Source organism: Acanthopagrus latus, chromosome 15 (genome assembly GCF_904848185.1).
Source record: "Acanthopagrus latus isolate v.2019 chromosome 15, fAcaLat1.1, whole genome shotgun sequence".
NCBI classification, from domain to species: Eukaryota; Metazoa; Chordata; class Actinopteri; order Spariformes; family Sparidae; genus Acanthopagrus; species Acanthopagrus latus.
The window spans coordinates 643,544-715,632 of NC_051053.1; the positions used below are offsets into that span (position 1 = coordinate 643,544).

Consider the following 72,089-nt stretch of genomic DNA (forward strand, 5'->3'; position numbering starts at 1 on the left):
AGATCGAGCCGCACGTTTTGATGTATTGTTTGTTTGTGTGCGCTCAACGGTGTGGGACGAGTTAGCGACAGAAAAACTGGCTCTCAATGTACAGTGGATTGTAAAATAAACAGAGAGATAGAGGGAGAGACAGACAGACAGACAGACAGACAGACAGACAAACAGATGGATAAAGAGAAACAGAGACAGACAGAGAGAAAGACAGAGACAGACAGATAGAGAGAGAGAGAGAGAGATAGAGAGAGAGGCAGACAGACAGATACAGAGATATATATATATATATATAGAGAGAGAGAGAGACAGACAGATAGATAGAGAGAGACAAACAGAAAGAGAGAGAGAGAGAGACAGACAGATAGATAGAAAGAGAGAGAGAGAAAGAGACAGACAGGTAGAGAGAGACAGAGACAGACAGATAAAGAGAGATAGACAGACAGACAGACAGACAGGTAGAAAGATAGAGAGAGAGAGAGAGAGAGAGAGAGACAGAAAGACAGATAGAGAGAGACAGACAGTCAGATAGAGAGAGAGAGAGAGACAGACAGATAGAGACAGACAGATAAAGAGAGACATATGCATAGACAGAAAGTTAGAGAGAGACAGAGACAGACAGAGAGAGAGAGAGAGCCAGACAGACAGACAGTTAGAAAGATAGAGAGAGAGAGAGAGAGAGACAGAAAGACAGATAGAGAGAGACAGACAGTCAGATAGAGAGAGAGAGAGACAGACAGATAGAGACAGACAGATAAAGAGAGACATATGCATAGACACCCAGATAGACAGAGAGACACCCACAGACTGTCTGTGCTTGCCCAGCTGATCTCGGTTGCCCCGGTGCCCGTGCTGACCCCACCCCCCCCCCCCCCCGCTAACGGACTGGCACGGCTGTTTCTCAGCCCTTTCAGCCTCACATGCAGGACATCAAACTGGTGCTATATTTTCAAAACCATACATGATAGCAGCAAATTTTTTTCACGATCAAGCCAGAAATGCCTTAAAGAACACGCTCACCAAGTTTCGTGGTCCTCGTGTCCGAAATGTGGTAACACGAGCGAGTTGAAAAAGGGTGCAGTTTTGAAAATCCTCTTCGCGATTAACATTGGAGTGAATGGAGGAAGTGAGAGCTACTCTGGTCGGTCAGAGGCAGATGATTCAAAAACCGTAAATCCGACCGAAAAAGCGGACACATTGTGAGAGAGAAGACAAGTGTGGCTAAAACTCTGGAAAATATCACTGTTTTTGAGCGTAATTTGTGGCCGGGATCGTCACGGAAAGAGAAAATTTCTGAGTGTTTTTTTGAGGCTCTCTCACTCTGTCAGTTGGTCTCCTGCACTCTGCTGCGCGAACATTCCGCCATACACACTCATTGAAAACCCTGAATTTTCCCGAAATCACTCATCGTCGTTAAAGGGTCAGAGTTCAAAAACTATACATCGTAGGAAAAAAGTTCAAATACAACTTAATTAGTCGAGACTTGTGCCTACGTTTTAAAGTTAGAATGGTGTTTCTAGGCGCACGTATGCCAGAGCAGGAGATGTTTGAATAACGTTGCAGATTTGTGACGTTTTTGACCCCGTCCCATTCATTCCTTATGGGAAATTTTTCGCAGTTTTTCGCGTCTTACGACGCGAAAAATTCGAATTTCAAAAATCTGAATGATAGCATACCGAGTCAGATCGAGACGCACGTTTTGATATATTTTTTGTTTGTGTGCGACAAACGGTGCGGGACTAGTTAGCTGCCGAAAAAGAGCGGGAGGATGAAAAATAATAAGAAGAAGAGGCGCGAGCAATAACAATAGTGGGCTGTGCTCCGCACAGCCCACTATGGACACCCTATAGCAGAGCTATAGAGGTGTCCATAGTGGGCTGGCGAGCACAGCCCACTAATTAAGAAGAGGCGCGAGCAATAGTAATAGTGGGCTGTGCTTCGCACAGCCCACTATGGACACCCTATAGCAGAGCTATAGAGGTGTCCATAGTGGGCTGGCGAGCACAGCCCACTAATAAGAAGAGGCGCGAGCAATAATAATAGTATAGCAGAGCTATAGAGGTGTCCATAGTGGGCTGGCGAGCACAGCCCACTAATAAGAAGAGGCGCGAGCAATAATAATAGTGGGTTAGGGTTATGGGTTATGGACACCCTATAGCAGAGCTATAGAGGTGTCCATAGTGGGCTGGCGAGCACAGCCCACTAACTAGACAATTCCCCGCCGGGGAATCGCGAGAGTGGGCTGTGCGCTTTGGCCCGTGACGAAAAAACTACGAAAGCTAAGGCTAAAGTATGATATCACGTGGATAATTTGGAGTTTTATCTACATTTTAAAGTTTGAATGGTGTGTCTAGGTCAACGTATGCCAGAGCAGGAGATGTTTGAAAAATGTTGAAGATTTGCGACTTTTTTTTACCTTGTCCCATTCATTCCTTATGGGAGATGTTTGGTAGTTTTTCGCGTCTTACGACACGAAAAATTGATATTCTGGAAAACTGAATGATAGCATACCGAGTCAGATCGAGCTGCACGTTTTGATGTATTGTTTGTTTGTGTGTGCTCAACGGTGTGGGACGAGTTAGCGACAGAAAAACTGGCTCTCAATGTACAGTGGATTGTAAAATAAACAGACAGATAGAGACAGAGACAGACAGGTAGAAAGAGAGACAAACAGATAGATGAAGAGAAACAGAGACAGACAGAGAGAAAGACAGAGACAGACAGAGAGAGAGAGAGAGAGAGAGAGAGAGAGAGAGAGAGAGGCAGACAGACAGATACAGAGATATATATATATAGAGAGAGAGAGACAGACAGATAGAGAGAGAGACAAACAGATAGAGAGAGAGAGAGACAGACAGACAGATAGAGAGAGAGAGACAGACAGACAGACAGATAGAAAGAGAGAGAGAGAAAGAGACAGACAGGTAGAGAGAGACAGAGACAGACAGATAGAGAGAGATAGACAGACAGAGAGAGAGAGAGACAGACAGACAGACAGGTAGAAAGAGAGAGAGAGAGACAGACAGACAGACAGGTAGAAAGAGAGAGAGAGAGAGAGACAGACAGACAGGTAGAAAGATAGAGAGAGAGAGAGAGAGAGACAGAAAGACACAGACAGATAGAGAGAGAGAGACAGACTGTCTGTGCTGGCCCAGCTGATCTCGGCTGCCACGGTGATCGTTGCCGACCACCCCCGGTAACGGACTGGTGCAGCTAATTTTTCAGCCCTTTCAGCCTCACACGTCAAACCGGTGCCATATCTTCAAAACCGTACATGATAGCAGCAAAATTTTTTCACGGTCAAGCCAGAAATGCCTTAAAGAACAAGCTCACCAAGTTTCGTGGTCCTCGTGTCAGAAATGTGGTAACGGGAGCGATCTCAAAAAGGGTGCAGTTTTGAAAAACCTCTTCCCGATTAACATTGGAGTGAATGGAGCCAGTGAGAGCTCCTCTGGTCGGTCAGAGGCAGATGATTCAAAAACCGTAAATCCGACCGAAAAAGTGGATGCATTGTGAGAGAGAAGACAAGTGTGGCTACAACTCTGGAAAATATCACTGTTTTTGAGCGTAATTTGTGGCCGGGATCGTCACGGAAACAGAAAATTTCTGAGGTTTTTTTTGAGTCTCTCTCACTCTGTCAGTTGGTCTCCTGCACTCTGCTGCACGAACATTCCGCCATACACACTCATTGAAAACCCTGAATTTTCCCGAAATCACTCATCGTCGTTAAAGGGTCAGAGTTCAAAAACTATACATCGTAGGAAAAAAGTTCAAATACAACTTAAGTAGTCGAGACTTGTGCCTACGTTTTAAAGTTAGAATGGTGTTTCTAGGCGAATTTATGCCCGAGCAGGAGATGTTTGAATAACGTTGCAGATTTGCGACATTTTTGACCTCGTCCCATTCATTCCTTATGGGAAATTTTTCGCAGTTTTTCGCGTCTTACGACGCGAAAAATTCGCATTTCAAAAATCTGAATGATAGCACACCGAGTCAGATCGAGACTCGTTGGGTGCGACAAATGGTGCAGGACTAGTTAAGTGCCAAAAAAGAGCGGGAGGATGAAAAATAATAATATTATTAAGAAGAGGCGCGAGCAATAGTAATAGTGGACACCCTATAGCAGAGCTATATAGGTGTCCATAGTGGGCTGGCGAGCACAGACCACTAACTAGACAATTCCCCGCCGGGGAATCGCGAGAGTGGGCTGTGCGCTTTGCCCCGGGTCGAAAAAACTATGAAAGCTAGAGCAAAAGTTGAATTCCACGTTGATAATTTGGACTTGTATCTACATTTTAAACTTCGAATGGTGTGTCCAGGTTAAAGTATGCCAGAAATGTCGATGTTTGAAAAACAAAGTTTCATTTTCTTCACTCAGCCCCATTCACTGTCAATGGGAAATGAGGATTTTCAATGCTATGATACTACAATGTAATGCTACAATGTGTTCATTTCACCACCTACCATATATTCTCAGCGTCTTCATCTTTTCATTGTCACAAACTAAAACTAAACTTGCAAATAATTAATAATTCAACAGGCATACACCGACATCTTGGAACAGAGATGATATAGATTTAAAAGACATAAATTAGTTACAGGTTCAAAAGACTGATGGAAACACTTGAAGTGAAAGTTGAGAATTAAAGGAAACATTACTTCCCTTATTGTTGCTGCAGTCCTCTGGAGGTCTTCTTCTTGTAGTCTGTATACATTTAGCCAGATTTAAAAGGCATACATTAGTTACAGGTTCAAAAGACTGATGGAAACATTTGAAGTGAAAGTTGAGAATTAAAGGAAACATTACTTTCCTTATTGTTGCTGCAGTCCTCTGGAGGTCTTCTTCTTGTAGTCTGTATAAATTTTGCCAGATTTAAAAGACATAAATTAGTTACAGGTTCAAAAGACTGATGTAAACATTTTAAGTGAAAGCTGAGAATTTAATGAAATATTACTTCCCTTATTTTCTTCTGGGTTGTTGTCTTTGCTGGAGAGAGGGTCCTTCTCACTGGATCATCCTAGAAAGACAATGACATCGAGTTAAATCACTCAATGCAAGTCAATCACTTAAAAAACAAAAAAAAAAAAAGAGACATACTTACTTTGTTATGCACCTGGTTTGACATGCAGCTTGGTCTGCATCTCTCTGACACTCCTACACTACATTAGCTAAGATTAGCGTAGCTAATGTAGTGACAACAACCCAGCAGAAAAAAAAAAATAAAAAATAAAAAAAAAAAAAAAATTACATTACATGAATAATAAAAAAACCCACATGATTCATTAAACATACATCCTTAAATTACATAATTACATGATCAATTATGTAAGCTTAGCTTAGCCAATGTAATTCTTACATGAGCTTAGCTATTACATTGCAGCTTACATCACATCTTACACATGCCATTCTCATCTAAATAGATGAGAACATCATGAGTTAAGATTTTACAATGTCAATAAATACATGATAAATATATTAAAAAAATGTTTAAAGGCATTTACAAAATTATTAATTACAAAACATTTAACACACTGGCCCGGTCATTCTCATCATCTCAAGAGATAATAACATGAAAAAAGTTGCTGACCCCATTCTAAAATAAATACATACATACACATTTACATTATACAATTAAACTATTTCCAGCCAAGACATGCCACTGCAACCACATACATATGAAAAACAATTACATAAGACTAAAACACACTAAAAGACTAAACAAGACCAAATAGTGAAATAAATGACATCAATCACTAGTGAGCAAATCTCCGAGTGCAAATGAAGCAAGCCCCCTGGTACCTGCCTAACTCCAAACTAAACCTAACTATCTTCTGAGACGTGCTGGGCTCGAGGCTTCTTTAAAGCAAAACTTCAGTAAACCTCAGCCAAATGACCAAGGCCCTGAAATGCTCGCCCCCACCAGAGAAACATGTCTCCACCCAGGATTGCCTCGAAAATAAAAAAGGCAAAATAACAAATAGTACACCGATGGAAGGACAGATTGCTCTGCCCAGCTGGCACACTCCCTAACTAACCAGGGAGATCAACCACAAACTGAAATCAGAAACACTCGGATGCTATACTCACCCGGAGAGGACCACAGCTCCTGGTACGCTGTAAAAACGTGGCACAACAGGTCTTGGACGTAACAGCTGGGGATAAGTCATTACTCAGTCAAAATACAATAAACTGGACTGTGGTAACTGTAATATGTTTGGAGAACACCTGATTGAAGACATTTATCAGGATGTGAAATGTAAATGTGATCAATCAGTGTGTTCTTTTCGGTTGTCGAATTTGCTACTAATTGAGTGTAACCTCTGGACTGAAACAAATCTTTGATACTTTTTTTTCCATTTAAAAGGTGGTCCTCATTAAAATCGCCACAAACAATGATGGGCTGGTGATTTAACATGTCCAATGAGTCCAAGAGGTTTTTCAAGTTTTGGAGAAAGATTCCCAGTTGAAAACTTGGCGGTTTGTACACAGTCGCTATTAGCACTTTGACTGGAGCCTCAATTTTAAGGACAACAAACTCCAAATCAGTGACCTGTTGCATGTACCTGCGAGGCTCTGCTTGCACAGTGTCTCTACAGTACATCGCAACTCCACCTCCCTCTTTTTTGGCCATGTTCACACAGCTGTTGTAAGACAGCTGTCTGCTACGTGTGAACATGGTGTACCCCTCCAATTGAAAAATTTCAGCTACAGAGGACCCTGACAAATGTGTCTCTGTAAGGCAAAGCACATCTGCTTGTTGGAGCTCGTGATGTGCTTTCAGGTCCACCATGTGACATGGCAGACCCTGCGTGTTGTGGTGGACAATTGTCAAAACCTTTGGCGTTTGTTGTATAGATTTCAAAAACGTTAACAATGGTCTACAGCTCTGGAAAGATGCATGAGGCATACTTTCCAGGGCTGTCTTGATCTTGGGGTCAGCATAAATTTTTTTCTCATCAAAGTCAAGGATGGTGAGACCTTGAAGCGAGGTCGTGCGGCTGAGCGCAACGTACGCCATACCAGGTTCAAAAACACGCTTCAGACACACAACCGCCGACGGCATGGTCATTCCTTGAACTTTGTGGGCCGTACAAGCAAAAGCTAATTTCATGGGGAACTGCCGTCGAACAACCCCTTTCTTGTTACTTAGGTTCTCCTCAGATCTTTCGATGTACACCGAGTCATCTGAGGGACCTAAGATTTTTTTGCGGTATCTCTGTCCTGCTGTAGGATTGTCCAGCAGGAGTCCAATCATCTTCACGCCTTCCGGTTCTCTAATTACAATGTTAGAAATGGTTCCAAATGTACCGTTAACAAGGCCGTCTTCCACATCTAAATTTCGGATCAACATAACGGCAATCGCATCCTTGTAGGAAGCAGTTACGATGTCGGCGTTGTGACGGTCTACCTCTTTGTTTGTGGCGTAGATGTGTAGACTCAGGGCTGGGCAATGCTGATTATCAGCCACTGCCTGTGTAAGCAAGAGCCTGTCTTCATCTAACAAAGAATCTTCCTTTTGCTTCACCCTGAGACGGTTCAAGAGTTCAGCAAAAGCTCGATCTTCTTTCTGTCGCATGATCTCTGTCAGGGTGACCATTTTGAAGTTATCCTTCCAGAGATCAAACTCAGTCTCCTCGTACACACACAGTGGCTTGGCTTTACCAAGGGGCGGCAGCTGATAAAAGTCACCTACAGCAAGGACAGACATGCCTCCAAATGGCTTCCGATTACCCCTGATCTGCTGAAATCGCCAATGCACGTAGGCAAATAGCTCTTTAGAGACCATGGATACCTCATCGATGATGAGAATCTCAGCGTTCGCCAGTGTTGCTCTGACTTCGTCGAGTGCATTCCCAAGACCTTGATAAGGTGGCTTCAAGGACCTTGGTAATTTGAGAATGGAGTGCAACGTGTTGCCTGATATGTTAAATGCTGCTGTACCTGTGAACGCGGTCAGCAGCACTGCGGGTTGGGACATGTCTGCGTGGTCCCGAAATCTCGGGAGCTCGCGCAGAATTCTCGTTGCCTCGTGGTGAATGCACTTAATCACATGCGATTTGCCACATCCAGCCCCTCCCGACAGGAAGTAATAAAATGGTTCTGGATTGTGGCCCCAGACTAGTTCAAAGCACCACTGTCGAACAGTGTAGAAAACGGAAGCCTGAGTTTCGTTCAGACTTTGGTACATTTTCCTAACAAAGTCTGGACTCAACGCTGGAGCATCTATTCTAGGCATAGAGCTCCCCTTTTCCTTCTTAGTGCCAAATTCTGGGACATCTTCACCGTTTTGCTCCTGATCGCAAGGTTCACATTCAGCCAGGCACTCCAGCCGGTCAACTTCAACTTCGGGCGCGAAAGAGTTCCAAGCATTCACGAGAGGACCGCACACCTGAAGCTGTTGAAACGCAGCTTCCATGTTTTTTCCTTGGCCCTCATAACGTTTTTTGTTGTGCCTCACTATTTCCTCTACTCTCATACCCCACTTGTCGCTACACTTATAAAACTCTTCATAAGTGGGGTACGCGTCATCTCTCAGATCGGCGTCGGATCGATGTGGGAGATAAAGTTTCAGCAATGTTCTATAAAACTTCTCTGGAGTTTTTTCCTCAGAGAAGCGAGTAAATCTAATGATTGCTGGTTTTCCTACGGTTCTCTTTAGAATAAATCCTTCATCGTTCAACAATGGAATGGCATTCGGGCTTTCCGTTTGCTGGCCGTAGACTACCCTGTAGTCTGACGCGAACTCGGCCAGGCACATACGTTCAAACTCTCGAGTGAGAGGTCTGTTGACGTATTTTTCAGGCAACCCCGACATCCATACATCCACTGATCCGGGTTCCATTCTTTCCAGTCTACTCATAGGGTGACTCATTTTCAGACCTTCCTCATCGGTCTGAATAAACACCACGGATCGGGAGCACTTCTTGAGGCGTAAGCTGCAGGTACGGGCTACAGCCTCTTGAGCGCTGACCTCTCTGTGTTTAGAGTAGGCCTGCATAATTTGTTTCATTTCGTCGCGCTTGTTAACATCAGATGTCTTTACATCCTTGATGACGTTCTTAAGGAATTCCGTCATCTCGTGCTCCGGTTTCGCTACATATGACATCATGTACATGATGCAGCTGTAGTCGTCTATGACGTACTGGATGTCCATGTTTGCGTTCCACGCTCTAAGCAAATCAGGATTGTAGGTATTAACCCAACAATCATTTGGATGGCGCCTCAGCATCACGACATGGGTGTTTGCCAGGCGCTGCGCGGCGGCAAAGTATTGCTCGTAAGTCAAGTTGCACTGGCAAAGCAAGTCTGTCAAACTGCTGAACGAAGCGCCTGGATCCATAAGCAGATCTCTAACTGGTTGGAGCGTTTGTTTAGCCAATTTTTGCCTTTCTGCGAGGGCCCTTTTCTGCTCCTCTATTTGCGCTTCGAAGTCTGCATCATCTTGATCCTCTTTTTGGTGGCAATTAATAGTGGGGGGCCTGGTGATGAATGTTTTGTCCATCGGTAGTTTTGGAAAGCCAAACCTGCAGGCTACATTTCCCTTCTTACAGGACTTTGAATGTTTCCTGCTGTGCACCTGAACCTCTGACACTATTTTGTGGAGTTCCGGATCTGTGTCAGGGTCGGGCATTTTGCAACTAATGTATCTATCTATAAATTCCATGACGTGTCTATCGGGGTCCTCTTCAAATTTTGGTGAATCTTTGATCCAAATGAGCATGTGGATGTGCGGGCTTCCCCTGGCTTGGAACTCAACGCGATAAAAATAATCTTCCACTTCACCAATCGTCATGAGAGCCTCTACTCTCTTTTCAAACATGCGCATTACTGTGATGGGGTTACTTCTCAGAATGTCACATTTTGATTTCCAATCCAAATCTGAAAACAGCCCTTGTTCACCTTGCTGAGCTTTGATGGCCTCTATGAACTCAGGCCATCTCATCTCAGCAGCGGAGAATGTGGCAAAAAATGTTGGTTTTCCAATTTGACGAACCATGGCATGCACATCTTTAAGCGTTTTATTCCAATAGGCTGGAGTGCCTCTAAGAGGCTGCATGAACCTGGTTGCGTCTTGGCTCATGATGTGCCGTTCTATCTCATCCTGGAGCATGACATTGTTAATCCTACGGCCGTCTTTGGTTTTCGACTTTCCTTTGCGCATTTGTATAGACATACTATTTGTCGCGAGGTGAGTCTCTGTAACAAACTGCGCAAAGAAAAGATAACTCTGGTCACTTGCAAAACGCGTATCTGCAGCAAAGAGCCTAGAATTAAAGTAGAGGCTCGGGGACAGGGAGACGGTTCTAGCTTCATCTAACGTGTTCTCTCCTGTCGGAAATTGTACAGGAAAAGCCATGGCCTCTAACTTGGGTATGGTGAAAAAACCAACTGGTTTGTTGCCTTGCGCGGGTGCAACGCTAAATACTCCGTCGCCATATGAAAGGATTTCCTGTGCAATGTCGGGGGGCTGCATGCAAGTGTCCAGGGAGAGGCCTGGTCTCAGCTCCTCCTGTTCTTCCTCATCTGCCTCTAACTGTCCCGGCTCGTTTTGGCTTTTAAAAATTTCTTCCAAATCGACATCCCCATCTTCTTCTGGGATGCTGGGTTCCTCTTCTTGTCCGAGCTCGTCTTCTTGTCTGGGTTCCTCTTCTTCGATGGGCTCCTCTTCTTCGAGCAGACAGTCAAAAGTTGCAGTCTCATCGATAAACACGTCTTTATATTCTGAATGTGTCTCTTTCAATTTCGCAAGACCAGCTAGCACATTCTTCATATTAACGTTGTAAAAGTGCTGGTAACCTTTGTATTTGATGTGCCTTTTCAATTTCACTTGAAGCAGCTGCGCTTCTGCTCTGGGCCTTGGGAGACTGTTGACGGTCGCTTCCACCTCTGATGGAACACACACAACAGCTCCGTGGACTGCTCTCTGTTGGCCTTTTGGCAGAGCAACAATTTTTGCAAATGGCAAGATTTTTGCAATCAGCTGCCTCTCAAGCACATTAAGTGCAGCCAATTCTGGGGGGATGGGCGCCAACTCCAAATTGTTTACCACTGCCATGGGTGGTATGCATCCTCTGCAAAGGTGGCTGTCGCAGGTGTAGCATATCCACTCATGCAGCCTCTCTTGTGGCACAGAGCAAGGGGTAGAGCAGTCACTGTCACAAAAGTGAACATAGTTTCCTGTCAAGCATGCTGCTGCGACTTTTGCGTGTTTACAATATTTTTGTCTTTTGCATTCTTTGACCTGATTAGGAAACATGGTTCTGTTACAAACGGTACAAATGTATGTGGGTCCATGTCTAATTGACTCACGAAAGGCAGCTATGGCTGCTTCCATCACCGGATCAATAAGGGGCTGGGGGCGGTGGAGCACAATTTGTCTGTATTTTCTCCTGATTCTAAGCGCTCTCTGCATCTTGTAAAATATGCTAAAGGCAGCATTTGTGGCCAATTTGGTTCCTCTCTGCTGGTTACAACGTTGATTAAAATGACGTCTAAATTCTGGATCACTGTGATATCTAAGATTGAAATCTTGCTTTTTCTTTTGGCTATAGCTTTGATCCGTGTTATACCTCTGAGACATGCCAAATTTTTGTCTGCTCCGAAACGCTGCATCTGACTGGTATCTATCTGTAATGTGTTTCTTTTGTCTGGTTCGGAACGTGGCATCTTCCTCGTATCTATCTCGAATGTGTTTCTTTTGTCTGGTGCGGAACGTGGCATCTTCCTTGTATTTCTTTGTAATGTAAGTCTTTCGTTGTTGCCTGAAAACAGCATCTTCCCTGTATCTTCGGACGACTTCTTCTTTCTTCTTATCTTGAACATTGTCATAGTAACGTTTGAAGGACAGTAATCGCTGTTTCTGATGGAGACTGTCTTGGGCATATCTTCTCCTTTGTGCTTGGAGCTTTTTTCTCCTAAATTCTGGACAGCTGCTGTATTTTTTCCTTTCATATTGGGCGTTTTTCCTTTTTTCTTCTTCACCAGAGAGTAATGCGTTTTGGTTTTTGCTGGCTTTCCGCATCGCTCTTCGTCGCTGTTGCTTTGGCAATTTTGTGAAATGTTCTTTTGCTGGTGGTGCAGGAGCCGTCTTGTGGACACGCTCTGCTGCTGGTGGTGCAGGAGCCGTCTTGTGGACACGCTCTGCTGCTGGTGGTGCAGGAGCCGTCTTGTGGACACGCTCTGCTGCTGGTGGTGCAGGAGCCGTCTTGTGGACACGCTCTGCTGCTGGTGGTGCAGGAGCCGTCTTGTGGACACGCTCTGCTGCTGGTGGTGCAGGAGCCGTCTTGTGGACACGCTCTGCTACTGGTGGGAGAGCTGTTCTGGATACACTGTGTGCCAGAGATGCCTGAGGGCGTTCTCCTGAACCAATGGCTTCAAATGACACTGGAACAAACTCATAACTGGCAGAAGGTCCACGATTTGCAAAGAGTTTGTGCAGGTGGTCAGCCAAGTCACTGATTTTTGAGAAAGTCTTCATAATTGCAGTTCCGTGGGGGTGAGGTAAGCCCATCACACTTCTTGAGTGTGAATCAAACACACCATACCTGCCTGAGTGGTCACGGAAAACTGCAATACACTCTGGACTTATTATGACTAAAGCCAGATTAACGTCACCTGACAGACACTCTAACTGTGTGGCAAGGGGCAGATACCAAGCCTGGCTTCCACAAGTCCACACCTGATTTCAGGCATGTGGACGTTACACATATCTGTGTCAGTCAGGACTTGTTTGGGCAGTTCTTCCACAGCGAGATGGTCACTGCGGAATCTTTTTTCCTGGATCAGCTGTTTTACACCTACATAAAGTGAACCTCCCTTTGCCAGCACTCTATCAAGGACAGCAGTGTTAAACTGACAGCCCTCGTTCAGATAAGCCAGAAAAGTCAGGGACATGCAGGTACACTGGTGGTTCCTGGAGAACTTCCTGTACCTCATGTCACTCTGACTATGACTAGCCCTAATACTAGCACTAAGCGGCACCTGAAATATAACAAATTATCATTATCATAAAGGATTTATTAGCATAATCATAAGCCTAGTTAAGATTATTAGTTGTAGTAATTAACCATTACATATACTGCAGTCATAGCAGAGTGACAGTTTAAGCAAATGTGACTAAAAACATTTTACCTACTGCAGCTTTAAATTAACTATCCGATTATACAATATCATTTCCACCAATTTTTCCTGATCAAATTACCATATAGATAATCTTACATATATACAAATGATTATTATTCTAATCATACTTGACTTGAACACATTACTAAACACAGATTATTCCATATTTCAAATTTAAATGTTTTGAGACCATCATAAACCTTTGTCACCCCTTGTCATCTTGACCAAAGTTTGAAGGAGGCTTTAAAGGACCTTTAACTCTGATACATCCCTTGTACGTGTGTCACACCATTTACACATGAAAACATTCATAAATAGTAATTAATTCCCTCCTTCATTTCCTTCCCTTCCTTTTGCATTTCAGTTCAAAGTAAACCACACTTTACCTCTAACAAACACTTTAAGCCCACAATAAACCCAAATGTAAATGTCCTTACCTCTTTAGAAGGGGAATGAGAGGTGGCAAGTCGGTCATCGATAATCCAGGGCCAGCAGGACGATGAGGGAACTGGTGTCCTGACGGTCTGTGATAAGTAATAACACCAGTTAATATCTAGACATGAGGCAACACAAAGCAGCAAGTTGATACAAGAAAAGTTTTCCAAATTTATTTCAATTACTCACTGACATTTGTGAACTGCAGCGAGAGATAATAGTAACAGAGATGTTAAATGAAACAGTTTAATGTAGTTACAGCATTTTACAGTAAACGTTCTGTGTGTGTCTGTTGTGGAGTAAATACCTTAACTGGGCGAGGAGAGTGACAGGCAGCTTTAATGGTCTGGGATGGTCCAACCGGTGAAGGGGTCTTCATCCTGGCCACCTGAGAACAAATAACAATTAGATGAAGACTTTAACGACATTATGAACTTTATTCAATAGGAATAATCTTTACCTTAGCAACCTGTGAACAGCAGGGGGTCGCCGGATCACCCAAACTACAGGACAACCTGACTGGAGGGGATCCAACCAGCTGCTGACACATGAGAACAAATATGTTAAACTTCACGCGTCTCAGTGAACACACTGTATGTTCTGAGTGAGAGTGTGTCTTGTGTCAGAGAGTAACATACGTTGGTAAGTTAATCCATCCGTGGTCCTGGACCGAGGAACCGGGCTGGAGGGGCCGTCGTCCTCCAGTCTCCGTGACAGCCTGGCTGGAGGGGATCCAACCTGCTGTTGACAGATGAGAACAAATATATAAAAATTCAGACAGAGTGGACAATGTAGTTATGTCTCCATGAAGACACTGTTTCAACTGTATACCCTGACTATGTGCGTCAGTTGTGTAACATACGTTGTTCACAGGAGACTGGTGGCGGGGGGGGCGTCTCTCCGTGGTCCTATGACGGCTGGCTGCCGCTGGGGAGGCCACCTGCACCGTCAAATAAAACATAGAACCAGTAACTGTCGGGAACAAGGGGAATTTTATAATACAGCTGAGAAGCGATGTCACACAATTTACCTTCTTGCGCGCTGGAGGAGACGGGACGTCCACCACGTCAGACAGCTGAGAAGGAGACACTTCCTCCATAGCAGAAAGGGTTGTGCAACTGAACCACCGTGGGTTCAGTGGAAGGAAGGACTCCTTCTCCTGTGGAAGACAAAACACCACAAAGACAAATGAATATTTGTTGGGTCAAATACACAAAGTTTAAATACTAACCAGTTAACTTGTTGTGAAAAAAAATAAAATAAAAAAAAATAAGTCACCTGCTGCTGAGCCACGCTGGCCGGACCAGGAACCTGCGGCTGGGAAAGCACATCACATATTTGATTAAATAGGTGCTTTTTAGTTATGACTGTGAACCCGTGAACCAAAATGTACACAAACACATGTAAAAGACACATAATATAATATCAAATAATAATAATAAAAAAAAAAACCCTACTAACCTTGCTGCTCTGACCAACGACCTTCCACTGGAAAGGGTTAGGAGACAGAGGAGCACGTCCCTCTCCCTTCACAACCAGCTTAGGAGAAACCTTCCTAAGCGGCTGTGAAGGAGTAGGAGACACCGGGGGAGGGGGAGGTGGTGGTGGTGTCTCGAGGAACTGCTCCGTGGAGGCCCACAGCAGCTGGGTGAGGATCCCCATCCCCTCACGGTCGCTCAGGTGAACCTACAGACATGACAATACAAATCCATTTACAGACAGTTTAACTTCAAAGGTAGCTCGTGTCGACTGTTTCATATAGACACAAGAAATTATAGCAAATTAGACCTTTTCTATCACACATATACTCTACTTACGCCGTCTCTGCTCCACAGATCCAAGCGCGTACGGGGGAAGTACTCCTCCGCAGAGAAGTACCTCAAACCTAAAAACATAAAAAAAAGTCATTACAATATTCACACATATATCACTAAGTTCATCACAGACATTTTTAAGTACATTTCTTTTACTTGTTTTAATTGACAAGATATTTTTTTGTTACTTACCCATACGAGCTGTCACGCGATGGTACGCATGGCGAAGGGCCCTCTGGTGCTCCTCGTCCTCGTTCAGGCGGGGGGGGGGAGTCCACCACAAAGACCTGTAGGAAACAAAATTTTAGAAAACACCAACTGACAGTTTCATTCAAAATCACACACACCAAAAGCTCATACAATTAATCTAATTTAAGTAGTCAGTGTACTTCTAGTGTTGTTTAACTACCAAGAATACAGGACAAGCGAGACATGAAATAAATGCTTACCTCCGGCCAGCGGCTACTCACAGCAGTGAGGAATCGGGCTTAATCAAAATTTTAGAGAACACCAATGACAGTTTCATTCAAAATCACACACACCACATTTAGTACACATTTTTTGAAAGTTCATACAATTAATCTTATTAAAGTAGTCAATGTACTTCTAGTGTTGTTTAACTACCAAGAATACAGGACAAACAACATGAAATGCTTGTCAAACTGACCTAAACCACCTAATGTAACGTAAACTAATCTAAGACAACCTAATATAATCTTATATATAAAATGAAATTTGATAAATAGATGAAGATGTGGTGATTGTGTGTGTGTAGGTGATGTGGTGATACTGCTCTGTGAAGGTTGAGGGCAATGGATGATGGTCACACTCAGCTGTCAGCGGTCACTCTCAGCACAGGAACCCTTTAATCTTATCAAAGACAATAGGCAATAAAAAGATAAATTACTAATAAATACTATAAATGATAATTAAAATACTATATCAATGTTGTACTACACAGTATCAAATAGTTTATTCCTAAGAACAAAGAATTACTATGACATGATAAATATAACACACAAGTTAACAATAACTTCATCAAATGTACGGGATTTTATCAACATCTGAATGCACATTTATTACCAAAAGCAAAAATAGTCATGTATGAAAATGCTTCCTTTTTCTATTTAATCAAGTTAGATTGTAAAAGTGTATGGTACATCTAAAGTATGATATTTATCTAACTACATAGAATTAGGCATTTAATCACATCTTATCACAAACAGGAGAAATGTGTTTTTCAGTAGACAGAAGGGAGTATCAAATACTAGTCACAATCTACAATTAGATATGAAATACACCTTTTAGCTTGTGTTAATATTCTTGTATGAAACCAGATAAAACAAACAAAAAAAATCCCAAAATAGTGAGTGTAATATCTCCAACTACAAATCTGACCCGTGTTAAGGATCTAAACATGACAGTACAGTTTGCACCCAGAGAGAAAAATGGCTGCCGTTTGCGCCGCGAGAGAACAAAGGCCAATGTTCACACAGTTAGCGTCTAGCTAATGGCTACCGTTCGCGCTGCGAGAGAACAAAGGCCAAGGTTCACGCAGTTAGCATCTAGCTAATGGCTACGGTTCGCGCCGCGAGAGAACAAAGGCGAGGGTTCGCGCAGTTAGCATCTAGCTAATGGCTATCCTTCGCGCTGCGAGAGAACAAAGACAAGGTTCGTGCAGTTAGCATCTAGCGCGGCCTAACATTTTAGCTTTTAGCTCAGTGATCTTATATATAAACAGATCGGCCTTATATAGAAACACATCGACCATAAACAATTAATCTTCCCAAAATCACGAGATAGTAATGTTTAGATTCAATTACCTCACTTTTGTTAAAGGTGTACGGATGTTAGCACAGTTAGCGCACTTAGCTTTTCACTCCGGTTAATGTTTCTTTACAGAAAAAGCAAAGTCACCGCTGTTGGCTTAGATCGTGGCCTAATGTTTTACATACCAGAGCCGAGTAGCGCCGTTAACTCGTCTTAATATTGTTGTATTTAAACAGACTGCCGGAGCCCCGTTACTGTTACCGAGACAGACATATTATATACTTGTGGACCCCTATAGCTTTGCTAACCGCTGTTGGCCTGGAGCTACCGGGCTCCGGGTAGCGGAGCTAACAGCTAATGGAGGTCCGTTAGCTGTTAGCTATCTGTGCACTTGACACTCTGCTGTTGGCCCGGAGCTACTGGGCTCCGGGTAGCGGAGCTAACAGCTAACGTTAGCTAACTGTGCACTTGACACTCCACTAACGGAGCTCCGTCAGTCTGTTTCAATACAACAATATTAAGACGAGCTAACGGCGCTACTCGGCTCCGCTATATAAAACATTAGGCCGCGCTCGAAGCCAACAGCGGTGACTTTGAGCCAAGTACCCCCGGATTAATATTGCTGAAACAGACCGATCATTAACAATTACATTCATTTTTTTTCCCAAAATCATGAGTTATCATGATCATGAGATAGATAGTAATGTCTAGCTTCAATAAAAGCCATTTTTATTAATGATTTCAGTATGCTAATATCAGACATAACAGGTACTTACCTACGATGAGGTCAAAGGGTATCGAGCAGAGCCGGATCAGTGGTTTTATATCCAAAAATAATGCACACACAACTGTCCAATCAGAGTTCTCCTGTGTTGTCTGTCATCTGTATCCGAGGTGATTTGTCCAATGAGATGGCTGATAATCTGTGCACTTGACACAGACTCCGGACGACCATACTTTGCTGCATCCATTATTTATATATATTTTTATGAATGTATTAGAATATAATACGGTAACAAAACATCAATGTTAATTAGAACACTTAATTAATAATGATATTAATTGACTGATGTTGAATTATTATGTTATATGTTATTAAATAACATAAAACAATATATGTTTTATTTATTTTGTTTGCGTATCATGATAAAATACATTAATGAAAATGTTACTATGAATTAATTAATATTATTGATAATATTAATACCTTAAAAGTGCTTTTCAACACAAATTTAAGACAGCATTCCAGTTTATTTTTTTCAGCTGATGGATTATGAAGGCTTTAATGAGTGAAAAGATAATCGTTAAATATAGTTTAAATGTTGGGATATATACTGTGTATGTGTGTTTGTGTGCATGTGTGTGTGTGTGTGTGTGTGTGTGTGTGTGTGTTTGTGTGTGTCTGTCTGTGTGTGTGTGTGTGTGTGTGTGTGTGTGTATTAAACTGACTCATTACTTAATCTGTCACTCTTTCTTCTTATTAGTGGTGCTGTGCTCCGCACAGCCCTCTATAGGCCCCTATTGCTTTGCTTTAGAGGGGTCCCATTTCCTCGTCCCATTCATTCCTTATGGGAAACTTTTCACAGTTTTTCGCAACTAGCGTCGCGAAAAATTAACATTCTTCAGAGTTGAATAACAGCATACTGAGTCTGGTCGAGCCGCAAGTTAAATGAATGAAAAATTAATCGTTAAATATAGTTTAAATGTTGGGAAATATACTGTGTCTGTATTTGTGTGCATGTCTGTCTGTCACTCTCTCTGTTGGCCCAGCTGATCTCGGTTGCCATGGTGATCGTTGCCGACCACCCCTGGTAACGGACTGGGACAGCTGATTTCTCAGCCCTTTCAGGCTCAAGGCCTTAAAGAACAAGCTCAATGGAGCCAGTGAGAGCTACTCTGGTCGGTCAGAGGCAGATAATTCAAAAACCGTAAATCCGACCGAAAAAGCGGACACATTGTGAGAGAGAAGACAAGTGTGGCTACAACTCTGGAACAACACAACACTGTTATTGAGTGTAATTTGTGGCCGGGATCGTCACGGAAGGAAAAATTTCTGAGTTTATTTTTGAGTCTCTCTCACTCTGTCAGTTGGTCTCCTGCACTCTGCTGTGCGAACATTCCGCCATACACACTCATTGAAAACCCTGAATTTTCCCCAAATCACTCATCATCGTTAAGGGGTCAGAGTTCAAAAACTATACATCGTAGGAAAAAAGTTCAAATACAACTTAAATAGTCGAGACTTGTGCCTACGTTTTAAAGTTTGAATGGTGTTTCTAGGCGTACATATGCCAGAGCAGGAGATGTTTGAAAAACGTTGCAGATTTGCAACGTTTTTGACCCCGTCCCATTCATTCCTTATGGGAAATTTTTCGCCGTTTTTCGCGAAGCCCACTATGGACACCCTATAGGTCTGCTATAGAGGTGTCCATAGTGGGCTGGCGAGCACAGCCCGCTAATAAATTCCAGAAGAACAATAGTTTATTATTATTATTATATATTATCATTATTATTATTAGTGTGAATGCCTTCAGCATTCACACTAATTAGCATCTGTTGGGATGTACACAGCAGCTAAGATCACCGTTGTGAGCTCTCTGGGCATGTAAAAGGGCCTACACTGTACAGTCAATACTTCCAGGTCAGGGAAGCAGTGTGTGTGTGTGTATGACTCTACTGCTTGTACAGCAGTCCTTAAGAACAAGAATACAGAGCCCCTCTCCTCTGCTCTCACCAGAGCTTTTATTCCTGTTGAAGCGGTGAATGGAGTGGCCGGTTAGCCGAATGGCCGAGTCCAGAAAGAGCGGGTGTAGCCAGGTTTCTGTGATGATCATCACACTGCAGTCATGGATGTTACGGTTGTTTGTCATCAGCAACTCCAGTTCGTCAGTTTTGTGGACAATGGACCTGGCATTTGTGATGAAGATGCTTATTAGCAGGGGTTTGTAGGGCTGTTTCCTTAGCCATGCTAGTAGGCTGCCCCCGCAGCCTCCGCTCTCTGCGCTGCCCTCGGCATCTCTCCGGCCTGACAACAATCCAGGGTGTGCCCGACGGTCTTGCTATGTCCAGTGGGATGTTGTGAAGCCGCTGGTAATCTATCGTAATGTCAACACGACACGAGAATCGCACCTTCCTCAGCATAGCTGTGTTATGCTTGGTCTAGGGAGCTGAGCCCAACATAAATAACCAACACCCAAACACGGTGTCAGTAAAGAGTATGTATGTACAAGTTATAAAGCATGGCTTCAGGGTGAGCCCGGGCCTAAAACAACAAACAAAACCAATCTAACCTCTGGAGCCCGAAATCTACCTAATCCCTACAGAAAAGAAAAGAAAAGAAAAAGACAAGTGCTGATACTGACTCCCCACTCTAATAAAAAAAACAGGAGAAAACAGAAGTAAAGAAAGGGCAGCTCAGCCCTACTGCTTCCCTAAGCATAGACATTCTTGCTCTGGTTTTAGCCAGGCACACGCACACTCGCAAACACTCCTGCACTTAGACAAACAAATACACTCTGAGGCTGTGTCTCAATTCAGGGTCTGCACACTTCAAGGACCCGCCCTTTGCAGTCTCCCTGAAGGAGTGTACTTTGGTGCGCCCTGCAGGCCCCGTCAACTTTTGTTAAATGGAACAATCTACCCTTTGGAGCATTTCCTAGTTGCGTCACCAGATGTTCCTGTCCCTACTATCACTATTTGTGCAGCCCAGGTCCGTGAAACTGGCAAGAAGAGTAAAGTTTGACTGTCAGATTTGTTCCGATTTGCAGGAATTCCTGATTTCCTTTTTGATTCCCCGCCACGTGGAGGAAGAGGAGAAGCGGCTGGTGTATCTGATTTATCTCCGGCTGAGAGGACCATGGAGAGGTAAACCTGTTATTGAACCCGCAGTAATGTTATCATTATTATCATTATTATCTAGCTAACAGTTTGGGGTAATTAACATACCAATACTTTGCGTTAATGCTGACATATAAACTGTTCATTGTCACATATGGTTTTATATTAATTTAAAGGCAATATTACTATTTAAAGTGTTAAAATTCTTGCCTCTTTCCTAAATCATTCTTAGTGACATTGCAGCCATTGATTGAGTCAGAACTGCAGACCCAGTTGATGGACGATGTGGTGGACAGAGGACACTGGACCCCCAAACACCCTGAGTACCGACCCAGATGATGTCCCACTGACACCATCCAGCCCAGCAGCACTGCAGGGACTCCTGCTCAGCCTGTTACTGTATATCATCTGTAACTGTTTAATATTGTTTTTAATCATAATTGTTTTTGTTAATAGTAAATAATAATCTGTAAATAGTTATTTATGCTGCAATTTTGTAAATAGTTGTAAATGTTAAGACCTTAAAGAAAACATTCAATCCCATGTTGTCCCTGAAAAGTAGCACTGCTGTTATAAATTGTACTTAAATTGTAAATACTAAATAGAATAGACAACATATAACAATAGAATAAAATATTTTATTACATGAATTACATAAAATGTACAATTATAAACAAATAACTTTAAAGAACTCATAAATGAACTAAATAACTGAAATAATGAAAGGATTGTCCTCTGGAGCAGAGAAGAGCCTCTCCATCCTCTGTGCAGCCTCATGTCCTCCTCCATCCTCCCTCCTCCTCTTCCTTCTGGGCCCTGGCTTTCCTCCTACTCCTCATCGTCTTGATCCTCCTCCTCCTGGTCACTTGGCCCTGGTGTGCCCTCAGGGACGGAGGCAGTTAGGACAGAGAGGGCAGTGGAAGGCCTCTGTCCTGACACCTCATCCATGAGGACAAACCAGGACCCAGTAGCAGTGTTGGGCATCCTGCTGACCCTCTCCTGTCCCTGGATATTAGCAATCCTAAGGCAGTGGCAATCAATTACATCAGCAATTTTCAGCAAATTATGTATAAACTTGCATGGGTAAAACAAATATAATTTAGTTTCCACATCATCATTCAAACCTGCTGCTACTTTGTACTTGTTCTTTTTTTCTGGCCTGCTGGTCCAAAAACTCTGTATTCGATATGCATTACCCCAAACCTATGTGAAGTGGTTAGCACACACATACAAGCTAACACGAACTGCAACCGGCACATTGCCATTAAAAAATGAAATGCAACCACTGTCTTTTCTGTTGTTCTGTAGCTGGGACAGAATATAGACACTGATGTTGATTTTTACAGCCAACAACAGAGCTATTTGCGTGTCCAACTTTGAGTGACGACATTGTGATACGCTGCTGTCTCACTGCTGGACACACTGAACAGGGATGAACGCCCCCCTCTCAGATATCTTCTATCACCACACAGAGGAGGTCGGCCTATGTAAATGACTCCTTTCGTTACATAACGAAAGGAGCTGAATCTGAACAGCCTGTAGGAGCGCCGTGTTACCAGTGGGTGGGCTGCAGAGACCATGCAGGAATCACTTGTTTTCCTCATTCTGGGAGTTGGCAGGCTCAGGGAGGACCAGCTTATATATGGATAAACCAGAGAAAATGTGTTTTTCGTAATATGGGACCTTTAAGGCTTTACTTCCAAAGGCATCACTCTGAGCATTACCAGCGTATTTTAACTGACATTGAGGTTTTAATGTCCCTTGAAGTTTAACAAATCTGGCATTGGATGTTCAAAGGAGCAAAACACGAGTTTAGACCCAATACTTACATTTAAATGCAAGATTTTCCACTTGAGGTCACCATTACTTATTAGGGTCCGGGCAGCTAAGCTGCCAGGACATTATTGTATTCCTAGGAATTCTTTCTTCTTCTTTCTTTCTTCCGAGGAAGTCATACTTCCCAAGGGCGAAAACTCACCCAACTTTACAGAAATGTCCGGCCCCATGCCAGATTTACTTAATTCCAAGGACATGTCAATATTCCTCCTGGGGGGGGGGCACAATAAGTGTTTAAATTTTAAAAATTGTACAAATACCTACAAAATCAACAGAACATGCTACAGTTTTTAAACTTTCACCAAACTGTAGCCCCAATCTGCTGAAACTTTAGTCCACTTAAACTCATTATAAATCATGAAGTCCATCACTCAGTTTTTTTCAAAACCTGTAAAACTTATAAAACCTATCTCCTCCTACAATTTTTGCTCAATTGTCACCAAACTTGCTAGAGAGCATCTTCAGACCGTCCTCCACAAAACTTGTTTCTCGGACTTTTGATTTATCAAAGATTAAGCCTACAGTGCATCAAAATGTTTGACTGTAAACAGCACTGTTAACATATACCATCAAATTCTTGCTAAATACATTTTGTATCTTCCTGAGAAAATGAGAATATTTTGAAGCCATGGTTGATGACGTTTGGCAAATATCAGAATTTTATCTCAAAAACTGAACTTTTGAGAACATTTTGAATTCTGCTCTCATGGGAACAACTGGAGTCAATGTAAGAGTGGCATTTTTAAACATCAGATGTTGTCTTATGAAGCAAAACACTAAGAGTTAAGAACAAATCACCACACTTAAACCTATCAAAAATCATGAAGTGCATCAGTCTTTTTTCAAAAACTGTAAAACTTCTGAAACCTGTGTCCTCTCTCCTCCTTTGATTTATCAAGAATTGAGCCTCAAAAACTGAATTTTTCACAGTATTTTACATTTTTCTTTCATGTGAACAATTGGAGTCAATGCAATAATGACTTGCTAAACATCAGTTGTTCACTTATGGAGCAAATCAATCATTTTTAGAAACAAATTACCAACATCTCCATGCTGCAATGTGTGTATTTTCAGATTTTTGTCTTGATAACTGAATTTTTTTACAGTGGTTTCAAATCTGCCTGCACAACAGTGAACCCAAGCATCTTTCAAAAGTCTCAAGTAACATACCAAATTGTTCTTACACTACAGTGCTTGATGGGGGATAAACAATTTTTTAAAAAGTCAATCAAACTCTAGCATTAAAAACACTGATGGTAGGCCGGCCGATGAACATGAGTTTACATGTTGCTTGAATCTGCGCAACACATCAGGTAAATTGGATGATTCCCAGTCCAGCCGTGGGGTATCCTGTAAACCTTGACTGAAAATCTGTAAAAGACTGTCTGTCATCCTGTCTTGTACTATATACTAACTATTTTTCACGCTTCTGCCTGAAAAACAGTGTCAGTCTAATGGCCGTTTGGTTCAGTGTGAACAAACAGGCTCTACCATCATTGTGTTAAGATTTTGAAATCTCTATGTGAAAAGGGCTTCAGAGTAAGGCTAGTCGTGTGAGAACTTCTGTGGAATCTATAATAACGCCCTCTTCACCCTCTGACTGTTTTTGCCAGTCCACCGCGATGGTGCAGCTGTGCAGCGAATGATTGTCTGTTTGCACGTCACTTGTGTTGCATTGTTCAATAACAAGCGTGACGACTTGGTATCCGTTTTAACATTTTTTATTTCTGAATATCTTCTTCACCGTTACAACTGTATATTTAACCTAGAGTGTCTCCCCCTAGTGTCCTGGCAACCTATTGGTCTTGAACTCATCAGGTCTAAACCCAAACCATATTACATTACACCACATCCCCCTTACTGAGAGCTGAAGAGAATATTAACTGTGGCTCCTAAAAGGTTCCTCTCACGTAAGATTATCACAATCCATATATTCTTTGAACCTCTAGACTTTTCTTTTGCATCTCCAAATAAACTCATATAACACTCTGTAACAGTGTGGTCTTTTACTTAAACAAACATTCAGACCCCATATCTAAACACAATTCAACCTTGGAGTTTTACATCATACACAGTTGTTCTTTTTTTTTTTTTTTTTCACATGCTTTTTTTTCCTCTTTCACAGGTTTAGTCTGTCCGGTCTCTTTATTTCTCTGCCTGACCTTGATCTCATGATGTCAGGTGTGTTTACAGACTTTGTGGGTGGTGGAGGAGTCTCTACACCTCCATCTGCTTCATGTGGCTGTTCAGGTTGTTGCTCACGCTCTGACCCTGACTCCGGCATTGGAATCAAGTGGCAACAATTCCGCTGCAGTGTCCCTTGTGGTCCCGTGACCTGGTATGATTGTGGACTGCTGTGTACAGATGTCACTTTACCTTCTTCCGCTGCATCGGAAATCCAGATGTTGTCTCCAGGTGACAGCTTACCCCGATCTCGTGCTCTGTGTCTGCTGTTGAAGCACTTTGCACCTGCCCATCTCTTCTCCCTCTCTTTCTGCTGAAGCACTTGAAGGTCTGGAAGCGCTGGACGCAACCTCTCAGGCAGGATAGGCAGTGTAGTGCGCAGGCGCCGTCCCATGAGCAATTCAGCAGGGCTGTAACCATTACTCAGGGGTGTCGCTCTGTAAGCTAACAGGGCTCGGTAGGGGTCTCTGGTCTTCTTAAGCAAGAGTTTGACGGTTTGAACCGCACGTTCGGCTTCGTCGTTACTCTGCGGATATTTAGGACTGCTTGTTATATGCTCAAAGCAATAGTCAGTTGCAAACGCCTTCATCTCATGTGCAGAGAACTGTGGACCGTTGTCACTTACAAGGGTCTCAGGAATACCGTGGCGTGCGAACATTGACTTGAGATGAACAATAACGTCCATAGATCTTGTAGGGCTGAGCTGAGCTATCTCTACGTATCGTGAGAAGTAATCGACCACTAAAAGGTAAGTCTTTTCTTTCAAACTGAAAAGGTCCGCCCCTAGTTTTTGCCAAGGCCTATCTGGAAGTATGGTTGGCATCAGGGGCTCTTTTGGATTAACTCTCTCTTTTATGCATTCTCTGCATTTGAGCACCAGCTCCCGTATCTGATTGCTCAGTCCAGGCCACCATACAGTCTGACTAGCCCTCTCCCTGCATTTCACTACCCCCTGGTGGCCCTCGTGAATTTTCTCAAGAACATCGTCTCTCATGTTCGCAGGTATGACTAACCTTGAGCCACGCAGGAGTAGTCCATTATGCACACTCAAAGCTGCTCTCTCGTGCCAGTAGTGTTTGACGGGCCCTTGCAACTGGTTCCTGTCAGGCCATCCCTCCACACAGTATCGCATGACTTGTGTGCAGACACTATCATCCTGTAGCTGTTCACGGAGCTCTGTCAGGTACCTGCCGCTGGTCGGGAGGTTGTCCAGCAAAGACTCCACATAGATATTTGTGTCCTCCATTAAGTCATTGTCACTTCTGGTCACTGCATTTTTCAGTGGAGAACGTGAGAGAGTATCAGCGGAGGTGAGGCTTTTCCCAGGTGTATGGAAGATGGAGTAGGAGTACCTCATTAGGCGCATCCTGAACCTCTGTATTCGTGGTGGCAAAGCATCCAGAGCCTGACCTCCAAGCAAGCTCACCAGAGGTTTATGGTCAGTTTCGAGCTCAAAGTGTAGTCCTAGAATGAAATCGCTAAATCTCTCGCAGGCCCATGTCAACGCTAATGCTTCTTTCTCTAGCTGGGCATATCGCTGTTCTGTTTCCGTCAGCGACCTGGAAGCATACGCGACTGGTAACCACACCTCTGCCTTCTTCTGCAACAATACCGCCCCCAGCCCATAGGATGAGGCATCTGCCGATATCTTAAGAGAGCTGTTGGGGTCGTACAGTTGGAGAACTGGCGCAGAGGTCAGCTCGAGTTTCAGACTGCAGAACGCTTTTTGCTGGTTGTGTCCCCAGTACCACATGTTCTTCTTAGACAGGAGTTCTCTTAGCGGTTTGTCCTTCTCAGACAGGTTTGGGATGAACTTTCCAAGCTGGTTCACCATTCCAAGGAAGCTCCTCAGCTCACTTATGTTGGTTGGTTCTCTCATGTCTTGTACGGCTTTTGTTTTTTTCAGGATCAGGTTTCACCCCGTCTGCTGAGATGATGTGCCCTAAGAACTTCACCTCTCGTCTCCCAAACTCGCACTTTGCCATGTTCAGCGTGACACCTGCCTTTTCAGCTCGCTCCAGGACTGCATGTACTCTGGCATCATGCTGCTCCTTTGTAGCTCCCCAGATGAGGATGTCGTCCACATGGCAGACAACACCATCCAGGCCTGCCGTGACTTCTGATGTCATCCTATTCTGGAAGTGCTCTGGGGCGGAGCTTATTCCAAAAGGTAGCCTGTTGAAGTGGTAACGCCCAAATGGCGTAATAAAGGTGGTGTAGAGGGCAGATTCTTTCGACAGTGGTATCTGCCAAAAGCCCATGTTTGCGTCGAGCTTTGAGAAGTACTGGGCCCCTGTGAGCATGCCTAGGGTGTGTTCAACAGACGGCAAAATGAACTTTTCCCTGCACACTGACTGGTTCAAAGGTGTCATATCCACGCAGATTCGGACTTCGTCTTTATTCTTTTTAGGAGCTACAACCATGCCACAACACCACTCTGTTGGTGCCTCGACACGGCTGATGACACCAAGCTTTTCCATTCGCTCTAACTCCTGCTTCACCTTCCCCATGAGAGGCAGTGGTACTCGCCGTGGTACTTTAAGAGAGAAAGGCTTGGCATCCAGCTTGAGTTTTATAGTGTAGGGCTTCTGGACCAACCCAAGTCCGTCACAGAGCTTAGGATACGCCGTTCTTACTGTCTCTTGGTCTATAGCGTCCACTCTAGCTACCAGTTTAAGTCTTACTGAAGCTGGCCTGCTCAATAGACCCATGTGCAGATCTTTGACGACGTAGATTTTCTCTGTAATGCTCCTGTCTTTGTATGTGAGTGTTTCGGTGGCTGACCCCAGGACTGTCAGTTTCACACCACCAGGACCATACAGCTGTTTCAGGGCTCCGCTTAGCTCTTTATCTCCATGCATGTGAGTTTTGTAGATTTGCTCGGGTATGGCTGTTACATCGGCGCCAGTATCTATTTTAAAAGTTACTTTGCTGCCTCTTAAAGCTACATCAGCTGTCCATGGCTCTTCACCGGAAGACACCACTCCTAGGAACAATCCATCCATGAATGATCCATCTGTGTCCTCTGAGCTCATTCACTGTGCCGGCTAGTCTACACACTCTCCCATAGTGTCCTCGTTTGCCACAGTTGTGGCATTCAGCAGTCTTTGCTGGACACTGAACAGCAGGATGAGGTGGTGATTTTCCACATCTGTGACATGCTTTATGTTCTGTTGCAGTCTGCGCCATTTTCTTATTTTTTTGATTTCCCTGAGACTGTCCTTTTGCTTTAAATTGTTTTGCATTTGGCGCTTTTCCTTTGTTTTTGTGCAATGCATCTACGGCTACTTTACTAGCAGTGCTCAACTCTCCCCTCAAGTCGGTCTGCTGCCGCTTTACTTCCTCTGACTGCCTAGCCATTGTAATCGCCTTGGTGAGAGTGAGTTCCCGGTCGAGCTACATTTTCTCAGACAGTGTGGAATCTTTAAGTCCAACCACCAAGCGATCTCTCAAAAGTTCGTCATGCAGTTCACCATACTCACAGCGCATAAAGTGACGTGAGGAATGCATCCACTGTTTCTGAAGGCTGCTGCACTCTTTTATTAAACTTGGCCCGTTCGTAAATCACATTTTTCTTTGGAACGAAATATTTATCGAATCCTGTCTTCACTGCATCGTATTGCTGACGCTGCTCATTAGTAAGCACTAACCCTCGTAGCACGTCGTCGGCCTCATCCCCCATGCAGTAGACTAATGTGTTCACTTGGTTAGCCTCAGTGGAGTTATTTAGGTTACTTGCCAGTCTGAAACGCTCAAACCGTCGAATCCATTTCTGCCATTCGTGTGGTTTAGCGAAGTCAAAAGCTTCCGGAGGCTTGATGGTAAATGTTGCTGTGGGGATAGCGTTAGCGTTAGCAGCTCCTTGCCCGCCAGGCGCAACAGGTGCTTGCTCGTCTTCCATGCTTAACGGTAACTTTTCTCTTTTCTTTCTCTTTCATCGTCGCTTACGGGATCTTGACATTGCACGCTGTCCCAAGTCCGCAGCTTAATGTCCCCGCTTCTGACACCATGTTGCATTGTTCAATAACAAGCGTGACGACTTGGTATCCGTTTTAACATTTTTTATTTCTGAATATCTTCTTCACCGTTACAACTGTATATTTAACCTAGAGTGTCTCCCCCTAGTGTCCTGGCAACCTATTGGTCTTGAACTCATCAGGTCTAAACCCAAACCATATTACATTACACCACAACTTGCAGCAAAGCAGGTTAAAGTGAGGCAAAGCTGTGGGAATTGATGACAATGCTAACCTATAGAAATGCGCTTTTAGCAATTGTTTAAAACAGAACACAGATTCTAAAGATCTGATCAATTGAGGAAGGCTGTTCCACAGTTTTTGAGGTCTCCGGATTTGAAATGTGAGCGAGAGACTAATAAAAATCCCTGATCACATTACTGCAGAGGACAGACATTTGAAAAGGGGCTCTGTAATTCTGTTATCTGTGCCACACCATGCAGAGCCTTATATAAGATTAATACAATTTTGAAACTGATTCAGAGCTTTACTGGTAGCTAACGAAGAGAGGTGAGAATTGGGATGATATGTGACTGATGACCAGTATTTGTTAACAACCAGTGGTATATAAAGTACTGACATGCTATACTTCAGTAAAAGTAAAGATCCCTTACTTGAAAATGACTCTGGTAAAAGTAAAAGTTACCCATGACAAAATTACTTGAGTAAAACTCTAAAAGTAGCTTACATCAAATGTACTTCAGTATCAAAAGTATTTGTCAGGTATCAAAATCTACTAAGTATCAAAAGTAAAAGTACACTGTAAAACCTAACAGTACATGTTAATAAAAGAATAAAGTTAATGTAACTCAAACTCTGAAAAAAGTTAGAGTCACTCATTTCCATGAATTAAACTAACTCAAAAATGAAATGTTGTGGTAACAACTCAGTTGCTTTGAGTACACTTAAAGTTTTGGAGCATTTAAGTGTTGGTAATGTAATTCCATTTCATTCCACTCACTCATTTTCTATAAGCTGTGTTTATTTTTAAAAAAATAAGTCCTGATCTGCCATTTAGTATTCAATTGTTATTTGGGTTCAGAAATCAGTTTATTGTGAACAAGTAAACCAGAATGCATAAAAAATAAGCTCTCATAAATCTGTCAAGCTATTATATTTTTTGTAAAAAAAAAAAAAAAAAATTATATACACATTTGTCAAATAGGTTAAATACATTTTAAGAAACTGGCAGATATATCCAAATGAATTGCCCACCATAACTCGATACACTCTTTAGTTGGAGTTTTTTCAGCTCTAGTTTTTTCACTGTGTCCTAATGTGAAGCGCTCGGACTCAACCTTTTCTGCACTCAATGTGTTTGCAACGTTTGCACACGGCACCAACGCCACTCCGCCACCAACTTCAACCTGACAAGAACCCGTGCAAACGGAGCGGGAGGCAGGAAAACGTCGCTGCGTTGCTCACGAAGCCTGATGTGTAACCTGCCGCGTGTCCTAACGTGGGTTTCACAGTGCACAGCTTGTGTCTCTCCTCCTGACGAGGTGACGTTGTCGTCATTTTCTTGCTGATTTTGTACGAGTTTTACTTTTTTTTTCCTTTTACTTCAGCGAGCTGTTTTTTATCGGACTGTCTGGATTGAAAAAGCAGAACGTGCGCGCTGGAGTGAGGGTAAGTTAACGTTAGCTAACACTTTTCAAATGTTATGTACTAACGGTTAACGTTAGCTAGCACACAACGTGGTTTAAAAAATAACCGTCGTGCTTTGTGTTTTTGCAGTTAAATTCGTGGAAGAAAGGCGGCTGCGTATATCTGTTCAACTGCTGTTAGCTACAGTGAATTTAGCGGGAACCTCGACTCCATTTTCTGCTTTCCATAACGTCTCCGCTCTGCTGGCTGATAAAAGTCAATTCATTTTGGTCAGTGAGAAAAGTACATTTCTGCAGTGGACAGAAAACGTGTTTATTGAGCAAACTTGTAAGAAAATATGTGGAAATGTAAATTATGTGAGTTTTCTTGTTGCTTGAAAATACAGTTATTGAGACATTACAGGCTCTACCATGGGCAGTATTCTACGGTTTCCCCATTGCCTTGCCTGTATACCAGTTGCATGTGCACATTTACCACTTTTAATTCACTGAAGGTTCATTTGTCCAGAAATCATTCTGCTAGAAGAGTGGTAGGTGATGACGGTCATGATTTGATGTTTGACCGGGCATTTCATTGCCCTGTTTGTGAATTTAAGCAGCCATTTGTGGAGAGGGAAATGTACAATCATCTAAGGGGACATTTAAGAAAGAACGAAATGGTGCCATGTCCATTTACGGCTTGTAAGTTTAAAACAAATGTTTACTCCACATACAATGCACACAAATGCAGAGAACATCAGAATGCATCAGACTATGATGTAGCAGTTGTAGTGCAAAACGCTCCAGATGTTTCCCAGGAAAGTGACATTGAACATGACTCAGTGGAGCTATCACATGAGGATGAAACTGCCCCAGTAGCAGACACTAGCACTGAGGGATTAGCAGAGCAGTTACAGTACAATCTGGCTGCTTTCTTTCTGAAAATGCAAACTATTCTCCATGTATCACAGAGGGCAATACAGGAAATTATTGAACACATTGATCAGTTGTTTTCACTGTCTGAACCTGTTGTCAGAGAATCTGTTATCAAAATACTTAAAAAACATGACTGTTCTTTCACTGACACACTTGTAAGTGAGATTGCCCAGGCCGTTTCAGAGAGTAATGTTTTGCATAAATCTGTTACGTCTGAGGGACCACTCTCAACAGCTAAGAGAAGAAAATCTTATTTTGAGGAGAAGTTTCCATATGTTAAGCCTGTAGAATACCTAATTGAGTCATCACAACGCTCCTACATGTATGTGCCTATTCTCACATCTTTACAACAGTGGTTGCAAAAACCTGATGTACTTGAGAAAGTCAAAGAAACAACATCACACATGCCTGGACAGTATTTTTCATATTGTGATGGCTCCCACTATCAGGAAAATTTGCTTCTTTCAGATGGGGGTGAGAAATTATCAATAATTCTTTATGTTGATGATTCTGAAATTGCAAATCCTCTAGGGACGTCGAGAAAAATTCACAAATTATGTGGAGTGTACTGGACATTGGCTAACATACCAGTTAAGTATCGCTCAGTCCTCCATTCTACTCAGCTAGCCCTCTTGTGCAACGCAAATGATGTACGACAGTTTGGATATGAGAAGGTTGAAGAAGTGGGTGTCTACATTGAAGCATTTGGTGACTGTCTCAAAGGCACAGTCTCCTCTGTTGTGGCTGATAACCTTGCAGCCCATGGGCTCGCTGGTTTCAGTGAGAGTTTCAAGGCTACATATTTCTGCAGAGTCTGCCTTGCCACCCAGACAGAAATGCAGAAATCAGATGCCATGACTGGTGGTTTTGAAATGAGAAGAAAAGATTCCCATGATACCCTGGTTCAAAAAATACAGACAAATGAAACTATGGAGAATTATGGTGTAAAACAGAGTTGTGTTCTCTCTAATCATCTCTCCTATTTCCATCCCATTACAGGATTTCCACCCGACATCCTCCATGACTTGTTTGAAGGAGTGGTCCCTGTGGAGCTGGCACACTGTTTGAAAGGTTTGATGGCAAAAAAATATTTCACGTTGAAAGAGCTGAATAATGCAATCCTGTGTTTTCCCTACCAGCATTCTGACAAGGTTGACCGTCCTCACCCAGTTCCTCAAAATTTTGTGAGTCGAGGAACAATTGGTGGGAATGGGCATGAGAACCACACTCTTCTTAGACTGCTACCTGTTTTCATTGGCTCCAGAGTGCCAGAAGGGGACAAAATATGGGAGATCCTAATGGAATTGAAGGATATAGTTGAGCTTGCTGTTTCTCATAGTTTCACAGATGATACCATTCAGTATATGGCCAGCAAGATTTTAGATCACAGGCAACTCCTTCAGGAAGTCTTCCCCAACTTAAGACTGCGACCAAAACATCACTACATCGAACATTATCCTTTTCTCATCAAGTGCTTTGGTCCTCTGGTGCATCTCTGGACAATGAGATTTGAGGGGAAGCACAAGGTTTTTAAGAAGATTGTTCGTGACACACACAACTACAAAAATGTATTGAAAACACTGGCAGAGAGACATCAAAACATGATGGCATTCTATCTGTCATCACAAAGATTTTTCAAGCCACCAGTACAGACTTCAAACATGGAGTCTGTCTTTATTGAAACATTGCCTATTGATACACATCCAGTAGTGTCAAGCATCACAGACAGCACCAGTGTATATGGCACAAAACAGGCAACCATTCAAGACACAACTTTTGTGGTAGGAATGTTTGTATGTACTGGGACACATGCTGCCTTGCCTGAGTTTAAAGAGATCAGAAACATATTGCTCATTGGAAGTGAGATATTTTTCCTGTTAAAAGACTATGAGACCTGGTATCTTGAGCATTTGCGGTCATATGAGCTAACGGAACATACAAGCAAGAGCCATTCCGTGAAATCTCTGAGTCAATTAACTGACCAAATGCCACAGATTGCCTACAAAGTTTCAGGCAGGCTAGTTCTGACAACTAAACATTTCATTTCAGTGTCTGAATAAAGGATTGTTCAGTATGCATCCTAATACTACATATGTGTTTAACTTGCATGTACAAAAATGTACAAGTGAATATATCTGTGTTTAGCAGGAAAGGAGAGCATTGACATGTTTTTTTCTTTCTTTCTCTTTTTATATGTTTCAGGCTTCCCCAACACAGTGTTAATGGCAACTGATGTCCTTAAACTAAGAGTCATCCTCGATGACGTCAATGCAGAGAGGCTTATTCTGCCCTCTCGTCCTGAAACTGTACAAGCCCTCATTTCTGAAATGAAAGATAAGTTAAATCTGACCTTTGACTTTCGCCTTCAATTTGAAGACCCCGAGTTTAATAATGCTCTCAACAATTTAGTCAACATGGAAGACCTACCAGCTAAAGCAACCATCAAGATAGTTAGAGTTATTGAGTCAGATCTCAGTTCCACAAGCACAGATGACACTGTGTTATTGTCAGACAACACCGACTCACCAGAGCGACTATGCCGATGGCCAGCCATCTTTACTGTTCCAACATTCTCATACGAGGTGGAGTATATGCTAAGAGAGAGAAACTCTGCCCTGGGAGATGGAAAAACTGTCAGGTTGACCAGGGATCAAAAGCATAACATACTAGATGTCATGGCTGCTGAAATATATAAGCACAAAGCATATCCGAGTACCAAACAGATTGGCTTGGCCGCAGAGGCTCTGGTGAGCAAACACCCTTGTCTAAAAGAAAATGGATCCACAAAAGGATACGAGGGCTGGCTGAACAGTTTGCGCTTCAAGATGGGCAACTACAGGACCAAATTGAGCAAGTCTGGCATAAGGGATGTGGCTGTAAATGCCGGAAAGCGTAGCAGGACCAATCCAGAGGGTGCGGCATCCAGGGCCAGCATCAAAAGACCCAGAAGAGGGGAAATTAATTTCCTTCCAAACTATCCTCATGGAGAAAGGAAGCAGACACTCGAGACGCAGAGGCTTGCAATGGTCGAGCAGTTCAAGAGGACATCGATGGAAAGAGACATGGTATCCATCCATCAACATATGCAACGTACGTTTGCACTCAGACGTGAAGAAATTGTGAATTTAGCTCCTCCAGTTGTTGAACTGAAGGACAGATGGCCTGCACTCTTCTGTGAAGCCCAGGTGAGTAAAAACTTAAAAATGATACTCACCCTGAGGTTTCTCTGTTTTTGTTTTTTTTTTTCTTGGCAGTTTTTCCCTCAATGTTTTTCCTCAGTAGATGTGAGGGTCATAGGGCAGAGGATGAGAGACAGACAAACTGTTTTTAAATGAGCTAATAAACTTGTCTCTTTTTCTTCATGCAGCTCTACAGTGAATTCCACAGGATCACAAACCTAAATCTGCCATCTACATTCTATGCTTCACTCGACAAGTACACACCTCAGCTGCTACAGCTCTACAAAAAGAGGAAGACTGGCACTTTTGGACAGAAGATGGAAGCGGTTATGATGGCATTTGAGGAACGGGTAATCTTTCATTTTTAATTTTTTGCATGCATTACATTATTGAATGTAAACAATGAACACTGACATCCCTTGCATATGCTGTCTTTGTGCAACAGGACAAAAATTATATCTGTGCAGCTCGAATAGCCGCCCTGGCCGGCCTACCACACTACTTGAAGGAGGATTCAGCAGAAGTCTTCAGAACATGCAAGGTATTTGTGTGTTCTGCTTCTCAAAGCAATTAACATTACACTACTCTCTTAGTTTAGCACAATGTAACACTGTGTAGCACTTAATCCATTCTTTAAAAAAACTAACCTGCAGAGAGTGATAGTTGTGAGAATTTGCTTGTGAATAGAAAAGACCGAAAAGGTGGAGCTCTTCAAAAACAACTCACTCATGAAAGTGGGAATCCTTTAAAAAGCAAAACTCAAAACAGAATGTTGATCAACTTCACAGAAAGTTATTGAACTGATCTCTCTCATCTGTCGTGTGTGCACTCTGGTCTGAACTATCTGTAAACATGGTTGAGCATGGTTACATTATTGCAACTAATGGGTGTTATAATAAGATTGAGTAATGAAACACTACATTCCTAAATTAGTCCATTCAGTTATAGATTAGAAATTCTCTCTTTTGTTTTCTTAAACTTTCTTACCAAAATCTGGAAAGGATAATGTTATGGGTTTTTATCATCAGACTTTTAATAAGCTTGATTTGTAAAATTATATATATATATTTTTTTTAGGAGGATGACTTGGAAGCCGCCCAGGAGGGAGAAGTGGCTCTGGTGGCAGTGGTGAATCAGGAGGAGGTGCTTCAAGTTCCCTTCGAAACCCAGCATGTGTCCATTGTTCTTGAAGATATGGTTGTCATGTCACATAGGTCCTGGACTGATTCGCTGGTGATTTTGTTTGCATTGGTGTATGCACTGCATTTGAAGTACCCGGATAAGCTCAGTGCCTTCTTTGAGTTCATTCAGGTTATCCTCCTTGACCTGGATGATGGCAGGAAGCAGCTTAGGCCTAAACTACAGGCCTTAAAAAATGAGCTGGAGTAAAGTGGAGCATTTGTTGTCAGCATTTTCTAAACTAAAATACCGTGTGGCTGGCCAGTTGATTTATTTTGTTTAGACAAGTATTTAGATATGGTTAATCAATACTGTTGAGATACTGTGATTGATCTAAGCAGAGAGGCTTTGATTTTGGGTGTTAAACATTCAACTATAAGTAAAACTTTTAATGTTTAATAATTTTACTATGCATGTGTCACCAGTTTTGACACTTAAGATATTGTTGTTGATCTGAGCCCCAGAAAGGCAAGTCTGTTTCAATGTATTTTGGGTGTTAAGCATTCGATCTAATAAAACTAAGTTTTGATACACATTTTGAGCTTGTATTATGTTAATAGAACTCAAATTGTTCAAGGCAATCGGTTTCCTCAAATGAATTAAGTTGTCAGAACTAGAATGTAGTAATACATGTAGTGAAAGAAAACAGAGTAGTCTCAACTTAGAGGGTAACATTTATGGGCAAAAGAGCTATTTAAGTTAGTATTATTTAATTCTGATCAATTCAATGAACACATTTTAAATTAGTTTGTAGAACTGGTACATACAAGTTAAATTTACTCATTGGTATTAAGTTCATTGAACTGAGTAATACTGGTAATTGTAACTTAATTTACCCAAGGTACTGTAGCAATAATATTTGAGTTACTAGAACTTAAACAATTCAACTACAGAAAAATATTTGATTTAAGTTTGCCAACTTAAATGGTTCAAGGCAATCGGTTTCATCAAATGGTTTGAGTTCAACTTACTCATCAGGTTTTACAGTGTACAAAGAAATTAAACAGCCAGAAATTCAATTCTTCAATTTAAACTTTAATAACAGAAGGGCTGCGGCTAACAATTATTTTCATTGTTGATTAATCAGTTGATTATGTCTTCCATTAATGTAATAGTTGTTTGGTCTATAATATGTCAGAAAATGGTTGAAAATGTGGATCAGTTTCCTAAAGCACAAGATAATGTCTTCAAATGTTTTGTTTTGGCCACAACTTAAATATTTTCGGCTTAAGAGGAGAAGGAAACCAGAAAATATTCATTTAAGTAGCTGGAATTTGAGAAATTCTACTTTTTTTTCTTTAAAAAATGACTCAAAACGATTAATCTATTATCAAAATTGTGACGCTGATACAACTTTGCAACTCAAATTAACAGTATTTATACCTCCCTCCACCCCTCTCCCCATACTCCCTTCCTCTGCTTACTCCCTCTCTCTGCTCCACTCCTTCCCTCCCTCATCTTATGCTCGCCATCCATCTCACACCCCCTCAGCTCCTAAAAGTCAATCTATTTACTATTAATCTTCAGCAGGAGTTGGTTTTCAAAATTGCAAGAATCCAGACGTGCTCTTTGTGGGCTGAAGACGAGTCCTGCAATGCTAAATAGTCGCTCACAGGGTGGTAGAGGTGTATTCAAATTCACAACTTGCAGACAGCAGGTAAGGATTTCAGAAGGTCCATCTGATCTGCTGAACAGACCAGGTATACGTCTAGTTACTTGGAGCTCTCCTGTACATGAGATGACTTCAGGAAAGGGAAACAAGTCTTCCTCATCAGATGAGCTGGATCTGGTGGCATCTCCTGACAGCAAGGAAGGATCCTCAATGTGCTCCTTGATGTAGTCCATCCCTAAAATAAAGAGAGGGTGAAAGTAGCATTAATACAGCTAAGGTACCATTAATCTAATGGGTGATTAATGTACACGTCTTTTATTTGCATTTCAAGAGTACTGTACCACGGGGGTTGTGAGCCGACCTGTTACGCTGCCTAACATTAGCTAAGCTAGCAAGGCTTGGATAACTAGCTGACTGACCTGAGATATTGAGTAATGTTAAAATGTTGGTATCTTCACTGATTCATTTACTGCAATCAGTAGTTATTTCACTCACCACAATGTGCTTTTAAGGTTCAACGGAGAATTTTGAAATGCCAGTATTTCTTTGTTCCTGGGCAGACACAAGAGGCACTTCATTTTGAAGGATGAATCTTTCATTCCCACACAGTAAAACATTTTTTTGAAATTTGGCCACAGGTGTTCTTCGTCCTCCGAGCTAGCCTTGCTGGCGGATGCCATTGTGGCAGCATCATCTATATTTCCTCCAACAGTGGCAGTGAACGAGGCCACTGTCATGGTTACATTCGTGGTTTACACAGAGACAAACATCAGTTGTTCGTGCGTGTCTTGAATGCATTCGGTCCAGGTACAATATCAGGAGACAGTTGGGCTATTATTCAAATATATTGTTTTGTAATGAGTAACGACAGTGTACTATGACAATGTAGTGGAGTAAAAGTATGTTTTTTTTCTTAGTAATGTACTTAAGTAAAAGTAAACATTGAAACAAATATAAAAACTCAAGTAAAGTATAGATACTCCCAAAATCTACTGTAACAAAGTACTTGTAGTATTGTACAAGTACAAGTACTTCCTCACTATACACCACTGTTAACAGTCTAGCTGCTGAATTTTGGACCAGTTGAGGTCGAGCTAAGGATGACTGAGTAATGCCTGTGAAGAGGGAGCTACAATAGTTTAAACAAAAAAAGATTAGGGCGTTTACTGGGAGTTCTATGTGTTTGGCTGTTAGCATTGCTTTTGATTTGGCAATGTTTATCAACTGACAGAAGCAGGACTGGACCAATTTAATGATGTGTGATTTGAAGTTCAAATGTTGATCAAACAGTATACCAAGATTCTTAGAGTTTGTTCAATCCAATCCAATTCACTTTATTTATATAGCACAAGTTTAAACAAACATAAGGTTTCCAAAGTGCTGCACAAAAGGATAAAACAAAAAATAAATAAATAAATAAATAACATGCATGTGTACACATAAAACAAATACAATCACATAAAAACACATAAAATCGTAAAATCAACACTCTACATGGTGTTAAAAGCCAAAGAAAAGAGGTGGGTTTTAAGAAGAGTTTTAAAATGAGACAGTGAGGAGGCCTGTCTAATGTGCAGCGGCAGACCATTCCAAAGCTTTGGAGCTGCAATGGCAAATGCTCAATCCCCTCTGAGCTTAAGCCTAGCTTTGGGCACTGTCAGGAGCAGCTGGTCAGCTGACCTGAGCGATCGGCTGGGAATGTAGGGGTGCAGCAGCTCAGAGAGGTAAGGTGGGGCAAGGCCAATCAAGGCTTTAAAAGCAAATAAAAGAATTTTAATATTAATCCTAAAATGGATGTGCAGCCAGTGGAGTGAAGCTAAAATAGGTGAGATGTGGACATAGTTGCTTGTGCCAGTTAAAACACGTGCAGCAGCATTTTGTACCAGTTGAAGATACGCAATGGAGGACCAATTAACCCCCATATAAAGTGCATTACAGTAATCCAGCCTTGTGGTCACAAAGGCATGGATTACTGTCTCAAACTGCTGTCTCTGAAGGACTGGTTTGATTTTTGCCAGCTGCCTTAACTGGAAAAAGCTAGACTTCACCACAGCTTTAATCTGGCTGTCAAATTTAAGGTCTGAGTCCACTTTTACACCCAGATTATTCACAATTGGCTCATGATACTGTGCCAGAGAAACCAAATCAACTTGGGGGAGGGTCACAGAAGTGCCACCAAAGACCATGACTTCTGTCTTTTCTTCATTAAAATTCAGAAAATTTGAAGACATCCAAGCTTGTCAATGTCATGTAAACACTTTAGCAGTGGGTTAATGGAGTAGGAATCAGTCTTTTTGAGGGGGACACAGATCTGGCTGTCATCTGCATAGCAATGAAAAGAAATACCATGTTTCCTGAGAACAGAACCAAGTGGGAGTAGGTAAAGAGAAAACAGGGCCAAGCACAAAGCCCTGTGGAATCCCACATGAAAGAGGAGCAGTGGAGGACACAGAGTCATCTAGGCTGACACAGAAAGTCCGATGTGACAGGTAGGACCTGAACCACTGTAGTGCTGTGCCGCTGATGCCCACCCACTGCTCCAAATGAGCAATCAGGATTTCATGTTCCACTGTATCGAATGCTGCAGTCAAATCTAAAAGTACAACACAGTGACCAGAGGCTGTAGCTAAAAATATGTCATTAAAAATTCTTAAAAGCACTGATTCTGTGCAGTGTAATGTTTTAAAACCAGACTGGAAAATCTCAAGAATATTTTGTTGATTTAAAAAGTCCATGGGCTGGGAACACACAATCTTCTCTAAGATTTTAGTGAAGAAAGGCAATTTGGAGATAGGCCGGTAATTTGCAAAAATGGCAGGGTCCAGTCCAGGTTTTGGTAAAGGCTGCACAACTGCATGTTTAAGATTCACAGGGACTACTCCAGAGGACAGACTGCTATTAATAACTGTGAGACAGGATGGCCCAGTAGTGGGAAAAACCTCCTTAAATAATTGGTGTGGGACAGTATCATCCGGTGAACCTAAGGGCTTCGAATGACTCATAATCTCCTGCACAAAAGGCAGGATCACAGGCTCAAATGTGTCCAACACAGCAGAGCAGGGGACAGACATTGAAGGATCAGAAGCAGGAGGTGAAATAAGTGCTCTGGTAGAAGTGACTTTATCAATGAAGTAGTGAAGAAAATTCTCACACAGAGCTGGGGAGGCCTCAATTTCAGTCTGTGGTGCATTCAGAACAGAGTTAACTTAAGCAGCACACAAGAACAATATCAGAAAAATATTCTCTCTTTCACAGTGGATTGGTAATGATGCCAGCAATCCCTCAGTATTTGAAAAGACACTTGCAATTTGTACTTTCTCCACTTTCATTCAGCTGTTCGACAATCCTATCTGGCAGTGCGAGTTGTTTCGTTCAGCCAAGGCTCTGATTTAGCTTTTTGCTGCCTGGTCTTTAACCCTCTGGGGTCAGGGGTATAATTGGCCGTTTTTGACTATTTTTTATTTTACCATTATATTTTACCTTAAAAAACTATTTACCTTGCCTTGTTTGGTGTTATTTTTTTCAACACAACCTCAAATGTGTGATTGTACAGTTATTGTTTTCATTTTGACATACTATATTAACAGTATGGACCTAAAATCACAAAAAAACATGAAATTCGAGTAGGAAAAATTTAGTTTTTTTACTGTGAAAACCACAAATATGCCCAACGAACCATTTTTATTACTTATAATGCAAATATATATTGTTGTTTGCTAAATTTGTACATGAGTTTTTGAAATTTACAAATTTATATGTAATTATTTGCATTTAAATGCAGGCAATGCTCAGGTCTACCTGAGCTCCTTCCAGCTAAATGAAGAGCTGCACTGTCTGCTCCACATTCAGCATCTCCTCATTGTTTTGACTCATTAAACAAAAAACAACTCCACTACACACTAAACACACTACACCAAACACTAACACACTAACTACACACTCCAAACATGCTAAATGTCACAAATCTCTCAACTCTCAAAACTCGCTATCTCCATCCCTGCACTGCTGCTTTCACTTTTCCGCCCCGTCACTCCCACATTTTCCCCCTGTCCCTCAGCAACCAAATCATGTGACTTGTCATGTAAGTTTGTGATTGGCTGGTGTGGTGCCTTTTTCCCCCAAAAGGAACAGGATTTTTGCTTTCAAACACTTCCTTTTTGCGGACAGTTTCGTGAGGAAAGCCAATTTTACCGTCTCTCCCTGCACCAAACACGCAGCGAACACGACCGTAACGTTGGCGGAAAAAAAAAAAAAGCGTGCAGTGCATAATCATTAATCCGGTTTTACGTGGCCTATCAACACGATTTAAAAACTGGTATATATTTTGGAGGCTGCTCAAACGCATAAAGTCAGTCATGTGATTTGGACGCGCCAGCATGTAAATGGACCCAAGAGGGTTAATGGAGCTGCAATGTCTATGGCAGTTTGACAGGTGTCACGAAACCATGCGTTAAGAGCCTCCGTATCATCAGACAGAGACTCAGGGATGACACAGTTCTGACTGAAAACTGCGGAGAAGTAAGCAGCAGCGGAAGGGTTAATAATGACATCTGTGAGCGGCAGCACAAGGTTTAACTGTGGGACAGCAAACAGCAGCTTCAAAAAGTACAGGCATATGATCCGAGAAAAAGGCGTCACAGACCTCCAGGTTAAGAACAGGTAGACCATAAGATATAACAAGATCCAGTGTGTGATCATGTTCATGTGTAGGCCCAAGTACAGACTGCACAAGATTAAAAGAATCAATTATGTTTAAAAAGTCTCGCGCCAAAGGGTTTTCAGGGCAACACACATGAATATTACAATCTCCAACAATAAGGGCCCAGTCATATTTGGGCATAATATCAGCCAAGAACTCAGAAAAATCTGTTAAAAAGTCTTTGTTATAGTTGGGAGGCCAGTAGATCACAGCATACAGCACTGTGTGAGAATGCCCCAGCTCAAACAAACGGAGTTCAAAGCTGGTGAAGGAGAATGACAGCGACAGCTGTTTACATTTAAAGTCACTCTTAAAAACAGTCGCGATTCCTCCTCCTTGGCCAGACGTCCATGGAGAGTTAAAAAAGCAGCACTCAGCAGGTAAAAGTTCGGTGAAGACACTGGACGCACCAACACCCATCCAGGTCTCGGATAAAGAGGGATAAAGAGGAAAATCCAGTTCCTGGGATATGAAGAAATCCTTAAGGATAAATGATTTGTTCGCCAGTGATCTGGCGTTTACCAGGCTGAACCTGACAAGTGACATGGAGGCCCGACATAGAGGCCGCAGATTCCCCAGATTTACTCCGTGCCAGCAGAGACAGGGAAATCAGTGTAGTATCTGTGTGTTTCTTACATATCCTGGGTTATAAGACAATAGTGAATAGGGGGAAGACAGGATGAGACGGGACCATACGCTCCCCTTAGACAACGGCGGGAATGTGACAGTGTGAGGGTCCCCATGACCAGGAGCCCTGATCAGCCCTTAGGTGGGCATCAGAGACAAGCTACAGGAAGGAGCCCACACATTGAGGATGTGAGGCAGACCCATCCTTCTCTTCTTTCCCACTGGATAGATGTACCTTGAATCCACCAAAGTGACCAATTGGGAGAAGTAGGCGGTTATGGAAAATAGACTTTAAAAAAGGCCCAACACCAGAGAAAGTGGGTGGCATTTGGTAGAATTCCTAAGATCGAAGGCGTAGGAGTTCTGATAGGGCAGAGGGCAAAGCGTTTGGCATTACTTTGCCCTAGATTAGAGAACACCAGATGTGTGGCCACACTCTGTTTGGACGCTAGGCTACCTGAAGTCTGTTTCAATAAAGACTGCTCTATCATTCCACCCAGCCTTGCCTCCGCAGAATTCTTTTATCTACATACTACATGCCGACACCTTTGAGGAAGACAGCCCAGAAACTACAGCAGGGTCCGCGGTGCTGGAACATCCCATCCAAGCCCGCCACCGGTACCAACCAGACAGCGACACGGTCAAGAAAATGTCCAGCGATACAAAGGCAATGCCCTGCTCTATATCCTCCTCGATCAGAAAAAACCAACCTGGCCTTCAGACTCACCAGACAGCCACTACATTTACCCCGGTGGCGGTGGCATTTTCGCCAAGGAGGTGGCGCTGAGTGCTGCAGAGGTATGACAGGAAGTCAGAGAGGAAATGAGGCAGAGTTTTTTGTCCATAACTATCACAGTTGACCAGTTTTTTGGCAGATGTTCTCAGATTTAGCAACATTTGGCGATCATACACCAGCAGAGTGTTGACAGTATGTGTAACAAGTGTTACGAGCAACAGAAAGACACACAATAGTCAGAGCAGCTGACAGCCCGCCTCCCACGCTGGCACCATCTTGCTCTTTCAGTCTCTTGTTGCTAAAAACAATTTCCTCTTGTAATAGCTGGGAGGGCTTAAGCACATAAATAGGTCATTTTGCACAAATTCATCTAAAAGTGTCAAATTTGGCACAGTTGTAGCTCAGGTCATACTGAAATAATCTAGCTAGGGGCAGGAGCCAGCGAGACTCAGGGCCAAGATGACGGCCAAATCCAATATGCCCGCTGCCTGAAAAGGGTTCCGACACTTTTGAACCACATGAGCTACAAATACAAACTTGGTGTCTTTTTCAGCTTAATTGATCATGATCATCAGCACTTAGGAATGTTTATATTTATGACCCAGTATATCTGGACCCCTTAATCCTCCAATTCCAATATGGCCGCTGTCCAAAAAAGCAGTTTTGACTGTAGTATGGGCCTTACATCCCATTGTTTGCACCAATTTATCTACAAGCACCAAATTTGGCACAGATGCAGCTGAGGGCATACTGAAATGATTTAGCCATTTAGCTGCGCGTCGGACGGTTCTTAGGCCTCTGCATTAAACATTAATTCCTGATTATGGACACCTCATTGGGTAATATCCCTTACACAAATTACCCCAAATTACCATCCCTACATCCCTACTCTCCCTCCCTACTTCACACAGCCATTAATTTGCTCACTGAAATTTTTTTGGTCCATTTTTTAAAAATATTTTGACTTAAGGTCTCTTGATCTTCATAACTGAACATTGTTGCAGAGTAGACGTGGTGTAATAAAATCTGTGGATGTAAACTTTAAGTGATAGTTCAGGTTCTTACCCATTTAGTGATATTTGCTGTTAAGTGAAATATATCCAGGAGCGTACTGCTCCAAAATGGATGAAGTAGGCACAGACCAGAAAACAAGGGGGGGATGCTGCTGCTGTACACACCAGAGAAGGTGCGCCGCATTGTGCTGGCCTGTGGTGTCCCGCACAACATGGCACAGTGCTATGGCATACCACTGCTTGGAGACAACCCCCCCCCCGCCAGAGGGACCAGATGCTGGACATTGACCCACTCCGGGAAGCGATACGGTCCCAGCAGCATCTGATTTCAACGATGTGGAGGCAAGGACACAATTTACTTTTTAAGTGCATTTACTGCGTTGCAAATATCTCCAAGGACACTGATAATTTGATCTAGTTGATCACTGACGCCACGGATTGCTCTCACAATTTCCTCCTGTGATTCCAGCACAGCTTGTTTGTGGACATGGCCAGTCGGTTGGACGTCAGCAGCTGGTGTGGAGTCACTGGGGCAACTCTGGTTATAGCTGTGTCACCCACAATAGCCACTCTCTGATCAAAGGGAGTCAGTTCCTCCCCTCCTGTCCCCCACAACGTTCACTCCCACACACACACGCTCCCACTCACATTTTTTTTCTTGGTGTTTATCCTTGACGAGAGGCTACCGCATAATACAGATCTTCATGTTTTGACTTAATTTAATAGCGTTTCCAGCTCAAACTCAGTGAAGTTTTGCTTCTTCCCTTTACTCATGGTGTAAATCTGATGGTGCAGAGAGGGGAATCCCCGGTGCAGGCCCTATTTAAATTATTTTGCATATTTAAATGGGGCATGGACAGGGAAGAGTTTAGCACTTCTACATGTGCGCCCAATTCCACGTTGATTGGGATGTACAAAGGAAAAGTGCACACTTTGATACATCTGATTTTTTTTTGTGCATACGACAGTTTCTGGATTCTAGCGTATGCCATGTTTCAGTAGGAAATCCACGCAAGTCTTAGTACATGAGGCCTGTGGTGAGCAGAAGGAGTGACAAGGTGGTCAGACAAAAGAATGAATCCCTCAATCCACATGTGGCATCGTTCATAACTGATACCTGTTAATTCATTTTTTCTTGAATACTTTCCATTACTGTTCAGGTTTATTTATTGCCATTATTCCCTGTTACACAGAACACAGGGCAGTGGGACTTACTAATGCCCTTCACTGTGTGTGTGTGTATGTGTGTGTGTGTTGTACTTTTATGTAGAGTTGTAAGTAGTAAAAACATATTGTGGTATTTCTAATGGGTAGCAAGGAGTCAACAAAAATGGTCAGAGCCATCAGTCTTTCTTATATTTCTTATTTCTATATCAGTAACTAATTATAACTACCTAAAATAACCCTAACCCGGCATCCAGTTCAGGATCAAGTGTACAGTTTGGGATGAAGAATACAGTTCAGGAAGCAGTAAGCAGCTGTTTAAAATCTCGACATTTTGCGGCAGATTAAAACAGCCTCCTCATTAAGGCAGGAACACAGCGGCCCAACCGTTGGACATCTGAAGCGTTTGGAGAGACTCGGACGAGGTCAGGAACAAATATGCTTGGTGTGTTCAGCTACGTTGGAAGCTCTCGGGGCTGTTCGGACGTTGTCTGCTCATACTCAGCATGCAAAGTCCGAAGAGGAGGGCCATCAGACATCTGAGCCATTGGATTCTCTGACTGGTGTGTTAGCGAATCAGCGCAATGTGTGGGAGGAGCAGAATACTGTGTGCGCATTGGTTTTCTACGCACTCCGTTCCGTCATTCCCTATTGTCATGCTTTGCAGTGCTGGCACGAGACTAGTTGTTATGTCCGTTCAGGACTAATTAATTTGTGTTTGTTTGGTAATGCCTCGCTGCATGTTTAGAAGATTCTTCAGAAAATTGCTGAGCTGGAAACCAAGATCCACTAGATAGAAGTAAATGTGGAAGTAAATGGACTATGTGGGAATGAAACTACTCTCCCATGGAATCAAAACAGCAGACAAGAACCTGCTAACACACGGCTAATTAGCCCCGACAATGACTCGACAAAACAGGAGTTCTGGGGACTGGATAAAAAGCCCAGGAGCATTCTTCCCTGTTGGAATGATCTTGGTGCAAAGCCTAAAGATAAATCGTTTTTGGGAGAACGACTAACAGGCAGAGTCTAGCGCCCTGAGATCTGTGATGCAACTGGTTGGCCTGGACTGTCCTCTGAAAAGAGTGCCTCCTCAACGCCTGTACCAAAAAGGAAAAAACTGTGGACAACAGTGACAACAGAAAGTAAGAGCAAACCTACCCAAATAACAAAAATGGAGAACAGATTTGCTCTACTTCATCAAGACCTTGCAAGCTCTCCGTCAATGAACAAGGAGAGATATGACACCAAATCCAAAAGTAAAAGACCACAGAAAGAGCTAATGACTGGACCACAAACACTGATTGTAGGTGATGTTACTGTGAAGGAGGTAAACAGCTTTTGCAGCAAGAAGAACACCAAAGTATTCTGTTTTACCAATGATATGGTCTCTGATATCTCAGAAAAAATTCTGGACATCGTTGCTGAACATCCAACAGCGAAATCACTCGTCTTACACACAGGGGCCTGTGATGTTGTGAAACAACAATCTGAGGTATTGAAACAAGACTTCACTAATCTGTTGAACAAAGTCAGATCTCTCGATCCTGTGGTGTTTGTCAGTGCCCCTCTACCAACTGTCCGTAGAGGTGATGAGAGACTCAGCAGGTTGTTGGTGTTGAACAGATGGCTCAAAGCTACATGTGCCGCTCAATCAGTGAACTTTATTGACAATTTTAACATTTTCTGGCAATGCAGACATCTCTTTAAGGCAGATGGATCCTGGTTGGGAACAAATATGTTTGGTGTGTTAACGCTCACTGATATGTGCCAAGTCCAGGCTATGAAGTTAATATCACTACTCTTTTCCTCCGAGAAAACCAGGGCCCCTTGGAGTTCAGGCAGCCTCATCAATTCCTGTGCTTACAGGTAACTGAAAAATTGTGAATTTGTTGAGAAACATGAAATGCCAGACCAAATGTGCCAATCCCTTCAATTTAGCTCCCATTCCTCGTCAGTCACTAACTGTTGCAAAAAATTGCACAGTTAGTTTTGATACTGTAACTGTAGCTCTATCAAACATCAAGTCTCTGGCATGAAAATCTTTTTTTAATACATGATTTTGTCATCAAATACAATCTTACTTTTATGTTTTTAAATGAAACTCGGTTAGACCAGGATAACAGTGCAGCTGTTCACAATGAATCCAGTCCTCCAAATTTCTCTTTCATAAGTGAAACTAGAATGCATAAAAAGGAACCTGCACCTTATTGTGGTGGAGGAGTTTGAGCACCTGAATGATCCTGGGAGCTATGTTGTCCGGGGCTTAATGCCCCTGGTAGGGTCTCCCAAGGCAAACAGGTCCAAGGTGACCTGTTTGCCTTGGGAGACTAAGATCGGTTCAATAGCCCCTAATGACAGACAATCAATCAAAGACGCTTACGTCGCCCCCATTTTTGGCATTACCGGGGCCCCACCCTGGAGCCAGGCCTGGGGTTGGGGCTCGCAGGCGAGCGCCTGGTGGCCGGGTCTTTGCCCACGGGACCCGGCCGGGCGCAGCCCGAAGGAGCGATGTGGGCCCGCCCTCCAGTGAGCTCACCACTCGCAGGAGGGTTCAGAAGGGGCGGGTGCGCTGTGATTTGGGTGGCAGTCGTGGGCGGGGGCCCCGGCGACCCAATCCCCGGACGGTGACTCTAGCCATGGGCACATGGAATGTCACCTCACTGGGGGGGAAAGAGCCTGAGCTGGTGCGAGAGGTTGAGCGGTACCGACTAGAGAAATTCGGGCTCTCCTCTACGCACAGTCTGGGCTCTGGAACTGAACTCCTTGAGAGAGGCTGGACTCTCTTCTATTCTGGAGTTGCCCGCGGTGAGAGGCGGCGAGCTGGTGTGGGCTTGCGTATAGCTCCTCGGCTCAGCCGCCATGTGTTGGAGTTTACCCCAGTGAACGAGAGGGTCGTTTCCCTGCGCCTTCGGGTCGGGGATAGGTCTCTCACTGTTGTTTCGGCTTATGGGCCGAACAGCAGTGTAGAGTACCCGGCCTTCTTGGAGTCCCTGGGAGGGGTACTGGAGAGCACTCCGTCGTTCTTCTGGGGGACTTCAACGCTCACGTGGGCAGCGACAGTGTTACCTGGAGGGGTGTGATTGGGAGGAACAGCCTCCCCGATCTGAACCAGAGTGGTGTTTTGTTATTGGACTTCTGTGCTAGTCACAGTTTGTCCATAACGAACACCATGTTCAAGCATAAGGGTGTCCATATGTGCACATGGCACCAGGACATGCTGTCAACTGATCACCACCTGGTGGTGAGTCGGATCCGTTGGCAGGGGAGGAAGCTGGACAGACCTGGCAGACCCAAACGTATTGTGAGGGTCTGCTGGGAACGTCTGGCAGAACCCTCTGTCAAAGAGGTCTTTAACTCCCACCTCCGGGAGAGCTTGGACCTGATCCCGAGGGAGGCTGGGGACATTGAGTCCGAATGGACCATGTTCTCCACTTCTATTGTTGATGCGGCTGTCCGGAGCTGTGGCCGTAAGGTCTCCGGTGCCTGTCGTGGCGGCAATCCCCGAACCCGGTGGTGGACTCCGGAAGTAAGGGATGCTGTCAAGCTGAAGAAGGAGTCCTACCGAGCCTGGTTGGCCCGGGGGACTCCTGAAGCAGCTGACGGGTACCGGCAGGCAAGGCGAGCAGCAGCACGGGTAGTCGCGGAAGCAAAAACTCGGGTCTGGGAAAAGTTTGGAGAGGCCAGGGAGGAGGACTATCGGTCAGCCTCGAGGAAATTCTGGCAAACCATCCGGCGCCTCAGGAGGGGGAAGCAGTTCTCCACCAACACTGTTTCCAGTGGAGGTGGGGATCTGTTGACCTCAACTGGGGATATTGTCGGGCGGTGGAAGGAATACTTCGAGGATCTCCTCAATCCCGCTGACATGTCTTCCATAGAGGAAGCAGAGGCTGGGGACTCAGACGTTGACTCATTCATCACCCAAGCCGAAGTCACTGAGGTAGTCGGGAAGCTCCTCGGTGGCAAAGCACCGGGGGTGGATGAGATCCGCCCTGAGTACCTCAAATCTCTGGATGTTGTAGGGCTGTCTTGGTTGACACGTCTCTGCAACATTGCATGGCAGTCGGGGACAGTGCCTCTGGACTGGCAGACCGGGGTGGTGGTCCCCCTATTTAAAAAGGGGGACCTGAGGGTGTGTTCCAACTATCGGGGGATCACTCTCCTCAGCCTCCCTGGGAAAGTCTATTCCAGGGTACTGGAGAGGAGAATTTGGCCGATAGTCGAACCTCGGATCCAGGAGGAACAATGCGGTTTTCGTCCAGGCCGCGGAACACTGGACCAGCTCCATACCCTCTGCAGGGTGCTCGAGGGTTCATGGGAGTTTGCCCAACCAGTCCACATGTGTTTTGTGGACTTGGAGAAAGCATTCGACCGTGTCCCTCGTGGGATTCTGTGGGAGGTGCTCCGAGAGTACGGGGTCGGAGGCCCTCTGTTAAGGGCCGTACGGTCCCTGTACGAGCGGAGCAGGAGCTTGGTTCGCATTGCCGGCAGTAAGTCAGACCTGTTCCCGGTACATGTTGGACTCCGGCAGGGTTGCCCTTTGTCACCAGTTCTGTTCATTATTTTTATGGACAGAATTTCTATGCGCAGCCATGGGCCGGAGGGGATCTGGTTCGGGAGCCACAGGATTTCATCTCTGCTTTTCGCGGATGATGTGGTCTTGTTGGCTCCTTCGAGCCGGGACCCCCAGCATGTCCTGGGACGGTTTGCAGCCGAGTGTGAAGCGGCTGGGATGAGAATCAGCACCTCCAAATCCGAGGCCATGGTTCTCAACCGGAAAAAGGTGGCTTGTCCCCTCCAGGTTGGGGGAGAGCTACTGCCTCAGGTGGAGGAGTTTAAGTATCTTGGGGTCTTGTTCACGAGTGAGGGAAGGATGGAGCGTGAGATTGACAGGTGGATCGGTGCGGCGGCCGCAGTAATGCGGTCGTTATACCAGTCTGTCGTGGTGAAAAGAGAGCTGAGTCGAAAGGCGAAGCTCTCGAATTACCAGTCAATCTACATTCCTACCCTCACCTATGGTCATGAACTTTGGGTCATGACCGAAAGAATAAGATCCCGGATACAAGCGGCTGAAATGGGTTTCCTCCGCAGGGTGGCGGGGCGCTCCCTTAGAGATAGGGTGAGGAGCTCTGTCACCCGGGAGGAGCTCAGAGTAGAGTGCTGCTCCTCCACATCAAGAGGAGCCAGTTGAGGTGGCTGAGGCATCTGTTTCGGATGCCCCCGGGACGCCTTCCTCGGGAGGTGTTCCTGGCATGTCCCGCTGGGAGGAGACCCTGGGGAAGACCCAGGACACGCTGGAGTGACTATGTCGCCCAGCTGGCCTGGGAACGCCTTGGGATCCTCCCAGAAGAGCTGGAGGAAGTGTCCGGGGTGAGGGAAGTCTGGGTGGCCCTGCTCAGACAGCTGCCCCCGCGACCCGGCTCTGGATAAGCGGAAGAAGATGGATGGATGGACAAAAAGGAGGAGGTGTTTGTCTTCCGTTTAATGAGTTACTCAAATGCAAGCAGATGTTTTATGGAAGTTTTACTTCTTCTGAATATGTTGCTCTTCAGGTAAACTCATCTTCTCAAGCTATATTTCTACACATCTACAGGCCACCTAAATACTTTATGTATTTCTTTGATGACCTTGTTGAGTTACTGTCTCTTATCTGCACTGACTTTGATTGTGTGTTAATTGTTGGTGACTTTAACATCCATGTTGACAAACCTGAGCACTGATGGACTAAGGAACTGTGCTGTGTCCTTGATAACTTTGGACTCACTCAGCATGTGACACAGCCCACACACAACAGGGGCCACATCCTAGACTTAGTTATCTCAAAGAGTCTGAACATTTGTAAGGTTCTGGTATCTGATGTTGCTCTCTCTGACCATTACTGTGTTTTCTTTGAGAGTGACATAACTATGCACACAAATGTTCAAACTGAGGTTGTCTCAAAGCGATATATCACTGAAAACACTGGTGACATAATCATTGAGGCTTTCTCTTCCACACCACCCCTCTCTAGGTTCTCTGTCAATGACCTTGTACATCATTTCAATTCCAAAATTACAAATGTCATGAATACCATTTCACCCACTGAAGTGAAGGTGATCTCTGGTAAGAAAAAATCTCCTGGAGAAATGCCACACTAGTCAAGATGGAATGTTGAAAAGCTGAGCGCAGGTGGCGAAAAAAAATCTCCAGGTTCATTTTGACATTTATTAAGGGTGACTTTACATTTTTAATTTAGAATTGAAATAGTCAAGGCAGTCCTTCTTCTCAGACATTATCACCAAGAACAAAAATAATGCTTGTGCCTTGTTTGCTACAGTCGACAGGCTAACAAACCCTCCTGTGTCAGTAGCCTCTGAACATCTGTCTACCAGGGCCTGTGATGAATTTGCATCATTTTTCACTGCCAAAATTCAGAACATTAGACAAGCAGTCAGTGCCACTCAACCAGGTACTGGAGGTGTGTTGTCGTATTGTCCACCTAAACCCAACTCTAATACCATCCATGACACAATTTGATCCAATCAATGTCAAAAACCTGCAAGACATTATACAGCATTTGAAATCTTCCTCCCTCTGTCTTGATATTTTGCCAGCAGGGTTCTTCAAAAAAGTTTCAGACTGCATGATTCCAGATCTGCTACAGATTGTTAACGAGTCTCTTCTCTCAGGTGTCTTCCCCCAAGCCATTAAGACAGCAGTCATTAAACCACTCCTGAAGAAGAGAACATCAGTAATGAATAACTATAGGCCCATTTCAAACCTCCCAATTTTAGTAAAATAGTTGAAAATGCTGTTTTTCAACAGCTGAACAATTACTTAATAATAAATGGCTGTTTTGATGTTTTCCAATTAGGATTTCCACCACATCACAGCACTGAGACGGCTCTTATTAAGGTCCTCAACGACATTCATTCAAACACAGACAGCGGAACAATCCCAGTCTTAGTATTACTGGATCTCAGTGCTGCGTTTGACACAGTTGACCATAACATACTACTGGACCGCCTGGAAAACTGGGTTGGACTCTCTGGTATAACACTAAAGTGGTTTAAATCTTATCTAAATGAGAGAAATTACATTGCGTCTATTGGTGTTTACACATCTGAACGGATGAAAATGACAAGTGGAGTACCCCGGGGATCCATTCTGGGGCCTCTACTATTCAACAGTCACATGCTCCCTCTAGCTCAGATAATGGAAAACAATGAAATTTGCCACCACAGTTATGCAGATGACACACAAATGTATATAACCATAACACCAGGGGACTATAATCCCATACATACCCTGAGTAGATGCCTTGAACAAATCAGTGATCGGATGTGTCAGAGTTTTCTTCAGTTAAACAAAGACAAGACTGAAATAATTGTTTTTGGATCTGAGGAAGAACGACTTAAAGTCTCTGCTCAGCTACAGCCTGTATCATTGAAAACTACAGACCAAGCCAGAAACCTTGGTGTAATTATGGACTCAGACATGAATTTCAGCAGCCATATTAAGACAGTTACAAGTCAGTCTACTATCACCTTAAGAATATATCCAGGATAAGAGGACTTATGTCTCGGCAGGATTTGGAGAAACTTGTTCATGCATTTATCTTCAGCAGACTCGACTACTGTAATGGTTTCTTTACAGGACTGCCTAAAAACTCCATCAGACAGTTGCAGGTGATTCAGAACGCTGCTGCTCGAGTCCTAACAAGAACCAAAAAAGTAGATCACATCACTCCAGTTCTTAGATCTTTACACTGGCTTCCTGTCTATCAAAGACTAGATTTCAAAATCCTGTTGTTGGTTTATAAAGCATTGAATGGTTTCGGGCCAAAATACATTTCTGATCTGCTGCCACGTTATGAACCATCCAGACCTCTGAGATCGTCAGGTACCAGTCTGCTCCCCAGAGTCCCCAGAGTCAGAACATGGAGCAGCTGCATTCAGTTACTGTGGGCCTCATATTTGGAGCAAACCCCCTGAAAACTGATGGTCTGCTCCAACACTCACCTATTTTAAATCAAGACTTAAAACAATCGTTTTTGCCACTGCTTTTAACTGAAGCAATTCAAGTCTTTGGACTGCATTATGACTCTGACTCTACAGTCTTGTTTCTTTTAAAGCTTTTCTATTTCAGCCTTCATGTTTTGATGTTTGTTTCTTAATGTTTTTACTGGTTTTAAAATGCTATTTTTAATGTTTTTTATGTAATTTTTAATGTCCTTTAAATGAAATTTTTAATGTCCTTTAAATGAAATTTTTATGTCTTCTAATGAAATTTGTGTGTGTGCCTGTAAAGCACTTTGAGTTGCCCTGTGCCTGAATTGTGCTATACAAATAAACTTGCCTTGCCTAGTATGCAGCTGATTTTATCTGAAATAGTTAAGTTTCGTTTTGATTGAAAGTTAAGAGAGTTGCGTGCATAAGCCTCTCCTTTACAACTCACAACACAAGTGCCACCTGCTTACTGCATCTCGCGCAAGCGCAGAATGTACATGCTACCGTGCAGTAGGCAGCACGTTGAAGCGCTGTGTTTCAATGCAACTTTTCTGCCGAACAGGACAGACAAGAGGCAACAGAGCGGTCAGAGAGAGGTCAGATAAGGGAGTTGGACGTTTGGGCGGTGAGTGGAGGCCTTTACTCCACACAGCCCAGATTTCTCTCATTAAAACATGAAACAAACCAAATGTCAGATTCCCATTGTGTGTTCTGTTTTCTACATTGTTTTTCGCTGTTTGAGGTTCAACTGGCGCTCTTTTAAATTAATGTTATCCTGTTGCGCCGTCTTCTTCTGCAATATAGTATAATGTTTTATATATGTTAATGGCTTGTATCGATGAACCAACTCCCAATAAGTGCGTAACGGTAGTGGATCCAAACAAGAACAAGCATTCATTCGTATTTTATTTTGCTGAATTTATTTACGTTTGGTTCAGATTTGCACTACGTTTGGATGGAAACCCAGCAACAGTAGTCATTTTACAGTATGTAATTACTTTACAGTTATTAATTTACAATATTGAAATGGATGCAGTTATGCCTGTCACAGTAGCCTACTATTTGCTGTGATAAAAAAAAAAAATAAAGCACCATATTACAGTTACTGAGTACTGTTACTGAGAGTACTGTGAAATTATCGTGGTTATCGGTATACCGCTGTATTTTCAAAATGTCTTCAAAATGTTGAAAAAACACTGATACACTGATAAATTGAAATATTTTCACCAAGATTTACATTTAAATAGATTTATTATATATCAAAATAGTCCAAATCCAAAACCTTAACAAAACACTGCAAAATCAACATTAAATAAGTATAAAAGAATGTATCAAAACTGTGCAAAACAGGTTATTGGCTTTTTGTGATGAGGCAGCCTGTTCTTGAAACATGTCCTTTAATGTCTGTGTTACAGAGGTAGAATGAGATGTAGTGGCAGCAACACTCGATTGGCCAGCAGACCCTCTGTGAAAATGAATAGAAAATGTCATTATCAATTATTACTGTCATTGTTACTTAATACTAAGGGTGCAACCAACAGATCACAAAACTCACAATTTAGATCAAATCACTTTTGTGAGAAACAGGTTGAATACTTTTTTAGATCAAAACAAAAAGGATTATTGTTAAATGAATTATGAATACTCTATTTTGGTTCTGGTCACCATTTTATATTATTCTTTACATACAGTCTGTTCTACAAATAATCCTCAAGTGTGCTGGCTAGATATACACTCCTGATCAAAATTTCAAGACCAGTTGAAAAATTGTAAGAATTTACATTTTGCACTGTTTGATCTTAAAAAGGTTCTGAGTTTCAAAATGCAAAAAGAAGAAATGGGAGTGACACACACACACACACAAAAAAGAGTAAGCAATTTATTGAAAATAACAATTAAACTGAAATAGGCTGTTCATCAGCTGATCAAAATTTTAAGATCACAGCCTTTAAAAGCCAAAATCTGCTCAAAAATGTGGATTCAATGTCATTTTCTGTCAGGCATTCACACTGTCATGAGCCCATGAAACCTTTTTAAGATCCATCCATCCATCCATCCATCTTCTACCGCTTTATCCGTTACCGGGTCGCGGGGGCAGCTGTCTGAGCAGGGACACCCAGACTTCCCTCACCCCGGACACTTCCTCCAGCTCTTCTGGGAGGATCCCAAGGCGTTCCCAGGCCAGCTGGGCGACATAGTCCGACATAGCCCGAGCCACCTCAACTGGCTCCTCTCGATATGGAGGAGCAGCGGCTCTACTCCAGACAGACAGAGCTCCTCACCCTATCTCTAAGGGAGCGCCCCGCCACCCTGCGGAGGAAACTCATTTCAGCCGCTTGTATCCGGGATCTTATTCTTGCCTTATTCTGACCCAAAGTTCATGACCATAAGTGAGGGTAGGAACGTAGATTGACCGGTAAATCGAGAGCTTCGCCTTTCGACTCAGCTCTCTCTTCACCACGACAGACCGATACAACGACCGCATTACTGCGGCCGCCGCACCGATCCACCTGTCAATCTCACGCTCCATCCTTCCCTCACTCGTGAACAAGACCCCAAGATACTTAAACTCCTCCACCTGAGGCAGTAGCTCTCCCCCAACCCGGAGGGGACAAGCCACCTTTTTCCGGTCAAGAACCATGGCCTCAGATTTGGAGGTGCTGATTCTCCAACAGTGCAAAATGTAAATTATTGCAATTTTTCAACTGGTCTTAAAATGTTGATCAGGAGTGTATATTGGCTGTCTGTCTGCCTGTTCGTCTTGTCAATGGACGGTCAATCTGATTGGTCAAATGGCTGCTGAGCCACAGGTAGACGCTGCTCCGGTGAACCTCCAGAGCTGAGATGAAAGTCAGTCATCTGCGTCAGTTTGCATTAACTCAGTCCACCCAGTACGTGTTTGTCTCAGATCCTCCTCATTGCAGCTCTGCATCAATATTTGGGGAATTATTAGCAGCAATTAATAAGCAGTTGAGATAACATGCCAAATCACAGATCAACTTCGTTCAGTTGTACCACTATCTGGTCAGTTTACTTTAGTGACAATAGCAAATTAGACATGCACATACATCATGCACACAAGCTTAAGGTTAATTTACCTTGCATTCGCTGAACAGTTGAGGGTGATGGTCGTAAAGTGAAAGTAAGTAAACTGAACTTTCTTCTTGCAGCTCCTGCAGATAGGTCTGCCATCCTTGACCAGCTGTCCCTGAGTATTCTTATAATAACCAAAATACGCCCAGACTTCAGATTTTGTTCTCCTTGAAGGCGGAAAAATGCCTTGAGGGGCGCTACTATCACGTTCTCCCTCCGCCATGTCTAACAAGTGCACAGTGCATGCTGCGCATGCGACACTTGTTTTCCACACTGTACTTATCAACTGCAGCGGTTACCATGGTAATTAAAACTTGAAAGGTAACCTTCCCGCGCGGGAATTTTACCATGGTTTACCGTGATACTGTATTTCCCTTTTATGCTACTTTATCCTTCCACTCTTTATACTTCCACACATTTCAAAGAAAAATATTGTACTTTTTAACCCTTACTATATTTAGTTGACAGCTGTAGTTACTAATTACTTTAAAAAGTACGATTGTAAGGGGTGGCTGTAGCTCAGTGGGTAGAGCAGGTCGACTAGTGATCGGAAGGTCACTGGTTCAACTGGTCCTTGAGTGAGATACTGAACCCCACATTGCTCACTAGTGAGGGCCCTGCGATGAACTGGCAACTTATTCAGGGAGTACCCTGCCCTCGCCCTGAGACAAGGCTGGGATTGGCTCCAGCAGCAACACCCCGCAACCCCATGGAAAGGGATAAGCGGTTCGGACAATGACATGACATGACAAGTACGATTGTACACCATAGATAATATAACAAGTGTTTAAAATGCAAAAGATTGTTCTACGAATACAGTTTTTTCCTCCAAAATATACCCAATGGTTTAATTTCATTAAATCTTTAAATTATCCAATATCTCACCAAAAAGCAGTGGTCAGAGAAAAATGTCTTAACAGATCAGAACTTTGTTTTGCTTTTTCCTCTCCAATTAGTCATCTCAGGACCCCTCAGGTCCATCAAGCCCAGTGATGCACCATCAGCTTCTACTGTCCCCTCCATGTCAGTACATTGAGATCTTCTATAGGGCAAGAACAAGATAAGATTCTCCATCATTGGAGTAAATCATGTTGTCACACAACATTGGGATATATTATGCATATTGCACTGAGGTTTCTGTGATACGTTTTTTTGTGCAACAGTCTTATTTACAGTGCTGTGAAAAAGTATTTCTTTGTTTTTTTGCTTTTCTGTCACACTGACATGTTTCGGATCATCATTTACTAAGGGAAAAAATGCTATCAAAACCAACCTGACCCTATGTGAAAAAGTAATTGCCCTCACCTTCTTAAATTAGGAATTAACTGTGATTAATCACATTTTTGGGAAAGCTGAGTTCAATTTCACTATCTCCCCCCAGGCCCGATTACTGCTTGACAGTAGAATCAAGAAACCGCTAAACCAGAACCTGTCTGACAACTTGAAGTAAGCCAAAAGATTTCAGAAAAGCAACACATCATGCCCCGATCCAAAGAAATTCAAGAACATATGAGAAACAAAGTCTGTTGACATCTATCAGTCTAGAAAGGGTTACAAAGCCGTACTTAAGGCTTTGGGACTCCAGCAAACCCTAGTGAGAGCCATTATCCACAAATGGAGAAAACATGGAACAGTGGTGAACCTTCCCAGGAGTGGCCGGCCTTCCAAAATTGAGAAAGAGCATGTTGACAACTCATCAAGAACAATCTCTAGAGCACTGCAGGCCTCACTTGCCTCTGTTAAGGTTAGTGTTCATGATTCAACAATAAGAAAGACACTGGGCAAAAATGTCATCCATGGAAGAGTTCCAAGGCAAAAACAGCTACTGACCAAGAAGAACACAAAGGCCTGTCTAATATTTGCCAAAAAACATCCTGATGATCCTGAAGACTTTTTGGAAAATATTCTGTTGATGGATGAGACAAGAGTGGAACTTTCTGGAAGATGTGCGTCCTGTTACATCTGGTGTAAAAGTAACAGGGCATTTCATAAAAGGAACATCATACCACTAGTCAAACATGGTGATAGCAGTGTGATGATTTAGGGCTGCTTTGATGCTTTAGGACCTAGATGACTCGATGGAACCATGAATTCTGGTCTGTACATGAAAATCCTTAAAGTCTGTGTAAAGCAAATTCAGCCATTTTCTTCTAAACACATTAAAAAGGTCATAAAAGTATTTCTTTAAAACATGTAAAAAACATTCAACTATTTAGAATTTAATTTTGGAGCTAGGCTCACAAACTGTGTTTCAGGTTTTCTGTGATCAGGATTTAATGGGCAGGTCAGAAAATCATGGAAATCATGGCCGCGTTACGTAACGCGTAAATGCATAAACCCAATCCTGCTGCAGAAGCCGTATAAATACACTCAGCGCATTAGCTTCGGTGGTTTTCCTGCTCTTGATTCTTGGATAGCATCTCTTAGAATAGTTTGTAATTAGCTAACCAGTCAACCAGTCAGCTAAACAGTCATGTCTCCTCCACATCACTGCTGCATCTTACCTGGATGCCACAGTGTGCAGAGTAATGACACTGTTAGCTTATTTAAGTTTCCTAAGGATGACAACGTAAGGAAACGGTGGATTGATTTTGTCAAAAGGAGCTACTGTGGAGAGTTAAAAATCACCACCAACACCTGTCTCTGCAGTGTCCACTTAGTTATATACTGTTACAGTGACTGTCACCACATAAAGTCTGGATATCTGAAGAGTCTGTTGACACTGGTCAGTGGGGCCGAACCGACCCTCTCTGTCCCGGCTTGCATCCTCCCGTCTCGCTGACAGCGCATGCTCTCATCTCTGCTGGCATTATGTGCCCGCCTGCGACTGTCCCGCCGACAACAGGTGCTCTCATCCCCGCCACCGGCCAGACTTTATGTTCTCTGCGCTGGCCTGAACCGGACCGTGGGCCGGTTCGGGCCGACATTTCCCATCAGTATGTCCGGTCAGCACTTGATCAAGCATTTGTGTGTGTGTGTGTTTTTTTGTAATAACTCAAAATAAAGACCGTACTTCCAGCTACAAAAGGCGCATCTCTGTCCTCCCTCCATGTTGTTTGTGCCGCTGCATGTTCAGCCATCAGTTTGTGACATTAAGGCCAAGCACACTTGGGTTATGCAGCAGGACAGTGAGCCAAATCACAACAGCAAGTCCACCTCTGAATGGCTCCGCACTTAAATCCGATTGAGATACTGTGGCATGACCTTATACGGGCCGTTCATGCTCGAAAACCCTCCAATGTGGCTGAATTAAACCAATTCTGCAAAGAATAGTGGGCCACAATTTCTCCACAGTGTCTGTCAAAGACTCACTGCCAGTTTATTGCAAACGCTTGATTGCAGTTGTGCCACCAAAGGGTGGCAAAACAAGTTATTAAGTTTAGGGGGTTATTGCTGTCAGGGCTCTACAGTGCGAGCATTTCACTCGCATTTGCCCCTAAAAAGAAAAAAAAAATATGTGCAAATCAGGAAAATTATTCCACTGCACAGCGTGTGAGCATAGGTCACAAGTTACCATCACAAGCGACTTTGTCTGCGCTCGCTCAAAAACTACAATCCTCTGGCCACAACGCACCAATCACAGTAGTTTTCTGTAATGACGCAACCAGTGTCATGGAGAGGTGACAGGTCAATGGACTGTGGTGAAGTTAGTTTCAGTTTGGATATTTGGCGGATATTCACTCGGGTCCAGCCGCAACATTACTGCCCAGTGTTAGCAGCAGGAGGACGGTTAGCTCACACCCCAGAGCCTCGGGCTGAATCACTGGAGACTGATTTAGCAAGCGGAGGTGTTGTTACGGAGGACGGAGGTGCCTCTGTCCAGCGGGGCTAACAGCTGGACTGGAGGCAAATCCGCGGGGAACGCTGCTTCCCTCCATCTGACTTTCCAACGTCCGAAATGTAGATGCTGTTGTTTTTTTTCCTGCACTATCCCGAGCCATTGAAATTTAATTTCATTCCCATTGCACTGTAAAGTGCAATTCAAATGACAATAAAAGAAAGTCTAACTCATTAAATTACTTACTAAATATATTAATACAAAATAATTGCAGTTTTTTAAATATCTTCTATGTCATGTTACCCAGTGACTCCAAACCAGACACACCTCTTTTTCATCATATTTGAGTGCTTCCTCTATTTCATATGAATATTAATATGCAGAAATGATGATTTTTTTTCTCAATAGCTTCCATGTCATGTGACCCAGTGACTCCAAACCAGCATCAAATCCTGTTCCTCAGTGGACCAAATAAGACACACCTCTTTTTTATTGTATTTTAGTGCTTCTTTTTTTTTTATATGAATACTAATATGCACTTAGACAACTGACATCCTTTGTGTTAAGTACACATTGGATACAAAATGAAAAAAAAAGAAAAGAAATCAGACACTGTAAATCATTTTGTTTGTGCTGCCTATTTAAGTGTGAAGTGTACGGAGCTTGTGCGAGATCTCGCAATACTTTTGCGAGATCTCACAAAAACCTTTGCAAGATCTCACAATACCTTTTGCGAAGACAAAAGGACAAAGTTTTTTCAGCTTTTCAGTTTCATGTCAGTGAACCGGAAGTAAAACTACGTAACAGACACACAATGATGGAGGAGCATGGAGCATACACATCTGTGGGAGCATAATACATCCATGTCAGTTGCAACCATGGAGGATGATTTGGAGCGGTTCTTAGTGTCTAGAGGTGTCCCAAAAGAGGACATTACACGAATGAAGAGAGACAAGGTAAGCATAAAATTCATTCAGTAACTTAACGTTACTTTAGCAACACAGAGCATTCGTGGCCAACAAAGTTAGCATTAATCCACTGTCTTTTACTTTTGTAGCATGAATACCTTTCTGAAACTGAAGTCCATGTAGAAGCCATTTAAAACTAATTTGAAGAATTCATATTTAAGTCAGCAAAATAAATCTTTATTTTTAATGATTAATCATAAGGATCAGTGTTGTTTAAATGTATTAATTTAATATAAGTAAGTGGGTTGTTTATGTTAATTCATAGATTGTTTTATACCTGTCCGTAAGATGCTTGGTTATGGGTGGAGTTTTAGTTATATAGCCAGCACAGGTTTGGAGGTCAGCCTTTGCTTTTGTTCAGGTTGAGACGAGCTGGATGCAAAATGTTTTTCGACCATGAAATGGGGACCATAAACCATGGGATATTTTTTTTTGTGTTGATGTTGAATCATGGAATCCTCATCTGCCAAAATTAAATGGTACATCAACTGCAGACCTGTGAGTAATGGAATTATTTAATGAATGAAAGTGGACACACGTCAGATCGGCAGTCGAGATCGTATCATTCAGGTGGCTTTTAAAACTGTTAAAGAGGAGTTTGCCACTACAATCAATAAGTAAATATATTTGAATAAATAAATGGGATGTCACTTGCAGGGCTAAACTAGATTTCAAAATGGAATTTGTGTGAAGTAGGCCAGCTTTCTATCTGGCATCTCTATGTACAGTCTTTTACTGTACTCACTGTAAGATCAGCTATGTCCAGTGGTGGGTTACCACTGAAACACTGCATTGACACCTCTCTCTCTCTCTCTGTCTCTCTCTCTCTCGTTTGCAGGTTGACAAGGCAGTGTTGCGCATCATGACTGATAGCAAATGACAAAATACAAAACGTCATATGGTGACCGAGTAGCTGTCTCATCTTTCTGTGAACAAACACAGTGCCATAGCACCAATAAAGAGATTTACAGAGATTAAAAGCTAAAATAGGGGCACGCAAAATGAAATCGAAGACAAAAGGATCACTGAGTGGTACCCCAGATGAACCCCAGAATACCATGGCCAGACAAAGAAATACGGCAGGAGAGAAGACTTCAAGGAAGGTAGAAATTGGATGGCTTCATTTTGGCAGTAATGGATATAGTCAAGTACGGACCAACAATGGTGGAGGCACAAGACATACTACATTGGCAAAAACAACAACTGTTGCTCAGGTCATGGAATTAGGAAAGGACCTATTTTTCCTGATGGGCACTCCACAAAAGGACCAGCTGAAGACTTCATGTTTGACATCTGTGATTTTAAAATGAACAAGATTCCTGTGGATAAAACTGTTGGCCAAATGTATGAATAAACTAAACTGAAGCTACTCAGATTTTACATTTGCACAAAAGAGGGAGCTTCAACAGATCACTCCTCATCTGAAGAAAACGATCTGCTTGAAGATGAAGAAAACGATCTGCTTGAAGATGAAGAAAACGATCTGCTTGAAGATGAAGAAAACAATCTGCTTGAAGATGAAGAAAACAATCTGCTTGAAGATGAAGAAAATGAGCTGCCTGAAGATGGATCTCACTCAGATGATTCCATCACAGATCTGCAGGATCGTTCACATTCATCTGACAGTGACGGAAGCACCCAGGTATATGGAAATATATTTGCAACAAATAAAATAATGATACTAACAAGGACAGATGTAAATAATTTGCTCAAAGATTACTCTTCAGTCAATAACTTCATTTCAACTTCCTATCTACATATACCTGCAACCCTGTAGGGTGTGCGTTTGTTTTTGTTGCAACTCAATCCATTTTTTATTTTTTTGGATCAGTGTATGTGTACAAACAAGGCTTTATGTTTTGTATTAACATCAGATGACTGCGGTACACACCTTCTTTCTCACAATATATCACCTGTATACAAGTTTGCTGCCAATGCATCATAGAGACTGAGACAAGATGTAAGACAATATAAAAATGATGGCCAAGCTGTCCTTTATTCTTAAGGGATAGTTCAACATTTTGGCAAATTCGCCTATTGCTGTAATCCCTATAGTCATATGAGTAGGTACATTCCATTTAACTGTCAGTGCCTGTTGTTTTTAGAGCCGTGAGACAGGCGCATGTTGCTCAGTGAACACAATGGAGGTGCACTAAACATGCGCTGTTTGAAATCACTCCTCACAGCACTATGTCTGGAATGTAGTTCCGGCTATGCATTTGGCATGAAAACAACTCTGTCTTGTAATGTTCGTTATTATTTCATAGCGTGGTGAATGTGCAGGTCACAACTTATCCATTAACAGTGTTTTGGAGTTGTTGGATGGTGTATTTGATTAGTTTTGAGGAACGGAGCGTTCGTTCACCTCCATTGTGTTCACTGAGCAGCGTGCCTCTCTGCTTCACAGCTCTAAAAACAACAGGCACTTATAAATAAAGGGAATAGACCCACTCATATGACTATAGGGATTATTACAATAGGCCAATTTGCCAGCATGTTCAACCATCCCTTTAATAGACTTTGTGTTTTGCTAAGTATTTTTACACAGCATTTAATATTAAATGTGGAGCGTGTGTTTTGATGTTACTGCTGACAACATTAAAACCCTCTGTCTTTGATTTGTTTTCAGGTGCAACCAAGATCAGAAAAGATAAGGGCAATATCCGAGACTGAGACAGCACAAAGTCCAGGTCCATCACATCCCTTTCAGTCAACCCCAACAGACATTAAAAATAGTCACATTGGCCAAAGGCAGGAAGAAAACACAAGTGAGGTTAGTTTACCGGACCCCTTGTTTAACGAGGCAGATACACTTGTATGGGATCCAGACGATGACCTGGTGGTTCTAAAATCAAATTATGTTGAGGAGGATGAGGATGTCACACAGGTAATGTAAGACACACAACTTCAAGTAACTCTGTTGTGCTCAGGGTTAACTGGTTTTGGGGTACGAGATCATACATTTTTAATAGAAAGCAGTTTGAGGAGGGATGCAGTTTGTAACAGGGTCTCACAAAAAAAGATGCTTGAGTTGAGAGTTGCTTTATGAGAAACATAGGACCCAAAACTATTTTAACCTTGGCACAAACATGCCAAAAGCTAGGATACTTTGGCCTCTGCTTTATTCATTGACAATTCTGTTTTTGTTATGTGTTTTGTTCTTCTAGCAGGACAGTGGGCTGAATTTGCCCACAGATTCAAGCAGCCAGTTTTCATCATCAACATCAGCCAACAGCCCAGCAAATCCACAGACCACACGACGTGCTTCAATTTGCAGGATAAAGGTTGTTGATGACCTTTTGGCTGTATTTATGGACAGCAGCATCATGGATACGACTTTAAAGATGGACTTTGTAAATGAAAAAGCTGTTGATGATGCCAGAGTGTCAAGGGAGGTGTACACAGCCTTCTGGGAGCAATTCCTGGAACAGTGTGAAGGGGAAACAGAGCAAGTTCCAAGGCTTAGGGCAGATTTCTCTGAGGCTGAATGGCAAGTGGCTGGACGCATTTGGGTGGAAGGATTTGTAGACCATGGTGTCATGCCAGTGAAACTATCGATGGCTTTCATTTTAGCATGCATCAGTGGAATCGACTCTGTTAATTAGGGCTAGGTATCGGTACTCAATACTTTTCAGGTACCGACCGAAACAATCCAGTACCAAGTAGTATCGAAACTGCGCATGTCAAATGATACCTCCAATCGATTCTTTTGCTCCCAAAAAAAAAAAACAAAAAAAACTGTAGACTGTATGGTTTTGCGCTCAGCCAATCACTGCAAGCGTTCTTCCATTCAATGCGCCGTGTGATTGGTCATGGACAACAATAGTTTGGTGAGTGAGAAGTGCGGTGAAGCTGTAGCGGAGTTCTCAGCTCTCAGCACTGCTGTCAGACTTGAACAGAAAGTGAGGGCTCAGATGCAGGAAGGCAGGTGTAATGACAGGCTTTATTTTCTGGTATCGTTTCTCTGAAGACAGAGCAATAAATCCACAGGCTCTGAATACTGGATTCCAGAAGAGAACACAACACAAAAAGAAGAACCAAAAGCGCTCCCACAGGAGGAAAGACAAGGCTACACTGAACTGAAATATCTTGAGGCTATAAAATGAATCAAACACAAAATCACTCTAAAAAAAGAGGAAGGCATTCAGGCTATGAAATTATCTACACTGCAATAAATGGCAAAATTTATCCTAACAAAAAAAAATCGCTCCAAGAGGAGGAAAAACAAAAGACACTAACCAAAAAAACAGTACAACTCAAAATCACTCTGTTTTAGAGGATAACAATATACACAAAATAAATCTGACAATACTTAAACACAAGACAAGGTAGGGGTCGAGGCTGTGGAAAGGCTTGACGTACACGATGCGGACGAACAAAATACTCTAGCAACAAGGACAGGGGAAGACAGAGACTATATACACATGGGGGAGGGGCTCACAGGTGGAAACAATCAGGAATCAGGGATGACTCAGACAGATGACACACAAGGAAGGGCATGTGACCTGAAACGAGAGGAGAGTTACTTTTCAAAATAAAACAGGAAACTAACAAGACAAAAACCCAAGACAAGACATCCCTCACCACGGTGTGACAACTGCAGCTTTCCAAAAAAAATAAAATGCCACCTAAATGGTCAAGAGTATGGCTCCTCTACGAGCCCTTGGGGCCAGGGATTAATGCCTGCAAAAAATGCGGCAAGCATATTTTTGGGAAATCCGGGAGCACCAGCAACATGATCAAACATCTGATAATACATGAAGAGAACTTCAGAGTGGAGAGCTGCACGGTGTTTAGCAAGAAGCCGGCTTCAACACCAGCGTTGTCATCTCAGGACAACATAGAGCAACCGTCGATAACTCCAGGTAATATATTTTGGTTACTAGGTTAACAGTAATCATGTTTTGTGTTTTAAAACATTTATTGTGAAGTAAATTGTTTTGGGCATTTTAGGTATGTGTGCTAATGCTAGCCATAGTTTGCTCGCTAATTTTACTTAACGTTAATTAGCAAATTAGCAGTGGCACCCTACTCAGTCACATCAATGCTTTCTTTAGTGGTTAACTTAGGTAGTTTTAGCTTCTGTGGCAGCTTAATTACTTACTTATTAATGTTAAGGTCCAACTACCACCACCACCGCCACCACTGCACCGGCTGATGCCAGAGACTCTAGCAGCAGCAGCCTCACCACACCATTCACATTAGCTGCAAGGTCGCAGATGACGAGGGAGAGGATGGATGAATGACACAGGAAAGTTACAGCTTTTATTGTGAAGGGACTTCAGCCGTTTTCCACAGTAGAGTCACCTTGGTTTAGGTAAGCCAGCCAGCACTGAGCTCATAGTTCACTCAGTTATGCTCAAAAAAATGGAAGTATTCAACAACTAACTTAATGCTTTGAGATGAATGAATCATTCAAGATATCACAACACAACATCTTGAATGATTCATCTCAAAGCATTACGTTAGTTGTTGTGTCCTGTGTTTTACCACTTCGGGAGATGGTTGCTGCGGTATCAACTGCCATCAAGAGACATGCTCTCTAACACACTGATAGCAGCATGGTATGCCATAGAGAGGGAGAGAGTGCATGCTGAGTTGGAGGAGACTGAGGAGTATGTGGCACTTATCTGTGATGGTTGGACCAGTGCAGCCCAGGATCATTACATCACAGTGACTGTCCACTTTGCTAAGGGAGGTCAGCTGCTAGAAAGGGTTCTCCACACTAAAGCTGTCTGTGAAGCCCAGACAGGAGAATTTGTGGCAGAAGAGATTTGTCACATAATGGCAGAGTATAATATTCAGGGAAAGGTGGCACCATTAACAGTCGACAATGCTGCAAATATGGGTGTGGCTGCAAGGAGGTTACAGATGCTCAAGATAAATAAATGTTTCCAAAATTCTTAACATGTACATGAAATGCATATTGTGTATTGTTAATGTTTTCAGATCTCCCACAGCATACAATGGTGCTTGATGTGCGAATGAGGTACACTCTACTTGATGATTGAACGGTTTGTAGAGCAGTATTCAGCCATTCAGGCAGCATCTTTGGACCCCAGGCTCAGGAGGTCAATGGAAAGGGAAAGTGGAAATGGAAAGTGCATGACATTATCACTATTTTGACAAAGTATTTCTTTAATTTGATATCTTCATTAAAACTGCTTTGGTTTTGTGTGGGGTGATTGTCTTCTTTTTTCAGGCTCCAGAGAATTACAGAGCAGGACTTCAGGCGTGCAGAGGAGTTTGTGAGAGTGATGAAAATCCTGTACACCTCAACTCTGTGTGTGTCCTCAGAAAGGGATGTAGCATGTGGCCAAATTCTGCCCATCCTGCAGAAGGTTGAGGGCCACTTCAAGGCCACTTGCTGCTCCACTCTGACATTACAGTGCTTGGCTACAAAGTTTGTTCTGTCATGTCTCCTGTTTGTTTTGTTCTTGTTTCTGGTTTTTGGTTTCTTGTATTTGATTTTCATCCTTGTATCTTGTCTTGTGTTATGTTTTGCTTTCTCCATGTCTTGTGTCTCTTGTTTTGATCTTCCATGCCCTCATGTGTCCTTTAAGTTCTCCCCTCTGGCTCCCTCTGTCTGTTGTCTTGTTCCCTCCTGGTCTGTTCCTCTGTGCTCCTCCCCCTCATTATCACACCTGGTTTCCTTCCTCCTCTCTCCTCACCTGTGCCTCGTCATGTCGTTAGTGTCTGTGTATTTAGTCTCTGTGTTTCCTTCACTCCTCGCCCAGTCATTGTATTTTGTTTGCTGGATTCTGTCTTGTGGATTTTGTCTTTTGTTTGCTGGATTCTGTCTTGTGGATTTTGTCTTGTGCTTGCTCCATGCTCCATGCTCCATGCTCCATGCTCCATGTCCGTTTGGTATGTTTTTGGTTTTGAGTTTTCTATGATTGAGTTGGACTTTGATTTTTTTGATTTGTACTTTGTCTAGTTGTTTTCATTGCTACTTTGTTTGGTTTTGTTTGCTACTTTGCCTTTTGCTCTTTTTTGTCTGCCATTTGTTTTTGTATTCAGCTTTTTAATAAAGCTCGCCCTTTGTTTGTTCCCTTATCCCTGCCTCACGTGTCTACTGCGTTTGGGTCCACCTTTTCCCTTCCATAGTTTTCCCTTTTACCCCAACTTGACATGTTCATCCACAGATATCTTAACTGTCAATTACATGTCACTTGATTCAGGCTGCAACTAAGGATTATTCACATCTGAGAAACAGAAAACATTTTGTGAGAAACAGAAAATATTTTGTGAAATTTTTACAAGAAAATTTGACTTAAACGATTAATTAACTATCAAAATAGTTTGCGATTAATTGTTCCCCTACAGGGCATAATGAAATATCCCTGACTTACAGAGATGCAGTGATGGCCTCTCTTAGGTGCCTATCCAAGTTCACAGCCTGATAGGGATCTCTTGGTAGAGTCAGATGGGACTCCGCCATTAAGATGTTGCATAGTTCATACACATCTGAACTGCATGGTATCGGCCGGTGAAAGACGCATTCATCTTTGCACAGCTGAAGATGTTCATCTTCAACAGGGGAAAGGAAGTCTCTGGTCCCATAGAGTTGAGGCAATGCAAACATCACATTGGGCCGACCACTGGGGACACTGATATTTTTCGATGGTCTGATGGTGTGTGCATTCCAAACCTGTGCAGTGTCATCCAACTCATCCTGTTAAAAAGACTATACAAAATACAATTAGGAAGAACAGTACATACATACATATACAAAAAAAATGTATCCACAATTTCTCTCTCTCTCACTCACTCACACACACACACACACACACACACACACACACACACACACACACACACACACACACACACACACACACACACACACACACACACACAAACTCACCTGGATCTGTCCCATGCAACAAAACTGAAGGATAGCCTTGTCCAGAAACCCGCCGTCAAAGAATCCATTGTCTCTGATGTCTGCAAACAAGGACATCCAGAACTCCAGACACTGGTTGCGTAGAAAACCCCACCAATATTCGATCTGTTGATTGCCGGTGCTTGCTCAATCCAAGTAACTATCAACAGTGCCGTCTGGATGAATGGGGATGAGGAACCGCTAAAAGCCTCTAACATAGCCGTTTTCAGTCCTGAGATCGCCTCTCACAATCCTAGGGCAGCCCCCTAAACGTTGCACTGCATCGACATAATAACCCCCGATGAACTTTGGGTTACTACTTGTGGTATAGGCATTAAGCCAGATTATTTTTTCGAGAAAAAAACGTTGATGCTTCCGTTGATACAAAAGCCATATGTCTTCAGATTGTCATAGGAGTCCATGTGCCAAATGAAGTTTGGACCTCTCGAGAAGTAGCTCCTTCGTCTTAGGCGTCTTGCTTGCCTTAATGACAGTCCTCTCGGATCCAGCTCCTTCAACACCAACCGCACATCCTCCTTCTTTACTCGTAGTCCATGTTCTCTACACTTAGCATACATCCACCGGTACCCATGAAGCTGGCCAGAGTACTGTAGTTCGTTGCTGAGAGATCTCATAATACTTTTGCAAAATTTTTTTTTTAAAATTTATTTATTTATTTTTTCCCTCGTGTCCCTTTAGGGCAGGGGTGTCAAACTGATCCAGTAAAGGGCCATGTGGCTGCAGGTTTTCATTCCAACCAAGCAAGAACACACCTGATCCAAATCAGGTGTGTTCTTGCTTGGTTGGCTGATTGGTTGGCTGATCCAAATCAGGCGTGTTCTTGCTTGGTTGGAATGAAAACCTGCAGCCACATGGCCCTTTACTGGATCAGTTTGACACCCCTGCTTTAGGGGCTCTGTAGAAGTGTTACATAAATCGATAAATACATTTTTGTGCTCCCAGATATTTTACTTTAGGAGCACATGTGCTCGTTGGGAAAAATGTCAGCGTAGAGCCCTGATTACTGTAGTGCCTCTCTAGCATGTTTGACTATAGTGAGAGGTGGCTAACCTGTGCTCTTTTAGATATAAAAAAATGGCTTGGGGTTTCCTAATGTGTATGATCATATACTTTTCAATGCAATACTTTTTACATTTTAGATCACTATTAATATTTACGCTTTACCATGAATTGAAATGTATTTGGATTACTTTTGTTCCTTTCAAACACTCTTACTCTATCAAACACAAATCAATCTTTGTCTTAACTTGAAATATCAAAAGTATTCAATAACCACATCTATTTTCTGAAAACGTATGAGTTATTCACTTTGAATAACTGAATTTACTGGTTAAATGTTTCCTTCAATGGTCTTATCAAATGCTTTACAACTGACAATATCAAGTGCAATCACAGACACTTAAAAAAAAAAAAAATAGCCAGCAATAAAATTGCTTAAATGAAAATACCCAGTTCAAAGTTGTAGGCCTGAATGTAGCTCCTGTACGTTGAAGCCTTAAAGAAAATGGCTGCTTCACCACAAGGCAAAAACAAACACTGGTACCGTCACTCAAGATTCACACCGCTAATGATCTCAACAAAGTCTACCACTCGGCAATGCTGTCCGGCTCCCTCTGGGTCTTTGTGTGTGTCACCGGTCTCACAGCTCCACATGGGCTCTACTTGTCAAGTTCGCTCGTCCCTAGCTTGTTAGCACAGTCCAAGCACACAGCGCTAGCCGCTAGGTCAGCAGCTAACTTAAACTCCTTAATGTCTTCTTGTGCTGAAAAGTCTACTCAAACATACAGAACTTTACCGCCGTTCAAGCTTTTAAAGAGTCCTGGTTGAACACCTTCACTCAAACTGGCATAAACATTAACTAGAAAGATTGTTTTTTTACTTTACAGCAGACAACCTGCATCACTCGGCTTCCTCCGCTTGTCACTCTCTCTCTCCTTCCTCATTCCCCATTGATCCCGCCCCCTGGTCCTTTGACCTCGAATGAGGTTGGTCCAGGAATAAAAAAAAGGTCCTGAAATAACATAAAATCACCAAAGGTCCAAGAATAACAAATTCACAAACATTTGCACAACTCTATCTTTCCTGTTCTTACATGTATAATCAAAGCAAATTAACATAGATTAACACAACCAACAATAAACATTGATTTTAAATGCTGTATTTTATGAATCCTTTGAACATTACGCAATATTCCTTCCTCTCATTTAGCAATAGTTTAACTTCACTGCTGGTCAAGGAATTTTAACATTTTAAACTTAAATGCTATTTATTACCCTATGAATTTATTTATTCAATTATATTCTCTTGATCTTAAATAAGGTTACATTACTTTTCACATAGGGCCAGGTTGGTTTAGGCAGCTTTTTTCCCTTAATAAATGAAATCATAATTTAAAAACTGCATTTTGTATTTTCTCAGGTTATCTTTGTCTAATACTATAATTTGTTTGATGATCTGAAACATGGAAGTGTGACAAAAAAGCAAAAACTAAATAAATATGTAAGGGGGCAAACACCTTTTCCCAGCACTGTATATAATATTTGCAAATCTGCACTGATTTCCTTGCTATGATATTTTTGAGCAATACCTGGTTTCTATTGTATTTATATTTCATGCCCT

General features: G+C 42.8%; 2 protein-coding genes and 1 long non-coding RNA gene across 15 annotated transcripts; 2 read left to right on the forward strand and 1 right to left on the reverse strand.

Annotated features, from left to right (window-relative positions):
* Nucleotides 1–4,855: 4,855 nt before the first annotated feature.
* LOC119033135 (gametogenetin-like) lies at nucleotides 4,856–17,961 on the reverse strand. Of its 9 annotated transcripts, none has more exons than XM_037122779.1 (13): nucleotides 17,910–17,961; nucleotides 15,556–16,233; nucleotides 15,367–15,434; nucleotides 15,071–15,235; nucleotides 14,828–14,866; nucleotides 14,580–14,708; nucleotides 14,412–14,489; nucleotides 14,188–14,290; nucleotides 14,010–14,090; nucleotides 13,857–13,937; nucleotides 13,552–13,638; nucleotides 5,094–5,175; nucleotides 4,856–5,009 (listed from the first exon to the last, which is right to left on the reverse strand). In XM_037122779.1, exons 2-9 carry the CDS (start codon nucleotides 15,557–15,559, stop codon nucleotides 14,053–14,055), a joined length of 624 nt encoding a protein of 207 aa, XP_036978674.1. In that variant the 5' UTR covers nucleotides 15,560–16,233; nucleotides 17,910–17,961; the 3' UTR covers nucleotides 4,856–5,009; nucleotides 5,094–5,175; nucleotides 13,552–13,638; nucleotides 13,857–13,937; nucleotides 14,010–14,052. The 9 variants fall into 9 exon arrangements, with proteins under 9 accessions (XP_036978674.1, XP_036978673.1, XP_036978667.1 ...); XM_037122778.1 differs by having other exon boundaries at nucleotides 14,010–14,087; nucleotides 15,011–15,235; XM_037122772.1 differs by having other exon boundaries at nucleotides 15,011–15,235.
* Nucleotides 16,840–22,079, forward strand: LOC119033141. The gene is made up of 3 exons (XR_005079179.1): nucleotides 16,840–17,034; nucleotides 20,901–20,997; nucleotides 21,203–22,079. It is a non-coding gene; the product is annotated as an uncharacterized LOC119033141 (long non-coding RNA).
* Nucleotides 22,080–30,062: 7,983 nt separating this feature from the next.
* Nucleotides 30,063–36,421, forward strand: LOC119034188 (sterile alpha motif domain-containing protein 3-like). 5 transcript variants are annotated; one of them, XM_037124984.1, is made up of 8 exons: nucleotides 30,063–30,465; nucleotides 30,575–30,635; nucleotides 30,744–30,883; nucleotides 32,528–32,599; nucleotides 33,731–34,713; nucleotides 34,896–35,057; nucleotides 35,153–35,248; nucleotides 35,785–36,421. In XM_037124984.1, exons 5-8 carry the CDS (start codon nucleotides 33,751–33,753, stop codon nucleotides 36,094–36,096), a joined length of 1,533 nt encoding a protein of 510 aa, XP_036980879.1. In that variant the 5' UTR covers nucleotides 30,063–30,465; nucleotides 30,575–30,635; nucleotides 30,744–30,883; nucleotides 32,528–32,599; nucleotides 33,731–33,750; the 3' UTR covers nucleotides 36,097–36,421. The 5 variants fall into 5 exon arrangements, with proteins under 5 accessions (XP_036980879.1, XP_036980877.1, XP_036980880.1 ...); XM_037124982.1 differs by having other exon boundaries at nucleotides 30,063–30,635; nucleotides 32,528–32,712; XM_037124985.1 differs by lacking the exon at nucleotides 30,744–30,883.
* The last annotated feature ends 35,668 nt before the right edge of the window (nucleotides 36,422–72,089 follow it).

Bases quoted from the DNA above. Each gene is read 5' to 3' on its own strand.
- LOC119033135 (XM_037122771.1), bottom strand. From the start codon at position 12,503: ATGGGCTTACCTCACCCCCACGGAACTGCAATTATGAAGACTTTCTCA.
- LOC119034188 (XM_037124981.1), top strand. From the start codon at position 33,694: ATGTTTTTTTCTTTCTTTCTCTTTTTATATGTTTCAGGCTTCCCCAAC. The intron at 35,058-35,152 runs GTAATCTTTCAT...TTTGTGCAACAG, and splicing joins TGATGGCATTTGAGGAACGG to GACAAAAATTATATCTGTGC. The intron at 35,249-35,784 runs GTATTTGTGTGT...TATTTTTTTTAG, and splicing joins AAGTCTTCAGAACATGCAAG to GAGGATGACTTGGAAGCCGC.